Below are 71,358 nucleotides of genomic sequence, written 5' to 3'. Positions count from 1 at the left end.
TTCAATCAACACTGACAAATAATTGTAATAAATTTGAATGCAATTTTAGTTCTAGGCTTTTTTTTTTTTGAAGAAGCTAAATTAGCCCACCCAACAGTTCTAGGCTTTTTTAAATTAATTGGAAATGACACATTCATCTTTTTTATAGATGTGGTTGGTGCTTGTCTCTACCAAATCATGAATTCAATATCCTTGGTGTATAAATAATAGAATCCTAGTGTATTAAAAATGAGACACTGGTTCTCAAACTCAGCCTCAATCTGAATATGGAGAATGAAAATGATGGAGCTGCTAAGACGAAGGTAGACCAAGATCCCCATCTAACTTGCCTTCTTGAGAATATGCAGCACATGAGTATAGCATGTCAGGTTCCCTATGAGGCGGCCTTGATATAAGCATGAACCTGAAAAGGATAAACTCAGATTATTGCATATATATACTTCACACTAAAAATACGGTCAATAAAATTAGCATAAACAATAAAGTTTACCCTCTGGATTTTCCAGTGAATTCATTAATATAACTCATGCCTTCCCAAAGATGCGTAAGTGAGACCCAATAGGGAGGATACTTGAAACGTGCAACATCCAAAACAAGCACCATGTCCTTTCCAGCATGATAGCCTCCAATAGGAGAATAGTGACCAGCTCCTGGCTGTCACGAAAATAAATTCAACTCAACATTTTCACCAATTTTGCCATAATGAAATACATGCACCAATATTTTCTATTAAAAAAAGTACATAGGAAGAAATGGATTCAATGATGGAGAATTATATGATATGAACTGATTAGTACGTATGTGTTTCCTATAGGTATAACATAATGATCAAACCTAGAAAGTTATTGCATTTCCTCCTATGATGTCAAAGTTAGAAAAACCAAAACACATACTTGTTTGAGAGCTTTTCTGTGGTATGATGCGATTACATGACAATCATCAGACGTTGAACATTTCATGACATATTTACGAAAATCATCGATACTACTATGGCTTGCATGGAAGGCTTCAACATTCGCTCCAGTGCAATGAGCCAAAGATACAAGATTCGCAAATGAGATGCCTCCAGTTTTGATCTCGTCCAGAGGTCCACAATAGTCCAACATATACTCATCAAACCATCTCCAAGGTCCTGTGTATAAATCACCCAAATGTAAATAAATTTCATCCACTTGATTTAACCATTTAAATTGTAATTAAAAATTTACAATGCATGAGTCTTTAAAAGCATGCAACATAAAAAGGCAATTTTGCTGCAGAACAGATATTAAGCTGTTCCAATCCAATATACTTGACAAGCAAACAACAAATTTTGAGCATACCTTTCCATTTTCTACCAGGATCAATTGCAAGAGCATTGAGAACCATGGACAAGCTCGCTAGGCCGCAAAAGCCAAGTTCGGATTGTGTTTGGAAACATGAAACCAGCCTGGGAAAGCCTTCCATGTGTCCGTTTTGAATGGCTTCACGAAAAAGTTGCTGAAATCGAAAATATCAAATTAGTCTCAACAAGTACTATGAAAATCATTTAACTTATGATGAATCAATTCTCGAGTTATTAGGAGCTTATCGGTAACAAAATTGTTTCTGATAAAAAATAATAAGCGATCTAAAACATGCTAGAAAATCTCATTCAATATACATTCAGCCATCATCAAATCACTGAATTTAAATTAAACATGTTAAACGGTCAAATTAGTCAACAAATTTTCTGGAACATGCTAGAAATTTTTTTTCTTTTTTTTTGTAGTAACTGGTAAGTGTTTGTTAGCCTTCAGTAATGTTAGTAAATTAGTCCCACCTCAGGATTTGAACCTGGCCCCATCACCCAACTCTAATGTCTTTCAGCTCTGGGATAGTAAAGTTTCATCTGTGTTTCTAACTATACTAATGTTAAAAAATAAAAATAAAAAAATACTAATACATTACATACGATGACTATTATTATTGACTGACCTTGCCTTGAGAAGAACCAAAATCAATGGCAATTGAAGGAAGAAGGCGTCGAAACAACCCCGCCATCGCCATTGTTAGGGAAGATCCGGTAACAATGTAGCTAGTTCACACCTGATATTTTATGAATATGAACTTGCCAATAATACTAACGAGTAACGAATATGTGGAGAGCAGAGAGGATCAGAGGAATAATTTGGTGATAATAAAACTCTGATTGTTATTTCCATTCAACCTCTAGGATTTATATAGATGAATTGGTTAGAATCAAAGCCCCGTTTTTATTTTTGAAGCAATAACTAATAGAAAGATTCTATTCTAATAAATAATAGAGAGATTCTAATGCTAAATAAGTTGCAAGATTTAGTGAAAAATAAATCAGATACTCGACTAAAATATAATTTGTAATAAAAACAGAAAATAAGTGACTTAATTCGCGGGGTATATTCGCGACTGCTCCTGCTGCTTTGGTTTTTGGTTTTCTGGTTGAGATAATATTTTTAACCGTATAATAGTAAAAATTATGAAGATTAATCATCGCTGATTAAGGTAGAAATTCCGTATGAATATTATTATTATTATTAGGAGAATGTTAACATGTGCATATATGGCACATGTTAAGGTAGTAAAAATAGAAATTATGCCTTAGAATTTGTGCATTTTAACTTTTCAAGCATTAAATATCTTGTATCATAAATGTTAAATTTCTATATTAAGATATCTTATCATGTGCCCTATATGCACATGTTAACAAGACTCTTATTATTATTATTTAACCCACTTGGGGTTGGTCTATTGGTGTTGGCGGGTCTTTGGAGTATGTTCCTCTCAATGTCTCAAGTTCGATTCCCTTTGATTCCAATTTCGATGGGCTAAGTCTATACAGAGCAAAAAATCATCTAGCTTTAAATGGGACTCCCGCAAGTGGGCGGTGGGATTGATCCCCTTGGACTAGTCGGTCCTATGGCTGTATACCAAGTTTCAATTTTAAATGAGTGCTAGGTTGCCTTCCCATGTAGGTGTGCTAGTTGCCTTCTGCTGATGTGGCACCACTTAAAATTAACCATGTGTACTTATTAACTATTTTATGCATTAAGTTTTGTTTTACATATTTAAGCTTATAATTTTTGTTATTCGCATAATCTCCCCACTTTCAATTAATAATTAATAGTATCTCATATTTTCAAATAAAACTAAATCTTTTGTCAAAAAAAAAAATTAAATCTATTTATCTTTGAAAGAAAAACGAAAATCTCTTCAATAATATGAAATTAAGATTCTTCTTCTGCAATTAGGGTTCTTGTTCTTCATTGGATCCCAAAAATGCATCTACTGGATCTCATCTCAGTTCAATCAATACACCAATACATCTACACTGTTTCTCAACTCCCCACGCGAATTTCCCAAACCCAAATCCTTCCCGTTCTTCACGAATCCCTTTGACATAATCGAAGAAGATATCATCGTCTTCCCGGTCATCGACGACGACATTTACCATCACCATCGTTTTTCTCTTCACAATCACCCCTTCTTTCTCAGTTCCAATATTCTCCAATACGCAGAAGCCAAAACCCCCAATTTTTTTCATTGACAAAAATCAGAAACGATACACATATCCTATCTGATTATTCAGCTGAAGCTGGGACTAGTGCAAGTGAGAATTTTGATAGTGTTGTTGTTGATTATGTTGATCATAGAGAAGGAGGGTATTCTCCTAAGATAGAGATTGATCCGGTTCTCGGGGTTGCGAGGCCGAACCGGGATGATGAGACTGAACTAGATTTTGCGTCCAAGCATGGAGTTAGAAGGAGTGAGAAAGATAGGTTTTTGAGGTCAAACTATGCCTTGAATGGGATAGTAGGGAACGAAAATCAGAGGAGCAAAAATGGGGTTGAACCTGTTTTGGATTATGGTGATAAAAAAAATTGATTTAAGAGGGAATGGTGATACTAATGGAGTGGTGAATACTTGGACTTGGAGTCGCTGCGGTTGCTCCAATGCCAGAGAAAAAGAAGGAAGAGGAAGGTGTAAATAAAGGAGATGTTAAGGTGAATCTGTATGCAGAAGGGGAGGAGCCTGTTGATAAAGAATGGCAGAGACCATCTGGAATGAAGTATGGACTCACAGAAAATCCTGGTCTTGGTTAGTTTAAATTGATTTTACCTGTTTCTCACATTTAACTTGCAAAGCTAATTTTGGATAGTTATCAAAATAGTATGGTTGGTTTAACTTGTATTTGTATGACAAAATTGATGTCTTAACCTTTGACGCACTTACATAGACACAAACACTGAACTCAACATTGACACTTACTCGTCGACAGAGGTAATAATTTGAGAAAATGGATAATTAAATGGAACTGCATGTATTAGTGTCAGTTCGGTGTCACACAAATAGATGTTAACCTTTATGTTCTGCATGTATCAGTGTCAGTTCGGTGTCACGCAAATAGATGTTAACCGAGACTGTTCTGATATTGACTCATATTTGCAACTTGTCCTGCAAATTGCTACCACCAGAGAAGAAAAAAGTTGTGTTGTGGTAATCTGGTAATGCTGAACGTAACTCACTCACTGATACATTTGAAGTCAAACATTGTAATAGTTGAGAAATTCATTCTACTTCTTGTAATTCTCTAATAATAGTATATCACATGAAATGCTCTTGAGTTCATCAATAAGTGTCTTGATTTTGCAATTTCTTTATCAGTTTGAGAATTCATACAATTAGGCGTTCGTACCCTCTGGCCAATAAAGTTGGTTTCTTATATAGGCATCGTGAAGAATTACATGATAAGTACATCAATGGATGCAACTAACGAATGAAACATCGAGAGTTTAAGTGATGCATGCCATATCATGATGAATTTTAAAAAAATCATGTCTCAGATTGTAAAATCAAACATTATGATCTGTGCATGAGTTTTTGGCCTGCTTTTGATCCTTTTTTGGTGCATGTGTTTTTAATTTGAAGTCTCTCATCTTTTTCAGTATATCTGTATGAGAAACGGCACTAATTTCTAATGAATTTCTCTTTTAAATCATATAGAGTATGGTTAAATCTGTAATTTTATCCAAATTATGCAGGATACAATATCTTGTTATGGCTGTGGTTTGACATTGCCATGCAAAACCATGAAGAAGGTTAAGGATTCAAGCTGTGCTCCTCAGTATTATTGTAAATCTTGTGCAAAGGTTCAACGAATGACTCATTTAAGATGTCTTTAGTTTCTTGACTAAATATATCTATTGCTGATATTTAATTAACACTCATGGTTCTGATCCTACAGTTACTTAAATCGAAACAATATTGTGGCATTTGCAAAAAGATTTGGCACCATTCAGATGCTGGTGATTGGGTTAGATTTTACTTCTCAATTTGGTGTCTGCTTGATTTAATTTATGCTTATTTCACATAGAATCAAAATTTTGAGATCTTATGGGGATGGACACTTTGAGTCAGGTATGCTGTGATGGTTGTAATGTTTGGGTGCATGCTGAGTGTGACAAAATTTCTAGCAAACTTTTGAAGGTATCATATTATGGTTAACATGGTCCTACATCTCTCTTTTCACTATTCTTTTGCTTGTTTGATGTCCCTGGTCTAAAATATTATGTAAGATGACTAACTGGTTACTTGATGCAGGATCTGGAAAATATAGATTACTATTGCCCAGATTGCAAGGGAAAGTCGGATTGTAAATTATCAGCATCACAAACATACAAATCAATAAAGTATGTAGTAATTATCTATTGCTTCCTTTTCAAGTGCCTCATATCAGAGAAGGGAAGGTTGTGTATGTGGAAGACATAGCTGAGGGACTTGATAAAGGCCCTGCAGCATTGGTCGGCATCTTTAAGGGTCAGAATGTTGGCAAACAAGTGCTTGTTATTGCTCGTGAATGAATGGCTGATGCTTTCATTTGATTTATTTTTTGTGTTGAATAACAAGCCCTCTTTGTATGTAACCAAAAAAAAAAAACAAGCCCTCTTTGTATGGCCTTCTTCATAATCTTTCTCTACTGTAGTGTTGTTTTTAATTCTGTATTTCAGTGACATCTTATGATAATTAAAGCTATTATATGCTTCTTTGTTACTTCTAGTAGTATAATTTAAGTCAGTTTTCTTCGTTACTTCATATAGTCTCACTGTTAATAATAATAACTTCAGAAAAGCTAACACAAAAATAACAGAAAAGTTAAAGCTCCACAATGACTGATAAAGCTCCTCAATGGCTGATTTAATAACATTCATAAAAATAAGTGACCATATTTGGCTAATAGCAATATAATATCAACTAAAAATCCACACAAAAAAATACCAATAACTTAAATTGTGGTGCAAATATTCAATAATGTCATTATAGAATCTCCAACTAAAATCCATCAAAAAACGTTTACGAACTAAGAAATAACATCATTACAGAATCTCCAACTAAAATCCACCAAAAAAAGCGTTTACGAACTAAGGAATAACATCATTATAGAATTGGCATGAATTACAAATAGTTTCAATTCTTCTCCTCCGGATCATTTTCTTTCACAAAAGCTTGCTTGTGTTCCAAAGATTTTGTTAGCATCAAATCTCTATTTTTGTTGAAAGGATGAAGTGTCAGTTGTAGAGCAATTTTCAGTCTTGATCCTTCATCCACCTATCAACATAATTTTACACAAGTCATTAGTGAAAATTTCACACAATGCAATCAAATTTAAAATTTTATTGTTTTATGTAAAATTTCTCTTTGGATTGCAGGTTAGATTGTTTGTCACTATAAAGTAAACACAAAGTTATAAGAACTTCTTCCATTAATTTGCAATAAGTAAAAAAAGTTCTAAAATTAAACAAGTACCTTTCTGAGATCAAATTTACAAAGGGAATTTCCTTAACTTCAGTGTCCAAATCTTCTCTAACTTCTTTTTTAGTAGACAGTGGAGATGTAATGGATATAGAACCATTCTCATCTTCTTTTCGTTTTCGTTTGCCATTGTTCTCCATTCTGAAGGTGTGGTGTGGTGCTTCTGATTCATTTGCCATTGCTTTATAAGGTGAATAGATGAAGGTGTGGTGATTCTTAAGGTGTGGTGTGGTGCTTCATATTCCTTTGGATTGCAACAGAAGTTGGCATCGGTTGGGTATTGTGCAAATGCATTGGAAACTTAAGCTAAGCAGAACTAAGGAATAATGATGCTGTTTAGGGGCTAAAGTCTATTCATTTTATTTTTTTTTGTTGAAGGAAACATAAAAGTCTATTCATATTCCATATTAACGTTAAAAACAAATTTTAAAAATAAAATTAAATCAATTTTAAATACATCGGCTAACTAATGTATCTGAACTATATTATAGACTAGATACATTTTGTTACTCGATGCATCTAAAAAATTAATTTTTCTATAAAATTAAGGATCTAGTCATGTTAAATTATAGTAAAACCAGATTTTTACTAAATTCAATACGAGAGTTTGGTCGAATCGGATACCTAATCATGTCAGATTATAAGTCAGAGTTATAGACGGATATGATCGAAACAAGAGCATTCAAATTAGAAGTTAGCATGTGAGACATACTATTGAACTATATTTTTAATAAAGTCAATATGAGAGAGTTTGGTCGAATCAGATACCTAATCATGTCAAATTATAAGTCAGAGTTATAGACAGATATGATCGAAACAGGAGCATTCAAATTATAAGCCAGAATGTGAAACATACTATTGAACTAGATTTTTAATAAAGTCAATATGAGAGAGTTTGGTCGAATCGGATACCTAATCATGTCAGATTATAAGTCAGAGTTATAGACAGATATGATCGAAACAGGAGCATTCAAATTAGAAGCCAGAATGTGAAACATACTATTGAACTAGATTTTTAATAAAGTCAATATGAGAGAGTTTAGTCGAATCAGATACCTAATCATGTCAGATTATAAGTCAGAGTTATAGACAGATATGATCGAAACAGGAGCATTCAAATTAGAAGCCAGAATGTGAGACATACTATTGAACGAAACAGGAGCATTCAAATTAGAAGTCAGCATGTGAGACATACTATTGAAGTATATTTTTAATAAAGTCAATATGAGAGAGTTTGGTCGAATCGGATACCTAATCATGTCAGATTATAAGTCAGAGTTATAGACAGATATGATCGAAACAGGAGCATTCAAATTAGAAGTCAGCATGTGAGACATACTATTGAACTATATTTTTAATAAAGTCAATATGAGAGAGTTTGGTCGAATCAGATACCTAATCATGTCAGATTATAAGTCAGAGTTATAGACAGATATGATCGAAACAGGAGCATTCAAATTAGAAGCCAGAATGTGAAACATACTATTGAACTAGATTTTTAATAAAGTCAATATGAGAGAGTTTGGTCGAATCGGATACCTAATCATGTCAGATTATAAGTCAGAGTTATAGACAGATATGATCGAAACAGTAGCATTCAAATTAGAAGCCAGAATGTGAGACATACTATTGAACTAGATTTTTAATAAAGTCAATATGAGAGAGTTTGGTCGAATCGGATACCTAATCATGTCAGATTATAAGTCAGAGTTATAGACAGATATGATCGAAACAGGAGCATTCAAATTAGAAGCCAGAATGTGAAACATACTATTGAACTAGATTTTTAATAAAGTCAATATGAGAGAGTTTGGTCGAATCGGATACCTAATCATGTCAGATTATAAGTCAGAGTTATAGACAGATATGATCGAAACAGGAGCATTCAAATTAGAAGCCAGAATGTGAAACATACTATTGAACTAGATTTTTAATAAAGTCAATATGAGAGAGTTTGGTCGAATCGGATACCTAATCATGTCAGATTATAAGTCAGATGTATAGACAGATATGATCGAAACAGGAGCATTCAAATTAGAAGCCAGAATGTGAGACATACTATTGAACTAGATTTTTAATAAAGTCAATATGAGAGAGTTTGGTCGAATCGGATACCTAATCATGTCAGATTATAAGTCAGAGTTATAGACAAATATGATCGAAACAGGAGCATTCAAATTAGAAGTCAGCATGTGAGACATACTATTGAACTATATTTTTAATAAAGTCAATATGAGAGAGTTTGGTCGAATCGGATACCTAATCATGTCAGATTATAAGTCAGAGTTATAGACAGATATGATCGAAACAGGAGCATTCAAATTAGAAGTCAGCATGTGAGACATACTATTGAACTATATTTTTAATAAAGTAAATATGAGAGTAAATCTTTATTTTGGGAGCAAAATAAGAAAACAAAAATTTGGAAAATTTTCAAATTCGCTTACGAATTTTTAAAAAAAAAAATTTTGGGGAAAAAAAATAAGAACATTCGTTTTTTGATTTATAATTGGTCTGACATACAAATATTGCAAATTGAATATATAGCTCAGTTGGTACATCTTTGAAGCTGTTCCTTATTCTTAGGGAAAGGGCTGTTGTTCGAATCATGCAACTAGCAAAAGTGTTTGCTTTTTTGTTATTTTTGTCTTTTTTTTTTAAAATTGTTTTGGCATGACTTTTACAGGTCTAACTAAAACATGTTTTGGGAGCAAACGATACAATTCATGTCTAACTAGTGAACGCAGCTTAGAAATTTATTATATTGTGCACTATTATTATTATTATTGTGCTCTAATTTAATATAAAAAATCACATTTTTTGTTTTTTTAACTGCAAATGATTTTATTAAGCACTCTATTATGTACAAGAAGTACATACATAACAGACGAGGGGAATTACAAAAAGCACTCTATTATTTTTTCAACCATATTATAATTCCATCTGAAAAGCATTCCAAATTGTCTAAAGAAAAGACTCCATCTTGTGGATCTAGTTCTGATATCTGCTTTTGTCCTAGCTTTATCTTGCAGCACTTTGATAGCAATTGTGTTGAGATGGAGAAGGATGAAGAAAGGGGTTCGCCCAACGTCACAGACATAAATTAAACCCTTTGATCTAAGTTCAGCTGAAACTAAGTTATGTAGTTCATCAAGTCATGAGTTTAAATAAGCTTTCTGAGAGCCCACATGGAAAATCATATATCTATTTACATGTAGTCATCACTCATCAAAGCACTCTTCTTCAAAGAGCATAGTTTGTTCATTCAACAGGGAAATTGTAGGCAATTATGCAGATTTTACTTAATCCTCTTTCCGAGATAATATTTGAAAAGTTACAATAAGAGAGCTTAGAATTCAAACTTAACCACATAAAACATGTATAAGTCATTATTTGCTACAACTTAATTAAGCATTATAATGCCTTTTGGTACAAAAAATCAGCCAACAATAATCATCATTTGGAGGTAGAATTGCTGCAATTTTTTTACAACAATCTGCAGGTATTCAACTGTCAAATAAACTCCAATTCCACTTACCATTACCATCCACCAGATCATGCACTGTCATTCGTTGTAAATGGACAGGAATAATGACATTCTGATCCAAAAACAAACCTTCCTCTATCCATGCTTCACTCCAAGCATCTATACTTCTCCCATCTCCTATACACCAGAAACTACATTTATCTAGCATAGGCTTTAAACCATCTAGCGCTTTACACAAACTGGAGTGTGTAACTCTACTAGTACTAGTGTTGCTGCCCATTGTGGTCTCACTTCCATATTTTCCACGTAAAACCTTACACCAAAGTTCATCACTACCATTTTGAACTTTCCATCCAAGTTTAAGCAAGCAAGCCTTGTTCATAACATCAAGTTTTCTTAGGCCTAAACCTCCCATCCATTTAGGGACTGTAATACGATCCCAACTTATAGCATGAAATCTCCTCTTTTGATCTGTATCACCCCATATAAACCGACGTTGCATCTTATGAATTTCCTCCAAACAAGCTTTTGCATAGTTTTGTAGCTACTAGCCATGTATGTTCTTTCGTCCTGTATTTATTATTTGCAGGGGCCTTATTGATACTAAATTTGTAAGTTTTAATAGCATATTGAAAACCTAACTAAAACACAGTCATTGGTAAAATCTATATACTTATCTACCTTAATGCTTTTCAACAAAACCAGCTATTGCTTATAAGAAGAAAAAAAAAAACCAGCTATTAACATTGATATGGCTGAGAGAACCAATCCAATTTCAATTCTTTGAAGGTATGAACTTTTTTTTTTTTTTTTTTGAAACAACAATAATTTTATTAGATAAACTTCAACAAAACACAAGGAGTGTTTGAAAAAGCAAGGATACAATCCACTATAAAAGTGGTAACCGAACAAGCACAAAACAAGGCACTCACAGTGCAAAATTCGGGAACAAAACAAAGGCAAGAGTTGGGTTTTGTTACAAGCACAAAACTAACCTAAAACTAAAACTCGGTATCAGAAGATAACAATTAAAATCACACAGACAGCTCCCTTAATTAACTATCAAGGTGTTTAACCGTCCCAGAGCAGAACATGAACATGTTAAATGTTGGATAAGCACCAGATAAAAGTTTCAACAAGAAATAAACACAATGTTTCAACAAATAATACCAAAACTTTAGATTTCACGACATGCAATTTTTTATAGAATGAGAGTTCCTCGTGCGATTATAAACGACTGAGTTTGTATGCAATACACAATGACTGAGTTAACAAAGAAATCAAAGCTAACCTCAATTACCCACGGTGCAAAATTCGGTAACAAATCAAAGCACCAAACACAAACAAAACTAACCTAAAACTAAAGGAAGTGAAAAACCCAAAAAATCAAGAGATAGAGTAACTTACTTGTAAATGTTGTGGTAGAGATAGAAAGATTGGTTGATTTGTGTAGGATGCTAATTCGATGAACACAAGTTTGATTCAAGTTTGATTCGTAAGATGATGAAGTGAAATTCAACTTGTACGAAACAAGAAAATGGGTATGGAGAAGAAGAATAGGAAACAAAGAAAAACCAGAGAAAGAAGATGAAGCGTGTTCTCTGTTCTCTAGGTGATAGAAACAATTTTTTTTTTTTGTGAAAAAAAAAGAAAAGTGACACTAACAATTTTCTTGAAAAGATTGAGAGTCATTAATGCAATGTGGTCAATTGTGAAAATAACAAAAGTTTATAAACCAAATCTATAAATTAAAAAGAAAAATAAATAATACAGCTGGCTAATTTTAATTGGATCCACATCAGGTGTGCTCTTTACACACCTCTTTGTGAAGGTAACTAAGAAAAAACCTATCTTATCATGTGCCCTATATGCACATGTTAACAAGACTCTTATTATTATTATTTAACCCACTTGGGGTTGGTCTATTGGTGTTGGCGGGTCTTTGGAGTATGTTCCTCTCAATGTCTCAAGTTCGATTCCCTTTGATTCCAATTTCGATGGGCTAAGTCTATACAGAGCAAAAAATCATCTAGCTTTAAATGGGACTCCCGCAAGTGGGCGGTGGGATTGATCCCCTTGGACTAGTCGGTCCTATGGCTGTATACCAAGTTTCAATTTTTTTTTTTTGGTACAATGTATCAATATTATAATAACATAAAGAAATAAAATGATGAATTATACTCCCTTCGGACTCATTTATAAGCAAATTTAATTTTTTTGGTACATTAAAAATTAAAAAGTGGAGTATACTTTAATTTTGGTCATTAGTCTAGGAGAGCGGCCAGTGACGGAGTCGGAACTTTTGAGTAGTAGAGGCATTATATATAAATTTGTCGAATTAAATACTCCCTCCGTCCCAAAATATAAGCAAAAGTGAGTCAAAGAAACTTGATGTATTTGGTTAAAGATTTGGACCAAATACATTCACTTTTGTTGACCAACTTTTGCTTATATTTTGGGACGGAGGGAGTATGTAAATAACATTTTATTTTATTTTTTAAGCCCGTTTATATATCATATATTGTTTTTTACATGTTTTATATTCTCAAATAGTTGATAATTTTCTTATTATCAATTAAAAAATTTCTCTATAACAATGGAGTTTTCACTATTACTAACACAAATTAAAGGATCTTTAAGTTTTATGTTTGTAAAAGTTATATCCTTTACGTTTTTTAGGTAATAGTTAGGTCTTATGTTTTTTAGGTAATAAATAAGTCTTTTATGTTTCTAATTTGTTGTATTGTTACCTTTCAGGTTAATCTCCTTACTTTGTTACACTGTGACCACTAACATTGACTTTCACCATGGTAGGTATTTTGATAAAAACGTCAATATGTTAGAGGAGATTACTTAAAAGGATAACGATGCGACAATTTTTTACAACAAATGGATAAATGGATACCGTTTAGCAATATATATATATATATATACACTATTGTCTTTTGGGTGGTGTGGTAACTCTGGTTCACATTTATGAAAAAAAATAATAGCCTAGATATATATGTATTCTATTCTATATACTACTTCATTTTTTTTCAAAACTTTGTGAAGGCACATGCCCACGCAACCTATCAAGTGGCTCTATCACCTATACTTAGATTAGCTTGTAAATACTTCAATTAGTTTGATAAATAATTAGTTACCATATTATTAGTAGTTAGTTACTGTCACCGTATAGCTTAATATATGAGGTTCAAGTCCATCTATAATGTAATTGAGAAATTCATTTTTTACACATTCATCAAAATAAGAATGAGTTCAGTTTTCACATTAATCCTCATGTGAATAGGCTCCGTCCCTGAGAGCGGCTATGCTCCATTTTCTAATATGATTTCATAAATATAAAATATAGAGATTAGATAACATAATATTCGGGTCTAAGTGTTTAATTTCATTTTTTGAAAAATATTATAAACGAAACAATATAAGCGAAATAAAACCAAAATTCCTTGCATAATTTTAAAATTATTAGTATTATTTGGCAATTTAGATCTATCTACCTATTATATCTTAACAAAGATTAAAAACATAAATCGGTTCGAAAAATTACATTTTGATTTTTTTAAAAAATTAGTTATGATTCGGTTTAGATTGAACATGGAGAATATCTTTTCAGATCACTCTCATTTTCTTCCGGTATTGCAGTTAATAATTAAAGTATCAACATTGGTCATGATAATTAGCAAAGGTCGGTCATGACAAATAACTAATAAAAGTTTCGTATCTGATCGTGTAGACCAGAAAGATGCGACCTCGCCGGCGTTTGCGGTGGTTGGGAGCGTTTGAGACCTCTGTTGGAGCGGAGGGGGGTTGTGTACCTGCAGGCACTCCGACGCTCAAGTCAGTATGTGTGTAAGGTTTTCTTAGATATAAAAAATGCGTACCTTGCAAATGAAGTGGAGATGCATATATATAGCCCCCAGCGCTGGGCTAAGGCCCTTGATGGCATTAATGGCCATCAAGTGGCTGCCGGAAAACGGCCAAGGAGCCATGATGTGCAGTTAATGCTCATCATTCCGGTTTACGGCCGTTACAATACGCAAGGGTATCTGACCGTTAGGACGTGCTCGGATGGTATAAGTGTTCGACACCCTCTGATGCTCGAGCTCTAAGCTCGGCCCAGAACAGGAGCCCCCCAAGTCGTTATGCTCGTAGGCGAGGGTAATGACTTGAAGCTTTATCGATTCATCTCGATTTACCGAACGTAACAGATCCGAGCTGGGCAGCTGAATTTTCGCAGTGTCCCTGTGGTCAAAGTCAAGCTTTGGAAAGGGAAAATCGTTTATTCCAAGTGGTCAATCCTAGGTTTCTGCAGCCGCCTCTCGCATTTATGGGATGTCAGGTGTGGTGACTGGTCCTTTGGGCGGCAAGCTTTGCTATAAATACTTGCTTATCCTTTGGCTTCCCATATCCTGAGTTTGAAGGCTAGCGATGGATAATTGGGATTCCAAGAAGGTTGTTGCTGATGGTTCTGAGTCTCGAAGAGGAAAAAAGAGAGCGGAGGTTCCTAAGCCTGCGCCGGCTCGTTCTCAAAAGGGGAAAGAAGCTAAGGTGATGTTCCCTTCCTCGGATACTTCTGATACCTCAAGTTCCGACGAATCGGCGGATTTCATTGGGGCAATCGAGGAGTTCCTGAGGGCTCGTCAATCTCCCCACCTCTATCCTCCCGGCCCTGCCTCTGGTGAAGGAGGGTCCCAGGTTGGGAAAGAGGCTAAGATATGGCCAGAGGAGGTGCTGTGGACTGATTCGGATTCCGCAATTAGCTCAGGTTCCGAGCACGAGGATTAGGTGCTCGGTTCCCCTTGTAATCCTCTTCACTTTGTAATGGACTATTATTAATAAAACAATTCTCCTTTAAATTTTCCGAGCATAGTTTATTTGCATTCATGCTTTATGTATGCTCTTAATTTAATAATGTCGCGAATTTTCCGAACCATTCCGAGCGGACTTTCGATCGAAGAATTATACTCCTTGTTCGAGCATGTTTTCGACTTTACGAATTTGTCGAGGAGCGCGGTGTTCTTATTCGATTGCTGCGGCTTTCCCCGTATTTTTAGCAAAGAAATAAGGGGAAGGATTCCGAGGATCTTGCGTTTCCTTATTTGGTCGCAATTTTCTCGGGATGTGGTGTCTTGGATTTCGCGAGATTTGCGCGAGCAGACGGATGTGACTTGAAAGGACGAGTCGCTTCGTTTCCTCTCGCCACGTGTAAAGACTATTTACATAGCACTTGAGTGTCTATAACTGAGATTTGAATCTCGAGGTCGGCTTGAACCGTTGGATTTTCGCGCCTTTTCGTTTCTCCTGAGACTAAATCTGAGTCACTTGATCGTAATTGATCTGGACTGTTGGATCGATCTGACGGTCCAGATGGGAGTGGCGTGATTTTACCTATGCGGGACCGTTCGCCTATATATAGGAGGGAAGTTTTTTCGTTTGAAACTTTACAGTTTCTCACTTACTTTCTCTATCATTTTGCCTTTCCGGTTCAAGCTTTCTCTGGTGGTTTTCTACTACAAACTCCTTACTCCTATCTTCATTTGATCAACAAGTAAGTGTTTTATCCTTTTAATCTTTGAAGATTTTGTTTGGATTTTACTTTGGATTGTTGTAGATAGTTCACGCGGTGTAGGGCTGTAGTATGTTTCCTGTGTAGTCTGGGTAGTCTTTTTGATGGTTGTAGGTGGTGATTAGCACCCTTTTCCCCCCAAAAGAGGGGTTTTTCGCGGTTTTCCGGCGAGAAATCGCTATTTTTACCAACTGACGGTTGGGTTTTGGCTTGGAACAGTGTCGAGCACCACATGCGTTTCGTGCTCGGTTGTCTGTATGAACTTAGCGTCCGGAGAGATTATTTTATCCCTTTCCGTTTCCGCGTAGGCTTTTATTGAGATCCTCGCCCTTTCACTTGATTTGGCGGTGGAAGGGTGGATTTGAATGTCGAATTCACTTTTCCTTCTGCTTTTTCAGGTTTTTCTTAGATGGCTGAGGGATCTCAAAGTCAAGTCTCGTTTATAGATCAACAACCGTCCTCGTCAATCCGTATCCGAGCCGACCTTTCGTGGGTGGCGGATGAACCCAGAGAGACAGAGTCGGTTTATCAGAATTGCGAGAGTGACATCCCAGAGACGATGTGCACGGATATACAGACTCCTCCTACCGAGGATTTTGAAGTGCGGATTCCTACTGCTCGTCATAGGATCTGCAGCAATTGGGCTTGGGGAACGATTCCCAAGTACGAGATTGCGTTCAAGCATCTGGGAATTCGGCTGCCCTTCACAGATCTGGAGGTGTCCATTTTTCGTCATCTTCGGTTGGCTCCTTCTCAACTTCACCCGAACTCACTGGCCTTTATCAAGGCTTTTGAAAAAACTGCCGAGTATTTGGGTTTGGGCCCCACCTTGCCTTTATTTTTCTACCATTTTGGCCTTCAACGGAGCTGTCCTCGGGGGGAACAGGCGAAAGGGAAGCTCGTGAATGGAGCCCCGGTACCGGATACCAAGCATGGATGGGTTTCTTTGAGGCAACGAAAACGCCTCTTTGATATGTTTGACGAGTCGGTTCGGGGGTTTAAGTCCGTTTTTTATGGAGTTAGGCCAATCACGACGAAAGGTTGGAACAATTTCGTTCGTAGGGGGCATCGAATCGATGAGCTGGGACAGGAAGTGCTTGACGAGCAGGGGCTCCCTATCGAGGAGGATTTTGCCAGATTTCCTTTCTATTGGCGCAGGGATCATTATTCCATGCCGACCAAAGAATTCGTGTTTACGCTGGGAGCGTTGTCAGCTGAGGAGAGAGCTGACTATAAAAAATTATTAGAGTTTGTGGAGGGCTTGCCTCCGTTCCTTCTGAGTGACTCGAATGGCGAGCCTTTGCTTGGGGAAGATGGTCGAAGGTTGACCTGCCCGAAGGTGATCGCTACGAAAGAGTTGCTCGCTTGCGACACCTCGGAGGAATTGACCGTTTTTTGGAGTATGCTCGTGGCTTTCTTTTATTTATTTCTTACCAACTGTTTTCGCTTCTTTTATTTGCTCGCCTTTCGTTTTGCTGACTTGCTCTGGTTTGTGTAGGTACAATGACCAGTGGATCTGCCGCTCTCCGCAAAGCTCGTGCTGCTAAGAACAAGAGGGAGGCGAGTAGTGCTGCTACAACTTCTTCTGCCCCTCACTCTCCCACAGCCTCTAACATGGATCGCTCGAAAAGGATCCGATTGGAGGAGGAAACCTCTTCTCGTCAAGAGCTTGAGGTAGTGGATCTTTCTGGCCAGGATGATCCTCCTCGCCGCGGACCTCACAGGTTGTCTGCTGGTGTACCTGCCGAAGATTTCGTCCTTCCTCCAATCTATGCTCATGATAGACTGCTGACCGGAGAGACCAAAGTGAAGATTGATCCAGCGGATGAGGCCATCCTCTCGGATATGGGTCCCGAAGCTCTCCGGACTGAAATTGCCGCCCAATCCATGGCTCTGCTCAAATTAGTCGAGGTGGCAACCTTTTTGAATGGTCGGGAGTGCAAGTATTTGGAGGAAAGGAATGAAGCTCGCAAGGAGTTGCCTTTGTTGCAGCGGAGGTTGGCAGAATCCGAGGCCTCCTGCGAGGTGTTCAGGGAAGAGCGCAAGACCCTCTCGGCCAACCTTAAGGAAGCGGAGGATAGGCTCAAGACGGTTTCGGAGGAGAGGGACAGTGCTGTGCAGAAGGTTGAGGAGCAGAAGGCTATGATTGGCGAGCTGACAGGGAAGTTGGAGAGGCTCCAAGTCACTGGGGTTGTTGAAGATCGGGAGAAGGAGCTCGATCCTCAAGGGGAGTATGCTTCCTCCTCTCGTGCTGATCTGATCGCCAAGATCCAGGAGCTTGAGTCCAACATGGTGGCTGCTGCAGCTTTTAGTTTCAGCAACGCGGTGGCTCAGCTCAGGATTCTCAACCCCGGTTTGATCGAGGAGGGTTTAGATGAAGAGAAGGAGGTGAGGGATGGAGCTATTGTTACTCCTGATGATGATGAAGTGTAAATTTGTTTTTCTTTCTTTATTTTGTCCGGGCGTTTGCCCTTCTGATGTAACTGACAATTATGGCCCTCCGGGGTCTTTAAATATCAGTATTTTTAATTTATTTCCTGCCTTTCCGCCTTTATCTCATATCTAGATTTAGGGTTTGTATGGCGATGCTTTTAATTTCCTCTGAATGTCGAATCGATCGTTCGTATGCTCGACGCTTTTGAGCTTATGCTTTGATTGTCTTTTCATTACAACGACCTGAACGTTTGCTGTCTTCTTATTTGCGCTCGACTAGCTTTGAGGTTTTTAACTTGATAATTTTCCAAACATTCTATACGCCGAACTATTCGTTTCTTCGCGCTAGTGTATGCATGGATGGTGGTCATCGTTGCGGTAGCTGGTACCGCTTGATGCCGGGCTTAGAAGGTGCGGGGAACCATTCTAAGTGTTTGGAGATGTTAATCCAAACTAACAACGAGGAGAGGGGCTGTTGTTAAGCTTTCCTCCTCGGGGTGTGAACATCCCATCGCGAGCTGGGGTTCTACCGGGGCGTGTACTATGACGATGGTGCTCCGTGGTCTAGAGCTTTCCTCGCCAACATCATCGAGCTCAAAAACGTCTCGACTTTGTTTTATGTTTTAAGATTCATGTCCGTACCTAAGCACTCCTCCGTTGTATAGGCGTGCTTCTCATGGGCGAAGACACAGCCTTCGTCGAGGGGTGACTTTGAGTTCCCCTCAACTGTAGTATTGTTTGAGCTTTTCGGCATTCCAAGGTCGAGGAACTTCTTTTCCGTAAAGATCTTCCAAATAATAGGCACCGTTTTCGGTTTTGGCTCGAACACGATAAGGTCCCTCCCAATTTGCCGCGAGTTTACCTTCACGAGAATCTTTTTGGTTGCGTCGGAGTACTAGTGTCCCAACGTCAAATTCTCGCTTGATGACCTTTTTGTCATGCCGTTTTGCTATTTTTTGTTTCAAAGTAGCTTCTCGGAGGGCTGCGCCGTCTCGGAGTTCTTCCAAGAGGTCGAGCTCCTCTCTGAGCATTTCGTGGTTGTCTTCCCCTTCGAGGGGTACTTCTGTTCGGAAGGAGGATGCTCCGGTTTCTACTGGAATTACGGCCTCTGTTCCGTACGTCAGTCGGAAGGGCGTTTCTCCCGTTGTAGAATGTGGAGTGGTTCGGTAAGACCAGAGTACGCTGTGTAGTTCTTCTGTCCATTTTCCCTTTGCTTCATCCAACCTTCTTTTGAGTCCTCGTAGTATAACCCTATTTGCAGCTTCGGCTTGGCCGTTCGTTTGAGGGTGTTCGACAGAGGTGAAATGTTGGGTTGTACCTATTTTTGCCATAAATTCTCGCACTTTCTTGTCCGTAAATTGAGTCCCGTTATCTGTAACGACAACTTGAGGGATCCCAAACCTCGCAAGTATATTGCGTTTGAAGAATCGCAACACGTTGAATGTTGTGATGTGGGCGAGAGGTTCGGCTTCGATCCATTTCGTGAAGTAGTCGACAGCTACTATTAAGTATTTATTTTGTCCTGCTGCCGTTGGAAACGGTCCTAAGAGGTCCATCCCCCACCAAGAAAACGGCCACGGGGACGATAGCGTCTTTAGCTCGTTTGGAGGGGCCAAGTGCATATCTCCGTGGCGTTGGCATTTGTCGCATTTTTTGACATGCTCTTTTGCGTCTGTTTGCATGGTAGGCCAGTAGAATCCTGCTCGCAAGGCCTTTCTGGCCAAGGAGCGTCCACCGATGTGTTGACCATTTATTCCTTCGTGGATCTCGCCGAGGATCGAGGCTACCTCGCTTTCCTCGACACACCTTAGCAGAGGGATGGAAAATCCTCGGCGGTACATTTTTCCATTTAGGATTACATATGCGCAGGCTCTCCTTTTTACCTTAGCCGCCTCCTTCTTATCAAGTGGGAGGTTTCCAGTGTTCAGAAACTCGAACACGGGTGTCATCCAGCTGTTGGCGTCGATCTCGCATATCAGGAATACCTCGGTGGGTTTCACTATGCTTGGTTTGGATAGCGTTTCCTGAATAAGCGATTGATTTCCACCTTTCTTTTTCTTAGTGCTTGCGAGCTTTGATAAGATATCTGCTCTTGCATTGTGTTCGCGAGGAACGTGCTTGATTTCGGTTTGTCTGAATTTGGTTAATTTTTCTTTGATCAAGTTTAAATATTCCGTGAGTCGCTCGTCTTTTGTTTGGTATTCCCCGGTTATTTGTGATGCGACGAGCTGTGAATCCGTGAATATCTTAATTTCCTCGGCTTCCATATCCTGAGCCAACCTTAATCCTGCCAAGAAAGCTTCGTATTCGGCTTGATTGTTTGTGGTTGGAAAGGCGAGTTCGAGTGAAACTTCTATGAGCACTCCCTCACCGCTTTCGAGTATGATACCTGCGCCACTCCCTTGTGGATTTGAGGATCCATCTACGAAGATGGTCCATTTGTTTTTATCCGGGGTAGATGACGTGGTCATTTCGGCTATGAAGTCTGCTAGCACTTGAGCTTTTAAGGCCTTTCTGCTTTCGAAAAAGATTTCGAATTCGGACAACTCGAGTGACCATTTTAGCATTCGTCCTGTCATATCTGGCCTCGCGAGGAGTTGCTTAATTGGTTGATCAGTCCGGACAACGATGGAGTGAGCTAAGAAATAGTGTCTTAGTTTCCTCGCGGCCATGACTACTGCTAAGGCTGTTTTTTCAATCTGTAAATACCGGAGTTCTGGTCCTTGCAGAGCCTTACTCACGAAATAGACGGGTTTTTGCCCTTGCTCGGTTTCTCTTATGAGAACGGCGCTGATGGCCTCCGATGCTACGGCGAGATAAAGATATAATGTTTCCCCTTCGTTGGGTCGTGTTAGGACTGGAGGTTCGGACAGTGCTCGTTTTAAATGTTGTAGCGCATCCTCGCATTCCTTTGTCCATTCAAATGCGGATTCTTTTCGAAGTAATTTGAATAAAGGTAGCGCGTGTTGAGCGGATTTTGCGACAAAACGAGATAAGGCTGTGAGCATCCCGTTTAATGATTGGATTGATTTCTTTGAGTCCGGCGTAGGGAATTCAAAGAATGCTCTGCATTTATCGGGGTTAGCTTCGATTCCTCTTTCGGTTAAGTAAAACCCGAGGAATTTCCCAGCTTTTACGCCGAACGTGCATTTTTCAGGATTGAATCTCATGTTATACTTTCTCGCTTGGTCGAACACTCTTTTTAGATGGGCCGTATGATCGACTTCCTCTTCGGATTTGACGATCATATCATCCATGTAGACTTCGAGCATGTCACCGATTTCATTATTGAAGACTTTGTTCATCATCCTTTGGTATGTGGCGCCTGCGTTTTTAAGCCCGAAAGGCATTACGTTGTAATAATAATTACCGGATTCGGTCATAAACGCTGTTTTCTTTTTATCGATTTCAGCCATTTTTATTTGATTATAACCCGAGTACGCATCCATAAACGATAGTAATTTAAATCCTGATGAATTATCTACTAATTTGTCTATGTTAGGTAAAGGGTAAGCGTCTTTAGGGCAAGCCCTATTAAGATCGGTATAATCAACACACATGCGCCATTTTCCATTCGATTTCTTAACAAGTACAACATTGGATAGCCAGGTGGTATACCTAGCTTCCGAAATGAAATTTGCCTCGAGGAGGTCTTTTACAGCTTTTTCGGCAGCCTCCGCTTTTTCGGGAGACTGCTTCCTACGCCGCTGAACAACGGCACTAGCCCTAGGATCTAAAGTCAACTGGTGACAAGCGACCTCAGGGTCGATACCAGGCATCTCTGCAGCGCTCCAGGCGAACAGTTCAGCATTGTCCTTAAGGCAGGCGATCAGCTGCTTTTTGACCAAGTCGGGGAGTCCAGTTCCAATCTTGATCCCTTTGAGGGGGTCTTCGCCCAAGGGCACCAGTTCGAAATCTCCGTCCGGGATGGGGCGGTAGATTTTCTTTTCAGCATCGGCGAGGTCCTTCTGTTTTTCTTCTTGATGCTCCTTTTTTGTGAGTCGAGCATCGATGTCGATGGAACCTCCAATAGTGTTTACCCCCGGATTTTTCTTTTCAGTTTTCTTGGGGGTTGCCACGGTGCTCAGATTCTTCGCCGCGGCCTCGAAGCATCTCCTCGCAGCAGCTATGTCGCCGTTGATGGTGGCGACCTGGCCGTCCAGTGTGTAGTATTTCAGCTTCAAGTGAACGGTGGACGATACAGCAAATAGCTCCGCTAAAGTAGTTCTGCCGATAATGCAGTTGTACAGCGAGGGACAGTCGACGACCATGAATTGCGTCCTCACGGATTTCATAGCCTTTTCTTCGCCGAAGGTGACGATGAGGTCCACGTATCCCCAAGGTTTGGTAGTCGACCCATTGAACCCCTGAAGGTCGGGTCCTACATATGGAACCAAGTTCTTCTCCGACAGCTGTAGGGTTTTGAATAGCCCCGAGTACATTACGTCGCACGAGCTCCCCTGATCTACGAGGATGCGGTGGACGTCGAAGTTTGCCATGCGAGCCCTCACCAACAGTGGTATCTGATAGTTTGGTGAGCCCCCAGGAACTTCTGATTTGTAGAAGGCCAGCGGGTCGGAGTCTCCCTCAGGTTTGGTGACGGTGATGGGAGTCACCGAGCAAACGTTTTCCAGCTCCTCGAACTTCCTTTTTACCGAGCCGAGGGTGATTTTGTTTAGCCCTCCACCTGTTATCACCAGTGCTTTTGGGAAATTTTCCCATGAGCCATTCAGGTGGGCGTTGAAATGCCTCAGGAGCGCTCCCTCGTCTGACCCCGGGGATGGGAGTGGAATTTCAGGCGCTGAGATGGCAAGCGCCTGAGGGACGATGCCTCTGTTTTCCTGCTCGGGAACATCAATGGCCATTGCGACCTCTTGAGGCTCCCGCCTTGGTTGTTGTTGTTGTTGTTGTGCTTGTTCGTCATTCTGAACATATCTTCGGGCATAACCCTTTTGTATCAGAATCTCGATGGCATCTTTTAAGTGGACACAGTCCTCAGTGACGTGTCCATGGCTTTTATGATAGCGACAAAATTTCGTCCTATCAGTATTTGCCTTCATGGGCTGCTGTCTTGGGAAGTGGATCCCAGCCTTTTTGAAGTCCGCAGCGGAGACTTCGGCGAAAATGCGATCTCTTGACGCATTCAGTGGAGTGTATGTTGTGAATTTTCCCCGAGGAGGTTTGGAATCTTTAATCCTTTCCTCCCTTTGCTTTTCGTTACCTCTTCGCGAGGTTCCAGCTTCGTCCTTTTCATGGTTCCTGGTTTTTTCTTGACTTTTAGGCCTTCTGACATCTTTGGCCCTTTGTTTCTCCTCGTAAGTTATGTACTTCTTCGCCTTTTCGAAGAATGCATCCAGCGTTTTCGGCTCTTCGATACCGACAGCTTTAGCAAAGTCGCTGTCCGGATGTAATCCCCTATCGAGAAGATACAGCTTCATGCCCTCCTCGACCTTCACTTCTACGGCTGCTTTGTTGAACCGTTCGAGGTAGGCCCTTAGAGGCTCGTTCTCGCCTTGGATAATGGCCTCGAGGGTTGCTTCAGTTTTTGGGTGACGCCTCGAGGAAGTGAAGTGAGCCCGGAAGCGGGCGCACAGGTCCGACCAAGAGTCCACGGATCCTGGCGCCAAGCTTTTGTACCAAGCCATAGCGCCTTTCCTCAGAGTTGTGGGAAAGAGCTTACACTTGATAGAGCCTCGTACATTTCTGTACTCGAGGAGAGCTTCAAGATTTTCGATGTGCTCGTCCGGGTCTGTCGAGCCATCGTAGGTATCCATTGCCGGTGGTTTTTCGAGTCCGACCGGTAGGGGAAGTTCTCGGATCCTTCGGGAGAGGGGGCCTTGGTGACTGTCCCTCTCTTCCGGGGATCGGTTCCTTTGGCGGCGAGGAGGGTTGTCCCTTCTAGGGGAATGTCTCCTCGGCGGGGTGGAGTTTCGAGATATGGCCTCGTTTCTCCTTGGGCTCGACCTCCTTTCGCTTCTGTGGCGAGGTGGTGAGCGAGACCTGGAGTAGGTTCTGCTCCTCACAGGTGTGGGTGAACGGCGAGCTGGGCGAGCTTGCGCCGTGACCCTCGACTCAGCAATTGCGTCGATGCGACGGCTTTGTTGCTCGAGCCTTTGATTCTGCTGCTCGTATCGCTGGTTCTGCTGCAGCAGTAAGTCCGACTGGCGGTTGATTGCATTGACCAGCGCAGCCATCATTTCTTGCATGGGAACGCCCGGAGGGATAGCCACTGCCGGAGTCGCCTGTGGCGGGGTAGCCACAGGGATCTGCGGTTCTTCTGGGTTGTAGGGTTCGTAATGTGCGTCTTGCCCTCCCTGGCCATCTTCCGTTACGGAGGCGAATTGTCCGTCCTGCGGATGGTACGCCGCGTAGTCCATCGGTGATCCATGGTTCTCCGCCACGTGCTCCGGGATTTGGTGGTTGTTAACGCCAGCCATTGGTCGTGAAGAAGGTGTTTTGAAGGGAGTTTTTTAGTTTTTGGTTTGAATAAACAGGGAAACTAAGTTCCCACAGACGGCGCCACTGATCGTGTAGACCAGAAAGATGCGACCTCGCCGGCGTTTGCGGTGGTTGGGAGCGTTTGAGACCTCTGTTGGAGCGGAGGGGGGTTGTGTACCTGCAGGCACTCCGACGCTCAAGTCAGTATGTGTGTAAGGTTTTCTTAGCTATAAAAAATGCGTACCTTGCAAATGAAGTGGAGATGCATATATATAGCCCCCAGCGCTGGGCTAAGGCCCTTGATGGCATTAATGGCCATCAAGTGGCTGCCGGAAAACGGCCAAGGAGCCATGATGTGCAGTTAATGCTCATCATTCCGGTTTACGGCCGTTACAATACGCAAGGGTATCTGACCGTTAGGACGTGCTCGGATGGTATAAGTGTTCGACACCCTCTGATGCTCGAGCTCTAAGCTCGGCCCAGAACAGTATCTAATAAGTTGGAGTAGTTCTTATCCTTGGTGAGTGTATAAATAATCCTAGTGTATTAAAAATGAGACCCTGGTTCTCAAACTCAGCCTCAAAAATGAAGGAGCTGCTAAGACAAAGGTAGACCAAGATCCCCATCTACCTTGCCTTCTTGACATCTATGTAGCTGACGTCTTAAATGCAGAACCTGAAATGCAAAATTTCATAATAAGTTCAGTTGACAAATCAAAATGGAGTAAAATAAGCAATAGTTAAGTACCTCTTCTTGAAGCAAAGTAGGAAGATTTTCAATTGAAACCAGTCCATGAATTTCCTTCAAAAGCTTCTCATCTGTGATACCGTCCCATGTTGTAGACGGTAAGGACAATAGAAGCACTGTTAAGGTGTCTCCATCACCTGAAGATGGTGTGTATCCGCTGCAAGAATGTGACAAAAACGAGACCACATGTTTGAAAAGTCCGGTACTCCGCACCTGTGTCAATATCTCTTCCTGCATAACAAATCAGTTAATACGCAAGACTATTAAAAGTAAAATGAACTAACTAACAGCAGTTGATTTGCATGTTTTGATTCATGTTTAGATCTTCGAGAATCAAAAGCTACTAGGACGGACTAGCTTCTCTTTGAATCAATTGATCTCCGTCGAACCGTGTAACCAAACATGCTTAACAATGCTAGAGAGAATTGTTGAGATGACACGTCTCATTTTCATTTATCTTCCGTTTTGCACGAAAGATGACGATTTGGTCTCTCTATATACAATAACAATATGTTTGTTTCTGGTATAAGAAAAATATAAGAATAGAAGAATCTCAAGAGATAGCTTCTGGCCTTCTGCATTGAATGTCTTACAGCGAGAAAATACAAATCTATGACACAACCAAACATGCATTAAAATCCTTTTTCTTAGAGGAGGAACTTAATGTTGCAATTCAGGTGCTTAAGTACCTCAACTAGTTTTTCCAACATTTTTTCATCCTCCTTTGATTAAAAACCTTTGGTGCTTTATACAGTACAGTTGTAAATTAAAGACTTAAAATATGAAGTGATTTTCAATTTGGTAGTGTTCCTTAAAAAATCAATTTCGTCACAACCTAGTATTTTCAACATGGGGAGAAGATGTGTATCTAGTTAGTATTAGTCACAAACATCTTGGGATCCATCTTACTCAACATTATTTAATTAACCCATGAGACGCAGTAAAGAGTTAAAGTGAGTGAGGCACATGAGACATGGAGAATAATCAATGTAAATATGAAAAAATAACTCACTTAGATGTGGTTCCAAACGCATAACTCTGCAGTGCTGCTAACTCGTATTTCAGCATCAAGTTAATCAATGTATAATAGAGCTTGCAAGATTTTCAATTTGGCTTGAATTATATTTATATTATACTTTTAAAAAACGACTAATGTTAGTATTGTTAATTAATATTATATTGGAAGTAGAGTTTGAGCCTTGTTCTTCTTGTCGCTCTGTTCTTAAATTATGGCGATAAATCAATACCAAACACAGTCTAGCAACTTTCAGTATAACAAGGCTAAAGTACCATAAAGATTGGCCACAGAACACAATATAAAGACCTTAAGTTGAGGAAAATCAAGATCTATTCACCAGCTTGATAGAGCTAAATCAAAGTCGCATAAAAGAGAAAGACGCTATTTTTTTGACGCAAGATGTTACGGTTTTAAAGAATTCAATCCCTGCTACACACTTATTATATTAGCTCATTTCCTGCACAAAACGAGATCGGTATCACTATATGTGTGGTTCTGTATAGTACCAATCCTATGCAGAATAAACAGTTTGCAAAATAAAATAAATACTTATATATGCCAGAAACCAAAGCAAATGAGCCCTTCATTTCTTCTTTTAAGAAATGAAGAAAATTCCTACTCAATACAAACACATTCAAACACTTAGAGTCAATACAAACACATTCACATTAGTTTGGAGATATAAGACAGAGTTAGTTGGAATCAGTAGTGCTAGACTGAGTTTGAACTCATATCAAAAAGACAGTTTAACATAATATGTCTGAGCAAACATTAGGGAAACATTTTCCTAAACAAAAGGATTTAGCATCTCACTCAGGCCAGTAAGATGACGGGATCTAGCAAAAAACAATACTTCAATCTTCAACAAAAGAACTTTCCTTCCTGCTCGTTGTGTCTGACTACCTCTTTCCTGCAAGTAGCAGCTAAATGTTACAATCTGACAACATATATATCGACGACGCTTATTATTCAAATTTATTCACTTCTAAAAGACTGAAAAAGGCTCAAGCTAATGGTACACGATTTCAATCAGTCTAGCTCAAGCTATGAATCAAACATTTAAAATATGCAGAAATTAAGTAAAATAACAAGCTCTGCCAGAAATATGAATTGTGCCTAAATAGCGGTTTTGAGAAAAATCTGCCATCTATTGGCAAAGAGCTGGCAAAATCCGGGATCGTCACAGTTGAAGATCTTTACGCCTTAGGTTTCTAGCAAATAAAATATCCCTAATCCGACATCCACAGTCAAAGCTGTGAACAAATATAGAATTCAGCCAGAAACATAACACCGTGCAGTTTGACAAAACTAAGAGTGAAATTTGATGAATGAATCTCAGTCAGGAAATTCAGTATAGCAAACTGCTTAAAACTGTCATGAATGATGAGATACAACTTTGTGAAATCGATGGACGATAGCACTAAACCTCAAGCACTTAATGCTGAATCTTTACTTTCACCCTTTCTAAGCCATCAATCAAGAAAGCTGTAATTCTGCCTAAATGTTATCATCCCAGATTTAGCTTTGATGAGTCCATAAAATATGATCAAAAGTGCACCAAGTATCAGAAATACCATAATAACATAACTACAATTTCATCCTATTCAAGAGCAAGAACTAGCTACATCATCATAGTTTAAAACCAAGCAACAAGCAAGCAGATACAAGTCAACCCTACTCCTAAAACGAAGATTTCTGCAACTACAACGGATTCCTATTTTTCTACTCGAAAGATAATTCAATTAGCAACACAAAACAAACAAAATTAACTACAACATACCAGTTGAGGAGGAGCATCATCATTTAGGAGGAGCACCATTATCGATCATGAGAAGATCCGAAATAAGTTCAACTCGCAAGAACAAAATCTGTTTAATGAATAGTGTTCTAATTAGTATCACCAACTCATGAATGATATCAACTTAGCCAGTAAATATAATAATTACATTTTTCTCTGCAATTCTTACGTATGAATTCATTCATTCTCTTAAGTACAGAAAAAAGTTGTGAATTAATTAATTACCTCTTCTTGAAGTAATAGAGGTAGATTGTCAATTGAAACGAGGTTTTGCATTTCCTTTAAAAGCTTGTCATCTGTGATACCATCCCAGGTTCTAGATGGTAAGGAGAATAGAAGCAGTGTAAACACATCCGTGATGGCAGGGTGGTGTGTGTGTCCATCAAATGTAGAAATGAACGAGGCCACTTGTTTGAAAAGTTCGGTCCTACGCACCTGGTTCAATATCTCTTCCTGCAAAACAAACAAAAATCAGTTAATACCCACCCAACACTATTAAAAGTAAAATGAATTAACTAACAGCAATTGATTTCCATGTTTTGATTATGTTCAGATCTTCCAGAATCAAAAGCTGCTAGGACTATAGCTTCTCTTTGTATCGATTGATCTCCGTCCGTCGAAACAGTGTAACCAAACATGCTTAACAATGTTGGAAAGAATTGTTGAGATAAAATGCATCAAACCTTAACAACAGCTCGTGTTTTCTCCTCCTCACTTAAGGTTGGACCATTATCCTCTTCCCTCCTGATCTCCGCGACCCATTTGATGAATTCTTCAAAGTTGGATGGTAGTGATGTGACTATAACTGAAAGAACCTTACACATGTCTTTCACATCGTCTGATTTTAATAGAGCAGGAACATCATTCACCAGGACTTTTGCAATACTAGTCCAACTCTCATGTTTACAACTCTGCAAGATCAGCAAAAGTAGGTGACTCACACATCCAATCCAATCCAACCCACACACACCAATATCAATGTCATTTACAGCATATGTCAAATTCGGACTCACCAGGGTATACAGCATGGCAGGTTCCCTATGAGCCCTTGATACAAGCATGAACCTGAAGAGATTGCATACCGTTAAGGCTACAGAATAAAAATAATAAATAAAAGTTGGCTCGCGCTTTTAGAGTGAGAGCCATTCCAGGAATTGCATTAACAGTGTAAGTAACAGACATGAGGAATAATATAGGGAGCAGTTTAATTATACACAAAAATATCATCTATATATTGTATTGTACCACTTTCACCTTGAATTAATAATAAGAAAATAATACATCTTTAATTATACTTCTACTATACATACATAATTAATTAACAAAAAGAGAAAGGTAAACGAAATTAGCATAAACAAGAGAGTTTACTTACCCTCTAGATATCCCGGTTGATTCATCGACACAATTCATCCCTTCCCAGAGAACGGTGAGTGGGACCCAGTGGGGAGCATATTTGAAACGTGCTACATCCAAAATAAGCACCATGTCTTTTCCAGCATGATAGCCCCCAATAGGCGTAAAGTGACCAGTTCCAACCTATAACATATATATATATATATATATATATATATATATACAGTAAAAAATTAACTACACATGCATCCTCAAATTGACAAAACAATATATATATATAGAGCTCTATTTTTAATGTCTGAGATAGTGTAGAAAGAGTTAGAGAAATTAAACATATATACTTGTTTCAGTGCTTTTCTATGATATGCTGATATCACAAAACACTTGTCAGAAGATGAGCATTTGGCCACATGATGGCGAAAATGATCCAAAGTGCTATGGCATGACCAATATGAGTCAACTTTCGCCCCGACTCTATGGGCCAAATAAACCAGCTTCCCAAGAGTGATTCCTCTGACTCTTATTTCCTCCAGGGGATCCACGCAATCGAGCATAGACTCGTCAAACCATCTCCAAGGTGCTATAGATGAATCAATCACCCAAAGTCAAATACATTATTAATTCAAAACAAAAAAAGCTGCTAGAGATGTAACTATTTCTAGAGATGTAAAAATGCAAAGAAGTAGCATATATACCTTTCCACGGCTTGCCAGGATCAATGGCAAGAGCATTGAGGACCATAGATAAGGTCGCGAGGCCACAAAAGGTTACCTCGCACTGCGTCACAAAATATGAAATCAATTTGCAAAACCCTTCCATAGTCCCATCTTGAATAGCTTCACCAAAAAGTTGCTGACATATATTAAAACAATCAAATTAGCTTACAAATATTAGAGAACGTAAAAACTTTATGTTCCTACCTAACTAAGCATTTATATGATGTATTGTGATGCGTGACAATTAATCTTTTATTCCATAACCAATTAATTTATACATCAATTTGTTGTGAATGCCATCGATTTAAATAGTCATGTGACTAATTAAAAAAATCATTTAACTTTTAAAAATGTCGCATGATTTCACATTTAAATTTTAAGCATTAATTATTATTAAATCTAATAATCGTGATTTATATCTTATCATACAAAAATATCATTCTCATAGTAACATCAACACATACAATACAAGTAACAACAGTGTGACATGCATATGCATGCATCAAAACAAAAATATTGTTACAATATATAAGTAAAATCACATTTTTAGGTTTATTGTATATACGTGATAAAATGGCACAAAAAAGGTTCGAAGAAGTATGCTGCTGCACTAACCTTGCCTTGGTCAGAGACCAAATCGACTGCAGGAGGTGATGGGACGGGGAGTTTGTAAACCCCAGTAGGCCTTCCTTCATGAGGCCTAACATCAACATAATTCACTTGAACCTGACGACCATGAAGGTCCTGAAAATATTCACACGCAAATATATAATGATGTCATATTGCTATTAATTAATTAATTAAATATGCAAAATCAAAAGAAAAGGTCAACACATGATCAAAATTTTTAATATTTCAAAAAGAGTGACAAGTTTGTTTGTGCATTACCCGCCCATCCGATGCTTGAAGAGCAATTGACGCCTCCTCAACTGAATTGTATGTGATAAAGCCACGTCGTTTACCAGTTTTAAGATTCATAGTTATCCTTGCTACAAAACATGGTATAAACTAAATTAACAAAGATTTCAAATTATTCTAATTTTGGAAATTAAGTTGTTAGTATAGTAATTAGAAAATAAATAAATAAAAGATATTATTTTCCTTTGAATAGAATTGAGTCGTTAAAAAATATTATAAGCCAAATTTATTTATATAAAAATTAATAAGCACAAGGGGTACGTACGTACTTGCCCAAATACATGTGTTTTATCATGAGTTTTAAGAATAGATCATGATTTTTCATTAGAGGATTGAATACTTATACTGCTATATATGTAATAATGATTGAATCGCTGATGCTTATTTATGGACATGGAAATCAAAAATATTCTAAAGTATAATTTCCTACTTTCACAAGTTAAAATTCTTTAATTTTAGGTTTTGGTTAATAATTACCACTTCGAATAGGAGGACAAGGTGTAACTAAATTGTAGTCGATAGATGTAAATTAAATCCACGGATCAAATTGAGTGTCGTACTTTCGTGTTTTGGTTATTTAGTTTCAAAATACAAAAAGCAATTACGGTGAGCATCCATCCCGATTCGTTATGCTTTCATGTTTCATCAGTTCGCACTATATAACAACTCTCTTTTAAGAAAAAGGTATAATACAAGATGTAAAATAGTCTCCCATCTTCTATTTAGTGTTTTAATTAATTAAATAATTATTTATTTAGTATTTTATTTTTCAACATCTAACTTTTCACAAAATCAGTATCCAATCTAAATAGTTACTTTACCATCAGTGATTTCTCCATATTTTGAAAAAGCTTCCCTCAAACTTTGCTCATTAGTAGAGCGCGAAAAACCTGTAAAAATCAAATGTCAGATACACACACACACACACATATATATATATATATATATATATATATATATATATATATATATATATATATATATATATATATATATATATATATATCATCAAGTTGCAAGAGAACTAAAAATGAACAAAGAAGAACTTTGATAGGGCAGTTCAACCAACAGTACGTACCTCCTATCATCAGCTTTGTGTTGGGAGCTGATGACATGCCTCGTACATACTGATGCTTGAGCAGGTTTGTAAATCGGCCAAAGAAGGCCATTGCTGAAAAAACCACAAACTTTAGTCAATATCAAAAACCAAACACTAAAAAAATCATTACTTATGAAAATAAATGACCCAAAAAAGGAGAAAAAAAATATGAGACTTGGTTTCACTTAGCTTAATATCGTCCAAATATAAAAGTGTAAAAACTGACAACAATAGTTTTTTTTTTTAAAGAGCAAAATGATATTAATAAAGCAAAGGTCCATGAGTTCAAGGAATACAACAGTATTGCACAAAAGAAACCTATGCAGAAAAGAATTTTTACAAACATGTGAGCTGGTGAGAGTCTACAAACTGTTCCACTAATCATTAATGCATGTTGTTCATGGAGAAGAAGAAGAAGTAGAAGTAGTAGAAGAAGTCATACCTTTGGAATTGGATCGATCTCTAGCTGTTGTCACAGAGGAAAATCAAGCATACTATGTTTATAAATTAATGGAAAATGTCATTGACTCACTTTTTCTGAAGGGCTGGTCAATTTGATTTGATTTGTCCACAGAATTTTCATTTTTAAGGTATGAAGTAAAATTGAATATAATTTTAACTTATTACTATATGCATGTAACTGACATGTGGGAATCTAATTTGTTTATATCGTATAATCTGGACCCGTCAATTCATTTGTCCATCTTGGACCAATGGACTTATGGTTCATTGATTTATTATATATATATGTCAACGGCTTGGATTGAAAGTTTGGAACTGGTTAAAGAAAACTTGCAAGTACAGACATCTATGTAAGATTGTTCACATGTGATGATTGGCTTTTTTTTTTGTTACAATATTTGATGGATTGGATCAAATGTTTGGACTAGTGTTACTGTTATGGACCTTAGAAGTCATACCTTTGGATCCCTAGCTGTTGTTGGGGTTAGAGTTAGAATTTGTTGAAGAAAGCAATCAGATCCGATTGTGACCTGTGAAGAAAGGGGTACTTTTTTAAGTAGCAAAACAAAAGTAATATTTTCATGTAATGATGATGAAGCAACTTTTTAGGCTTGTGGTCAGTTTTGTGAAGTGATTTGATTTCTCTAAGTTTACATTTTTAATTAGGAATGGCCAAAATTTAATATTATTATAATTTCTTTTACTATATATATATGTAAATAAATGGCAATGGGAATCAATTCATGAAATATGTCTGTCGTATTTGACTATTTTTTTAAGTAGGAAAACAAAAGTAATATTTGCTTGCCTGACTTGAAAGGCTTGTGGTCAGTTTTGTGAAGTGGTTTGATTTCTCTAAGTTTACATTTTTAAGTAGGCATGGCAACAGAAACTCTTGCTTGAAAACAAACCCAAATATTATTTGTTGACATTCACAAAAAACAAAAGAAAATAAAGAAAAAATAGTTAAAGTAATATGATTTAATGTGACAATTTTATTTTTCTTTTAATTTTTTTAATTGATGAGTGTGTGCCTAAATCTTGTGTTTAAATGTTTGTGCCTAAGAAAGTGTTTCTCAGCATGGCAATGGGGAGGCACCCAAACCAATAAAGTTCGGATTTTCCCAAACTCATCCCAAATTCGAGCGGGGATAAAAATGATAACCCCAAATCCATACCCAACGGTAGGGATGGCAACGGGCGCCCATGGGTGCGGGTTTGACACTTACCAAACTCACACCCGAAATCATCACCCAAACCCAAACTCAAACCCAAAGGCTGTTCGGGTGGCAAAACAACACACACGCCCACACCCATTAGGTTCGGGTTTTTTCCACCCAAACCCGCGACACATTTGAAAATAATTTGCAAATTTAAGAAATTAAATTCCAACATAGACTTTGAATTAAATTACAACTAAAATTAAGGTCTTTCAAGGAAATTCAAACATAGACTTTCAAGAAATTACAACATAGACTTTCAAGAAATTAAATTACAACTAAAATTTAAGGTCTTCCAAGGAAATTGAGGGAGACTATGGGGGTAATTAGGTAATTATAAAATATTTCGGGTGGGTGTATGGGTTTTCGGTGTGGGTTTGACTGATACCAAACTCACACCCATATTATCGGGTGTCACCCGAACTCAAACCTAAACCCAGTCAAATCGGGTTTCGCCCGTTGAGTTGGGTTTGGGTTCGGGTGAGTCTCTCGGGTTTGGGTTTTTTTGCCATCCCTACCCAACGGGGATCGGGTATCTCCATCGGGTTTCGAGTATCCTCATTACGCCTCTTTCCACATGAATTTAGATTATAGTTTAGTATTTTTTTATTAAAAATAAAGTTAAATGTCCAAAATTATTTTCTCTCAACAATATTTTTTTAAATAAAGAAAAAAAAATAGAGAAAATAGTTTGTTTAATACTCAAATTAAAATAAAAAATAAATATATGAACGTAATTTAAGAGATTGTTTAAGCGTTTCTAATTTAAAAGAGGTGAAATCTAATTTTTACTATAAGTGGGCGGGTTCGAGGACGGATTCGGGGAGGGTATCAATGTACCCATTACCCGCCCCAAACCCATCTTTTGAAATCGGGGAAAACCCGAACCCGAACCCAAACTCAGTTAACTCGGGTTTTCCCCGTCAAAGCGGGTATGGTTTGGGTGGGTACCCGCGGGAGTGAGTACTATGTGGATATGAGACGGAGTGAGTACTAAGGTACATGTACCCGCTTACTTGTATTCGTATCCAAAATGCAAATTTTTATACTACCATTGTAGATATTTTTGTGAGTACCCACTGAATACGAGTCAAATTGATATCCCTATGAACACATGATTAGTAAGATATATCAGTTTATTATCATTTTAAAACAAGAAGTTAGTTTCCTTTCATTTTTTGTTTGTGAATATTTTTTAGGCTATGTTTCAATAACTTAAAACCAACGGAGCCGGATAATTTTACACCATTGTTCGGGAAGTGGGGTGGAGCGGACTGAATTATAATTTTTTATTCTAATTTTAACTTTTATTTAAAAAACATTAATATGCTAATACCCAATTCAATCAACACACTCACAAATAATTGTAATAAATTTGAATGCAATTTTAGTTCGGAGTTTAGGCTTTTTGGAAATGACATTCATCTTTCTTATAGATGTGGTTGGTGCTTGTCTGAACCAAAATTTGGCAGACCTCTCTACCAAATCATGAATTCAATATCCTTGGTGTATAAATAATAGAATCCTAGTGTATTAAAAATGAGACACTGGTTCTCAAACTCAGCCTCAATCTGAATATGGAGAATGAAAATGATGGAGCTGCTAAGACGAAGGTAGACCAAGATCCCCATCTAACTTGCCTTCTTGAGAATATGCAGCACCTGAGTATAGCATGTCAGGTTCCCTATGAGGCGGCCTTGATATAAGCATGAACCTGAAAAGGATAAACTCAGATTATTGCATATATATACTTCACACTAAAAATACGGTCAATAAAATTAGCATGAACAATAAACTTTACCCTCTAGATTTTCCAGTGAATTCATTAATATAACTCATGCCTTCCCAAAGATGCGTAAGTGAGACCCAATAGGGAGGATACTTGAAACGTGCAACATCCAAAACAAGCACCATGTCCTTTCCAGCATGATAGCCTCCAATAGGAGAATAGTGACCAGCTCCTGGCTGTCACGAAAATAAATTCAACTCAACATTTTCACCAATTTTGCCATAATGAAATACATGCACCAATATTTTCTATTAAAAAAAGTACATAGGAAGAAATGGATTCAATGATGGAGAATTATATGATATGAACTGATTAGTACGTGCAGGGGAGGCTGTTTTGTGTTAATATATATCATTTTGGCTTCTTCAAAAAAAAAAGAACTGATTAGTACGTATGTGTTTCCTATAGGTATAACATAATGATCAAACCTAGAAAGTTATTGCATTTCCTCCTATGATGTCAAAGTTAGAAAAACCAAAACACATACTTGTTTGAGAGCTTTTCTGTGGTATGATGCGATTACATGACAATCATCAGACGTTGAACATTTCATGACATATTTACGAAAATCATCGATACTACTATGGCTTGCATGGAAGGCTTCAACATTCGCTCCAGTGCAATGAGCCAAAGATACAAGATTTGCAAATGAGATGCCTCCAGTTTTGATCTCGTCCAGAGGTCCACAATAGTCCAACATATACTCATCAAACCATCTCCAAGGTCCTGTGTATAAATCACCCAAATGTAATTAAAAATTTACAATGCATGAGTCTTTAAAAGCATGCAACATAAAAAAGCAATTTTGCTGCAGAACAGATATTAAGCTGTTCCAATCCATTATACTTGACAAGCAAACAACAAATTTTGAGCATACCTTTCCATTTTCTACCAGGATCAATTGCAAGAGCATTGAGAACCATGGACAAGCTCGCTAGGCCGCAAAAGCCAAGTTCGGATTGTGTTTGGAAACATGAAACCAGCCTGGGAAAGCCTTCCATGTGTCCGTTTTGAATGGCTTCACGAAAAAGTTGCTGAAATCGAAAATATCAAATTAGTCTCAACAAGTACTATGAAAATCATTTAACTTATGATGAATCAATTCTCGAGTTATTAGGAGCTTATCGGTAACAAAATTGTTTCTGATAAAAAATAATAAGCGATCTAAAACATGCTAGAAAATCTCATTCAATATACATTCAGCCATCATCAAATCACTGAATTTAAATTAAACATGTTAAACGGTCAAATTAGTCAACAAATTTTCTGGAACATGCTAGAAATTTTTTTTCTTTTTTTTTGTAGTAACTGGTAAGTGTTTGTTAGCCTTCAGTAATGTTAGTAAATTAGTCCCACCTCAGGATTTGAACCTGGCCCCATCACCCAACTCTAATGTCTTTCAGCTCTGGGATAGTAAAGTTTCATCTGTGTTTCTAACTATACTAATGTTAAAAAATAAAAATAAAAAAATACTAATACATTACATACGATGACTATTATTATTGACTGACCTTGCCTTGAGAAGAACCAAAATCAATGGCAATTGAAGGAAGAAGGCGTCGAAACAACCCCGCCATCGCCATTGTTAGGGAAGATCCGGTAACAATGTAGCTAGTTCACACCTGATATTTTATGAATATGAACTTGCCAATAATACTAACGAGTAACGAATATGTGGAGAGCAGAGAAGATCCGTTTTTATTTTTGAAGCAATAACTAATAGAAAGATTCTATTCTAATAAATAATAGAGAGATTCTAATGCTAAATAAGTTGCAAGATTTAGTGAAAAATAAATCAGATACTCAACTAAAATATAATCTGTAATAAAAATCAGATACTCAACTAAAATATAATCTGTAATTCCGTATGAATATTATTATTATTTTTTAATCCACTTGGGGTTGGTCTAGTGCTATTGGCTTGAGTCTTTGGAGTATGTTCTTTTCAAGGTCTCAAGTTCGATTCCCCTTGATGTCAATTTCGATGGGCTAAGTTTATATGTAGCAAAAAATCCTCTAGCTTTAAATGGGGCTCCCGCAAGTGGGCGGTGAGATTAATCTCCTTGGACTAGTCGGTCCTATGGCTGGATACCAAGTTTCAAAAAAAATTTTTTTTTTTTGGTACAATGTATCAATATTATAATAACATAAAGAAATAAAATGATGAATTATACTCCCTCCGAACATATTTATAAGCAAATTTAATTTTTTTGGTACATTAAAAAATGAAGTATACTTTATTTTTGGTCCATTAGTCTAGGAGAGCGGCCAGTGACGGAGCCAGAACTTTTAAGTAGTAGAGGCATTATATATAAATTTATCAAATTAAATATGTAAATAACATTTTATTTTATTTTTTAAGCCCATTTATATATCATATATTGTTTTCTACATTTTTTTTTTTGGGGGGAATGTTTTCTACATGTTTTATATTCTCAAATAGTTGATAATTTTCTTATTATCAATTAAAAAATTTCTCTATAACAATGGAGTTTTCACCGTTACTAACACAAATTCAAGGACGGAAATCAAAAACTTGCGAACTTACAGGGACAAATTGATTATTTAAGCCTTATTGTTGTAAATGGGATTCAAATAAAATTTTTTTTTTTGACAAAATCAAACTTAATGCATTTCATTAATAATAATAGGTTTAATACAAGATGGACAATGATTAAAAACTTGGGAGACTCGCATAAAAGCGAGATGCATGAGCTAAATCATGAACAACTCAAGTTAGTTTGATTCAAGACTAATAAACTACGACACTTATCGATGATAGCTCCAAATTCAGTATTATTCTTTTGCCTTAAGTGAATTGCTTGTACTGCATGCAAACAATTAGACTCAATTATTATTGGCAGGGGCGGAGCCCTTCATGGGCTGGACAGGGCCATGGCCCGCCCCAGAATTTTTAATCTTTTTATCATAGGTATACTATTTAGCGGCGGTTATAAACCCCCGCTACATAGTCTATGTAGTTTGTTAAATTTTGTTTCGCGGGGGTTTCAAACCATACAATCCAGTATTCTTTAACATGTTTTCAGTTTGCGGGGGTTTAAAACCCCCGCTAATTTTAGGTCCCAGAATTCAAATATACTTTTTAATTTATTTTTTTAAGCATCCCTTCTAATGTTTTATTGTTTAATAATTTATAGATGTCTTAAAATGTGTAATTTATTTTGTCGAAGTATTCAAGTATATTTTTTTGGAGAAAAAAGTACTCAAATTTTTATTTAAAATAGAGTTTGTGCATAAAAATTCATGTTTGATCAATCTTTTGTTAAAAAAATTTAAATTTTTGTTAGAGAGATGCATATAATATTATAAACATAAATACAAAAACTAATTAAAAAGTATGAAATTTACACATTTGACATAAAATATATTTCATAATATATTTTTAAAATTTATTTAATAAACATGTTAATGGTCCACCTTTTGACTACTTTTGAGATATGCATACTAGACAAACTTTCGATATGATATATCTTTTTTTTAGTAATTTCTTTTGCATGTTCAATTTATATTTGTAGCGGCCCGCCCCAATTTTTCGGGCTAGCTCCGCCACTGATTATTGGAGTTGTTGACTATTTGAGTCACACAACCAATTCAACACATCTATGATCCCATGTGGTTCAGCTTCTGCGATGAGTGGTCTGCCATCAAACTTCTTCATTTAAGCTTTCACAAAGCTACCATTTTCATTCCTTATACAAGCTCCAACACCATTAAAAACATTACATCCCAAAATTCAAACTCAATGTAACATTACATTAAAAACAATAAACTTAGTTTCAACTGTACATAAAAAAAATGAATGGATAATGAAATACTCAAAGTTGTTGATCAGCATATTTCATCACCTGTTGTAACAGACCATAGCACGAAGTTGAATTTGCCCCAACATTCATTCCATATATTTGGTATACAGGTGGTGCATGTGGTACGTGCATCGGTTGCATAACCGGATGTAACATAGGCATCATAGGTTGAAATCCATACATCGGAGTGTATTACACGCTCGCACTTGTAACATCAATATGTGTTGGTGTTGACACATTAGCGTCACGGTATTTCGGTTGTATTGAACATTTTAACGTAACGTAGTTATGAATTATTATAGAGACATGTACCTTTAATATTCATGAGAAGCAGGGGAGATAAACAAGAGGTTACTCACACTGGGACGTGTGATAAATGCGCTTGTGGAACATTCTGCGCATGTACCTTATAGGTTCATATTAACGTAACGTAATTATGAATTATTATAGAGACATGTACCTTTAATATTCATGCCTCTTGGTTGTTTGTTATTTCAGAGATAGTAAGTTTACAAGGATTTTGCGAGATTCAATTCCTTAGGAGGGAAAACTAAAACATGTATAATTGCTACTATTAGCCCATCTGCTTATTGCTTGGAAGAAACATTAAGTACTCTAGACTATGCTAGTATTAGACTAGCGCTTATTTGTCCGAGTTTCTGGTGCTCTATTGATGGACCATGAGAATAAGAAAGAAATTGATTCTATGATATGACTACACAGTGGTCATAGAATACAAGTTCAACAATATCGAACTCCATTTGCAGACGTGAATTGACCAGTTAAACAAACAGACGAGATGTAGTTGAGAGGGTTAATTGGATGAATATACCCATTTGATCAATTCCCTTTTTTGGACTCCAAGTTGGTGGCACACTTTAACGTTAGCCGTGTTGAATTAATGGAGATTGAAAATTCCATCTCACGAAGGAATGTTCTAACAATTCACAAGTTGCTATCTCCTTTCAACATACTTTTTTTTTTTTTTTTAATAATAGAAACTGTTCAAGGTTATACTTACAAAAAACAATGGAAGTTTCATGGAAACAAGTAGCTTAGTCCTCAACACTTATTTTCACTCGGTTGCTCAACAATGTACGGTTCTGAGTGTTTTTATTATTATTATTATTATTATTATTATTATTATTATTATTATTATTATTATTATTTTATTTGATAATAAAAACTATTCTTTTGCTGTTGTAATCTATCCCCGACTTTTTTATAAGAAACAAAATTAAAGTGAAAATATTTATCATTTTTATAAAAGAAATTGACCAATTTTTAGATTTATTAGATGTTTAATTTATTTTGTGCTCTTATTTATTAGGAGAGGGAATATAAAAAGTTAGTGGAATAAAGAGTAATTAAATTATTGTATAAAAAAAAAGAGTAATTAAATTGGGATATTCATGGAATAATATTGTTAAATTTATAGAAGTGTTTCCTTGATCTTAATGATTTATTTCTTTTGTTTCTTATAAAAAGATCAAAGAGAGTAATAAAGAGCATGACTACAAAATTTACATACATTAAGTTTTATTTATTTATTTATTTATTTATTTTTCTATATTAAAGAGTGCCTAAAGACCCAAATAGAACAAAATTACAAGGAAATCAGTTTGGGAGTAGAGACACCATACAAATCTACGAACTAATTTGAGTCAAACAAGACTCACAAAATATCATCAATACACCCATATCACAACCTAAATTAGCAAACGCATCCACGCATTTATTAGCTTCACAATATGTGTGTTTGATCCTAGTTAAGTTGCAGCAACTTTCGAAAGATCCACACATTTATTAATATTAAGAAGTGAGACATTATTAGTATGTGTTTAAATTTGTGTCATATCATATCAAATACTCTCTCTATCTTACGATAATCATCGCATTTGATTATTTCACACGGTAAAAAGGAATGATAGATGAAAGAAAAAATGATGATTTTATCCAATTGTCATAAATATAAATACAAAGTGAAGAATAATAAATTAAAATTGAATGTCGAATTGAAAAAAGAGGACAAATTTTAAAAAGACTTAGCTTCCAAGTTGAACACCAAAACCTATTGTCCACGTTTTCCTTTTTGACTTTATCATCTATAATATAAATACGAGGTGTTCATTTCAAGTGTTTCTCAAACATTAAACATTCACACGTACAAGCATAATATAATACTCATGATGAAGAGACAGAGACAAAACGAAGAAAAAGAGAGCATAGATTTAGCAACAAATCTAATGCTACTCTCTTCTCATCGTACCCAACAAAACAAAAAAACATTATTTTCTCAATTAGTTGAGTTTGAGTGCAAAACATGTAACCGCAAATTTTCATCTTTTCAAGCACTAGGTGGTCACAGGGCAAGTCACAAGAAGCTGAAAATCGATTCAGAAGAAGCAAAGAAAGTGAATATTAATAACAATAAGCCCGAAATGCATGAGTGTTCAATTTGTGGACAAGAATTCAAATTGGGTCAAGCTTTGGGTGGACACATGAGAAGACATATATAGAATTAATAAAGAAGGATCTTCAATAAATTATCAAGTGATTACAAAATCTTCTCCTGTTTTGAAAAGATCGAATAGTAAGAGGATTATTATGTGCTTGGAATTGGACTTGAATTTGACACCTTTGGAAAATGATTTCAAGTTGTTGTTTGGAAATAAGGCACCTAGAGTAGATCTTTCGTTATTCTGATTTTATTTTCACCAAATTTTTTAACATATATATTATCATCATTTATTCTTTCAATTTTTTTGTATGTATGTAGTAACATTTACGGATTTATGTAGTTAAAAGAATATTTAATAATTTCTTTTTAGAAAAATACACTACCTCCTCTCACACCTCCTTTGACTTCTTTTTTTTATCTATATGTAACAAACACTCCTTTATTTTCTCACCGAACACAAACCTCACTCACTCGTCAGTCGTCACTTTCATTCTTGCCGCCCTATCTATAACGTCTAATTTCGTAAATAGAGCGCGTTGTTTTTTTCTTTTTTTTGGTAAAGCAGTCGTATATTTCGTAAATAGATTTTTCGTAGGATTAAACATTATTCAAAACGAAAAGGTATTAATTTTAAAAATTGAAAAGTTAAATAAAAATGATAATTTTAAATTAAAAATGAAATGTTTAAAGTCACGTCAACAAAGAAGTACAGTCAGCATCTGTCAAATAATTATAAATTGCACTTGTCATAAAAAATTATAGGTCAGAGACTTTTTTAAAAGTTTAGAGATTTTGCAGAGACTAAAATCAAATTTTTTATTTTACAGGAACTAAAATCAAAACAAGACGTAATTACAGATACCGTTTTCATATTTAAGCCAAAAAAAATTAAATGTTTATCATTATTTCTTCCTACTTGATATTTTATATATTTTACTCGCATTTTAAAAATAAACACAAAAAATAATTGACAACATGTTTTTTTTTTTTACAAATATAATTGACAGCATGTTAAAACATAGTATTCTCTTTAGTATATTGTTGTGGTATGTATCACTAATCAGTATAGTGTTAGACTAACTAATATTTTTTTTGGTCCTATGGCTGGATACTAAGTTTCAAAAAAATATTTTTTTTTTGGTACAATGTATCAATATTATAATAACATAAAGAAATAAAAATGATGAATTATACTCCCTCCGAACGGCCATTGACGGAGCCAGAACTTTTAAGTAGTAGATAAATTTGTCAAATTAAATATGTTAATAACATTTTATTTTATTTTTTAAGCCCACTTATATATCATATATTGTTTTCTACATGTTTTATATTCTCAAATAGTTGATAATTTTCTTATTATCAATTAAAAAATTTCACTATGACAATGGAGTTTTCACCGTTACTAACACAAATTCAAGGACGGAAACTAAAAACTTGCGAATTTACAGGGACAAATTGATTATTTAAGCCTTATTGTTGTAAATGGAATTCAAATAACTTTTTTTTTTTGACAAAATCAAACTTAATGCATTTCATTAATAATAATAGGTTTAATACAAGATGGACAATGATTAAAAACTTAGGAGACTAGCATAAAAGCGAGATGCATGAGTTAAATCATGAACAACTCAGTTAGTTTGATTCAAGACTAATAAACTACGACACTTATTCAGTATTATTCTTTTGCCTTAAGTGAATTGCTTGTACTGCATGCAAACAATTAGACTCAATTATTATTGGAGTTGTTTTCTATTTGAGTCACACAACCAATTCAACACATCTATGATCCCATGTGGTTCAGCTTCTGCGATGAGTGGTCTGCCATCAAACTTCTTCATATAAGCTTTCACAAAGCTACTATTTTCATTCCTTATACAAGCTCCAACACCATTAAAAACATTACATCCCAAAATTCAAACTCAATGTAACATTACGTTAAAAACAATAAACCTAGTTTCAACCGTACATAAAATAGATAATGAAATACTCAAAGTTGTTGATCAGCATATTTCATCACTTGTTGTAACATACCATAACACGAAGTTGAATTTGCCCCAACATTCATTCCATATATTTGGTATACAGGTGGTACATGTGGTACGTGCATCGGTTGCATAACCGGATGTAACATAGGCATCATAGGTTGAAATCCATACATCGGAGTGTATTACACGCTCGCACTTGTAACATCAATATGTGTTGGTGTTGACACATTAGCGTCACGGTATTTCGGTTGTATTGAACATTTTAACGTAACGTAGTTATGAATTATTATAGAGACATGTACCTTTAATATTCATGAGAAGCAGGGGAGATAAACAAGAGGTTACTCACACTGGGACGTGTGATAAATGCGCTTGTGGAACATTCTGCGCATGTACCTTATAGGTTCATATTAACGTAACGTAATTATGAATTATTATAGAGACATGTACCTTTAATATTCATGCCTCTTGGTTGTTTGTTATTTCAGAGATAGTAAGCTTACAAGGATTTTGCGAGATTCAATTCCTTAGGAGGGAAAACTAAAACATGTATAATTGCTACTATTAGCCCATCTGCTTATTGCTTGGAACTTGGAAGAAACATTAAGTACTCTAGAAATTAAATATATGGGCGTCGATATATATATATATATATATATATATATATATATATATATATATATATTATAATAATAATAGTAGATGTAATAATAGTAAGTAGATTTGGTTTTTGAAGATATATAAAGAATCAAACAATATTTTTATTTTTTTACATTTTTTTATGAATACAAAATAAATTTAATTTGTTCAGTTCAATTTGGTTGAAATTTTCTAAAATTGATTATTTTTTAGCGAAAAAAAAGGCTTAAATATGAAAACGGTCCCTGCAATTACATCTTGTTTTGATTTTAACCCATGTAAAATAAAAAGTTTGATTTTAGTCCCTGTAAAATCTCAAAATTTTTAAAAAGGTTCTTGACCTAGAATTTTTGTTGACATGTCCACTTTATAATGATATGGCAGATGCTGACTGTACTTCTTTGCTGATGTGACTTTAAACATTTTATTTTTAATTTAAAATTAATATTTTTATTTAACTTTTCAGTTTTAAAATACATTTTCATTTTTAATAAATGTCTGAAATTTTTTTTTTTTTTTAAAAAAAAGAAGTAAAAACCTGATTATTAAAATAGAATGGGGAAAAAGTTGAAACTGATTATTAGGGTTTCTTCCATCATCTTCATCCCACAAGTTCATAAATTCATCCAGAAAAACCCAACATCACCAAAAATCTTTCATTCTCGTATTTGGATCTCCAAAATTCTTTCATTCTTGTTTATGATTTTGATGGTTCTTATGGTGATGTAGTTTGGGTGGAACTAAAACAGAGGATTTGATTATGCTACTTAAAGAGAAGGAGAAGAAAAAATGAGATGATGACAACTGACAAGGTGTTGAGAGTTGATGAATGTGTGGGATTAAGGGAAATATATGAGGAGTTGAAGAAGTGTTCAATATCGAGAGTGGGTTCATGGAGTTGTAGCATTGTAGGTTTTGTTGGTCTCAAAACTCTCACCGATGCGGAAACAGAGCGCGTTGTTTTTTTCTTTTTTTGGTAAAGCAGTCGTATATTTCGTAAATAGATTTTTCGTAGGATTAAACATTATTCAAAATGAAAAGGTATTAATTTTAAAAATTGAAAAGTTAAATAAAAATGATAATTTTAAATTAAAAATGAAATGTTTAAAGTCACGTTAACAAAGAAGTACGGTCAGCATCTGTCAAATAATTATAAATTGCACTTGTCATAAAAAATTCTAGGTCAGAGACTTTTTTAAAAGTTTAGAGATTTTGCAGAGACTAAAATCAAATTTTTTATTTTACAGGAACTAAAATCAAAACAAGACGTAATTACAGAGACCGTTTTCATATTTAAGCAAAAAAAAATTATATGTTTATCGTTATTTCTTTCTACTTGATATTTTATATATTTTACTTGCATTTTAAAAATAAACACAAAAAATAATTGACAACATGTTTTTTTTATTTTTTTGACAAATATAATTGACACCGTGTTAAAACATAGTATTCTCTTTATATATTGTTGTGGTATGTATCACTAATCACTATAGTGTTAGACTAATTAAAATATGATTATGAATGTAATCCAGGGGTGTGAAATGCACTATGTCTATGCCTATAATCCATGTACCTAGCTATAGTGGTCCTCAGAGAAAGAGACAGATCTTCATCTTGCTTTCTTAGTAGTTCTCTAGACTTGTGTGTAATCTCACCATCATCATTGCTCAAATTGCTGATAAATACAGACATACTATAAAAAACAATACTATACTGTATACAACTAGCTATGAATATGATCATGAAAAGATATATTGCATAGTACAAGTATTATTAATTATTGTGAAAAGATATTGCATAGCTATGGAAAATAAGAAATGCTAATTTAGACATAATCCCAAATCAATTATATTTGTACACATACATACATTAAATTAAAGAAGAAATTTAAAGATAATTTAGTCACATCATTTAAAATCAATCAATTTTTTTATCTTTTAATTTTTTTAATTATGCATGTGTGCAAAATAATTAATTTAATTTTGTATTCCTTTAAGAACAGCTCTTAGAGTACATGGAGAGTAATTAACAATTTTTTGCATTAAATATCAATTTAAGTCATGCTAAATTATACTCCCTCCGGTCCTTTTTATAAGAAACACTTTGGAATTTTTATTTGGTCCTTTTTATAAGAAACACTTTGACACAATTCCATTTGTACCCTTATTAAATACAATCAAATAATTCATTATAATGCTAGTGCATTAATTAGAGAGACATATTTCCCATGCTAAGTCAAAGGTTAGTTTTGGAATATAACATAAAATGTTAGAATCATTAATGAGAAAATTTACATTCCTTGGTCAGTGTGATTTTGTCAAAGTGTTTCTTATAATAAGGACCGGAGGGAGTACGAGAAATTCTAAATTATACCAGAAATTCTAAATTCTAAATTAAATATCAATTTAAGGCAGTTTTTAGCTTTTTCCAACAACTTTTTTGGATTTTGAAACGTGGCAAAACCCTATATATTTTTTGTTTGCTTTCATGTGAGAGAATAAAGTTGTAGTACTTGGGCACTGTTTAAGGAACCAAATATAGTAATATTATATTGAAGTTTGTGCAGTTAACGCCTCGAAAGTCTAAAAAGTGTTATTTTCAATTTTAAAATTTCCTTTTTTGGTTTCCTTAACCAGTGCCCCGGGGGCACCGGTTAGCATGACCCTTTCTTTTATTTCAATTTTCTACTTCACAGTACGGGGAAATATCACAAGATTCAAAATTCTCCATTTATTTATTTTAGTGAGTGAATTTTTTAGATCGAATTTTATTTTGTTTGTAGCTTAAAAATTAAGGATACCATTGCTAGAAGGGTGTTGAGAAACAAAGCAAAACTTCACATATATTATAATTAGAAGTCATGCTAATTTAATTTATATCCTAAGAATACATATTAAGATATTTAAATATCAATTTTTTGCATTAAATTACAATAAAATTTAATTTTTAAAATGTTTAATATACAAGTTTTACTAAAATATTCCTTTTATTAAAATTTGTGGTGTTTATCTACTAAAAAAATCCTTTTTTTCTTCATGTGAGACAATAAGTTGTACTTCCTTTTATTAAAAAGTAGGGATGGCAATTTGACCCATACCCAGAGGGTACCCGCAAAAATTACCCACAACGGGTAGGGTAAAAACCCGCATTTTGGGTACGGGCACGAGTATGGGTAATTACCCGCAAAAATGAACGGGTATGGGTGCGGGTACGGGTACATTAGTACCCACCCCGCCCCATACCCGCATAATATATATATTTATTTATTTTATTTATATTATTATATTATAATATATGTAAATCAATTTAAAACAATACGACTCTACTAAACTATTACATATTTTTAATAAAAATGTTTATTTATAACATAATATAAAAATAATGTGAATATTTAACATAAATATGAACTTTAGCATAAGGTTAGTAATAATTTTGTTTATAATTTTCATTGGTCAATATTAAAATCTTTGAAATTTTTTTAATTCTATTAAAATTATATGATATTTTATAATTGATCAATTTATTTTTAGTAAAAATGCGGGTAACGGGTACGGGTATGGGGACCTAGATACCCATAGGGTATGGGGACGGGGGCAAAGGTTGTTACCCACGCGGGTATGGATGGGTACGGGTATTTTTTCAATCCGCGAGTATGGGAATGGGTACTATAGTACCCTACCCATACCCTACCCATTGCCATCCCTATTAAAAAGTAGTAGTACACTACAAAGTGCTTTGGTAGATTATTAGTGTTGTATGCTTTAATTTATTCTTACTTATGGGCCTAACTAATTAAGGCAGTTTTTAGCTTTTTCCAACAACTTTTTTGGATTTTGAAACGTGGCAAAAACCTATACATTTTTTTTTTCTTTCATGTGAGAGAATAAAGTTGTTGTACTCCTACTTTTCTTTTATTTCAATTTTCTACTTCATAGTACGGGGAAATATCACAAGATTCAAAATTCTACATTTATTTATTTTAGTGAGTGAATTTTTTATCACAAGATTATTTAACAAAAACAATATCACTTTACATATTAATTTATTAGTAAATACTGTATAGTATAATCGCTTTGCAATATTTATTAAATATAAAATATAAAGTTTATCTTTTTTTTTTATTTCTTAACTAGATGAGGTATAAAAATATTGCAAATATATAAATAGAGCTAGGTTTTAGTAAGTCAAATTTCAGTCCAATAAAGACACATAAGACTAGAGTGAATTACCATAGACTAGACTGATAGGGGTACACTATAGTAGTATAGAGTGAATTACCATTAATAGAAACCTAGTACATTACTTGTAGTAAAGAGTCAATTGCCATTAATATAACAGAAATGCTATAGGGACACAACCCCCCAACAAAAATACAACACATGAAGGGTACATTTGTCATTTTGCTCATCAACAAACCTCCCACACTTTCTTTTATTTTTTTTCTGTTTCTTTACCATTATCAGGAAGAGAAAGAAGAACAACTTGCTCTTCACCATTCACCACCCTTCTTCTCCCTCTCTCTGTCAAACCCCTCTTCTCCCTCCACCACCATTCATTGATGCCACCGATCTCCCACTACAAGAAAATATAGAGATAGCGACAGTCAATTTGAGGCGCTATCAAGGGAACCGCCACCGCTCTGGTCAATACCGACTATTATTGCGGCGTTCATTCAACTGCCTATGCTGGTTGTAAATTTCGGCGGTTTCGTGTGTATTGCGGCGGCGGTATTAGTGTGTACAGCGGCGGCTAGATTAGGAATGAGTGTTGGTTCAAATTGTTCACTGTTTTCGATCTGAGTTCGTTTTCACTACATCACTCACGTTTCGATTCGCGTTTCCTTCAAGCTTTAGATTCACGATTCACAATTTACCTTCAATCAAGCTTCAAAATCCAGGTTCATTTGGGTCTTTATTGTTCTTCAATTATGTGGAATTTGAGTGTTTTTGTTTTTGTTTTTGTGTATTTTACTTCTGAGATCATAAAGTTAATCTTTTTATAATGTGAATTCAAATGGGTCTTTATTGTTCTTCAATATGTGGAAATGGGTTGTTTTTATTTGTGACTTTTGCATCCAAGATGATAAATTTAGTGATTTTAGTCTCTTTACTTTCAATTATGCAAAAATGAGATGTTTTAATTTTGTTTGTTTTACAACCAAGATCATATATTTAGTCTTCTTATTTTCTGAATTTAAATAAATGGGTGTTAATTAGTTTTCCTTCCAAGAAATGAAACCTTTTTGAGTTATGCATAAAAGTTCTTACTTTGTTATGGTTTTGATTTTCTGTTCTAATTGCTTGTGGTGTTGCTGAATCAGGGCTGTGATGCTTCACTGCTGTTGGAGGATCGAAACAGTTCCTATGAGAAACAGGCTGTTCCAAATCAGACTTTGAAAGGTTTTGACAAAATTGACTTAATTAAGGAGGAAGTGGACCAAGCATGTCCTCGTTTAGTGCTTTTGCAGCATGATAATATGATATTAACTATTAAGTTTTACATTATATGGAGTTTTGATTTGCTCGCACAATATGCCAATCACTAAACTAGTTTTATTAAAATTTTGCTTGGTTATATAAACTACCGTGCTTGGTCTAACCAGGGTTTGTGGGTTTGACACGATAGAAGATAAGCAGGTGCCTAAATTTGGCATTTTATATTCAAATAGAAGATAAGCAGAACTCATGAAGTAACTTCTTAATGTTCATTGATGTTTAAAGGACAATGAACTATGCAAACCTTCCTTTATTTTCATTTACATGGAATATTATCAATGGCACTGAGGTGAATAACCCGGCTAGGCATTGGATAAAGCAGAGAGGGGTTTTACTGCTATATGCCATTGGTGGCCATATGCATCATATTTCCAGTATATTGTAGATAGTTTGAAAAAGTTTCGTTGAAAAATTTTATGAGCTGCATTTTATTCTACATGAAGCCTTGTTCACTTGACAATAAAATGCAGGCCAGAAGACTAAAAGATTCCATATCACAAATAGATACCAAACTTGAAGTATGTATTTAGTAGAAGCCTCTACTATTGTTCATCAGTTGAATAAAGTTTGTTTTATTCTGTCATTATATGGACACTATCATTAGTTTTATTGGTAGTAACTACTAAAGTGTTCCTATTCTTATTTGCTTAATCCTAGGAAATAAAGGTATCTGAACAATCAGACCCACGTCACCAGGTTTCCCTTGTTGTCCATCCAATGCCGCAGGTGAGCTCCACATAATTCATCTGACCATGTTTGTTGCATCTTATGGAGGATTAAATGTAAATGACATATTTTGGTGTGCAGGCTTTGGAAGCTGCCTTGGTACATTACGATGCTGACGATAAGAAAAGAAATGCTAAAGGGCCAAAGCCAGATGGTTATGTTTAGGAGAATGGTATGTCTCTTTGCACTTCCAGCATCACACCATAACAATTTAGGAATGTATATTCCTTCAATTTTGTCGTGACCTCAACAGTATGGCTATTTATCTCTGTATTGTGATGAAATGAATTATTATTATTATTATTTTTTTAAGAAGAAATGAATTATTATTTAGGGTTTTGAATTTTATCAATTGATGATTTAGGGTTTTTGCTAGTTATAGTCATTCAATTAGTTTTGAAATTTCAATTAGTATTATGAAGGGTTTGACGGCACATGCTATATTCCTTATGAAATAATTTATTGCTAGTTTGCTTATGAAGGGTTTGATCTGACATTGCTAGTTTGCTATTAGTTTTCTTAACATTTAAATATATTCTCATGCTTATATTGTTTTTGATACAGTAATATATTTTGTTGGACTGAAAGCAGTAGCAAGTGAAAGTGTGCAGCAACCACTACTCTGCTATGACAACTTGATCAGGACAATTTTTCTATTCGAAGAAGGTAACTTCATTTAGTTTTATGTCTTGATTAGGCTAATGCTTTAACAACCTTACTTGTACATTTGACACATGTATATCTTTGTTTTCAACTAATGAGTTTGTTGGTCTGCATGCTTGGGTTTAACCCCCAACATGTGTGTTTGTGGATTATCTTGTACATTTTTAGAATAAGTTGTTTATCCTTTGGTATTTGATTTAGAACATGATTTGAAGGTTAACTATGTTTATGTTTATTTAGGATGTTGTGTTTTCAAGGCTTACTGACTTTGATTGGCGTTGATTACGGCGTTGGGAAGAGTACTCTATTGTTGCAGGTATGACTTTAGTTAGATGATTTACTTGCTTCAATTTAATATCACTATTTTGTGGACTTTTTCTATATTACCCAAAAGTTAGGAAGTAATATCAACAACATATGCTCCTCAGATCTTAGGTGGACCAAAATTTATTTAAAATATTACTATAGGAATTTAAAGTATCAATATAACCAAGAAAAGTTATGAGATAGTATTAATTTTATGGTGCATTGTATGTTATAGTGTTGATGCTTCATGGATTTATTTTGTTTGGATTGTCAATTAAACTTGACTCTATCTCCTATTGTTGATTTTCATATGCAGATTCTACTCTTTTTGTGGATGCAATTCTGCAGATAGTTGTATATATAGATAATATTTTTTTTGGCTTGCACAACTCTTAGACTCCAATTAATTGCCACCGTGATTGCTAGTTATTTTATGAATAATTTGTGTTTGATTTTGGTACGATCACTCAATTTTTATGTTTTAATGTGTTTTACATGAGAAAGCTTAGTTCTAGATTTTATTTTGAGTAAAGACACTGTTATAGGTGGAGACATACATGACAAAGTTTTATTGTTAGTTGTATGTTTGAATACATACTCTTTCTTGAGTGAATTTATAGGCTTTTTACGTGTGTTGCTTTAGTTATTGAATTATTTACAGATTCTTTACTTGTATGTGTATGTATACATGTCTATTTATTTGAGGAAACATATATGCTTTGGATGAAACATAGATGCTTGGACCAATAAATTTAGTATGTTTGATGATCTCAACAAGAATGTTATCTTGCTAACATGTTTTTATTATGTGTTTGTTAAATATATCTTTTGGATAAACTCTGAGATTGATTGACCTTTTGACTGCATAATATATGTTTTCGATGCAATCTTTATTATGTTGATTTGGTTCTTGCGAATGTTATCTTTGGTTCCTATACTGCTTGTCGTCAAGTGCTGGTGAAGTTTAGTGCAAGAATTATGTATTGATTTTGGTCATGATGTTTGTAGACAAAGGGCAGTAGGAAGCAAGTGGTATAGACATGATCGTGAGAGAAGGGGATTGAGAGAATCTTAAGCTATTCATGCATCTGATGGCCATGCTGAACTGGTCTTGTCAATGTAGGTAAAATCATTGTTAACTCTAATAGTAACCCAACTCTCGTGAAGGAAAAAGAACTCAAGCATCTTGGTCATGGAGATGCCAATTCTCATGTTTGTAAAGTGTATTAAATTATATTGTGTTTCATCACTAACAAAGTTTGATATTAGTTTTTAATGGAATTGTGGCATATAATTGATTTGAAAACAGGAACAGCAGTACAACACCAAAGGGGAGCAGCTAATGGAATTTCCATGACAGCTATGTTTCTATTCAAAGCTATTGGCCCTGCTGCTGGTGGTACAATGTGAGTCTGAATTTTTCTTTTTATCTCAAAATCTACACTACAACAGAGTAGTGAACCTTTAATAGCTCAAACTATTACATTGACTATATGGTTATATGGTATAAGAGCCAGGGCAGTGTGGTCTCTTCCACTTTTTATTGGTGTTCTTATTTATGCTTCATTTTAGTATTAATTTTCTGCATACTTTTAGTTTACCCTTATGTGACTAGTGGCAGTGTGGCCTCTAGGCTCTTCAGTAACATTTTTTAGTAACATTTGTACACTTCTGTGAAGTTAAGCTTTGTAACTCACTTTTCTTCAACTATAATTGTGCAGGCACAAATAAACTTCAATATTGAGGATGGTCCATTATTATGACAAAGTGCATGTGCTTGGGAGGCCATTAATACCCTGTGGAAATCGAGCATGGTCCATTATATATTTTCTTTCTTCTTGGTAATAATTCTGAATTATTGAGCAATGATTTATGTTTCATCTCATCACACTGATATTGATATTAAATTGTGGCTAAATTATTGTGTTCAGAACTTCTCCTTTGAAAGTTTGATTTATGCTCAGAACTTCTCCTGTGGAAGTTTGAGGAAAGGAATTTTCATTGCTGAAGCAATTTTCATCTTTGCAACCATGATTCTTAAAGTATACTACTACATGTACTTCACAAAGGCAACCACAACTCCACTTTCTCGGACGACTAACAGGGTTAGTTCGTCAGTTGGAATGATTGGATATGCATGATGAATCATGAAAGGGTAACAAATTTTGAGTATTCATTTCAATGGATGTCATTTCTCTATGAAATAACTACATGGTAAAATAGTGGTTTTTACTTTGTTTTTTGCTTAGTTAACTAGTGCTTATAATGCTCTGATGGATGTTAAACTCAAAAGCAAGTTATTATACTATTATATTTAAGTTTAGGTGAAGGGGATGTACTAAACTAAATTTTGGAAGCATGTGTCACATGCAATGAGGTTTCAGATAAACTTTACATTGTATTTTTTACTATTAATTAATTATTTGTCTGAGTATTTTTTTTATTGCGACTTGAATAATTTTTTTGGCTACTTTGTCAGAGTAATTTAAGTACACTATTTATTTTATATATATACATATATATTTTTTTTATTTTTGTTGTTTTGCTGGAAGCAAAAAAAAAAGTGTTTAAAAATTGCGAGGAAAAAAACGTTTACAAAGAGCGATGGTTTGAAACCGCCGCACAATCAATACAACCGACGCTAAATTCCATGCGGTGGTTATTCCAACAATTTACGTGAATTGCCGCTGTATACCATATTTGAGGGGAGTTATGTGTAGATAAGTGGGGAGTTGGTGTACAAAGTTGGTTAAGAAGCTTAAAATCTTCCAAATTTGAAAAAATCATTCACATTTAACTTTGTTTTAACTTTATCATTTACTAACAATCAGAAATGTGTCTCGTGTACAATTCCACTCTTGAACAAATAATGATATTTCTTGAAATTATTCACAATCTAGGTGTGGGGAGTTATGTGTAGATAAGTGGGGAGTTGGTGTACAAAGTTGGTTAAGAAGCTTAAAATCTTCCAAATTTGAAAAAATCATTCACATTTAATTTTGTTTTAACTTTATCATCTACTAACAATCAGAAATGTGTCTCGTGTACAATTCCACTCTTGAACAAATAATGTTATTCCTTGAAATTATTCACAATCTAGGTGAGGGGAGTTATGTGTAGATAAGTGGGGAGTCGGTGTACAAAATTGGCTAAGAAGCTTAAAGTCTTCCAAATTTGAAAAAATCGTTCGCATTTAACTTTGTTTTAACTTTATCATCTACTAACAATCAGAAATGTGTCTCGTGTACAATTCCACTCTTGAACAAATAATGTTATTCTTTGAAATTATTCACAATCTAGGTGAGGGGAGTTATGTGTAGATAAGTGGGAAGTTGGAGTACAAAGTTGGTTAAAAAGCTTAAAAAATTTGAAAAAATCATTCACATTTAACTTTGTTTTAACTTTATCATCTACAAACAATCAGAAATGTGTCTCGTGTATAATTTCACTCTTGAACAAATAATGATATTTCTTGAAATTATTCACAATCTAGGTGAGGGGAGTTCTGTGTAGATAACTGGGGAGTTGGTGTACAAAGTTGGTTAAGAAGCTTAAAATCTTCCAAATTTGAAAAAATCATTCACATTTAACTTTGTTTTAACTTTATCATCTACTAACAATCAGAAATGTGTCTCGTGTACAATTCCACTCTTGAACAAATAATGATATTTCTTGAAATTATTCACAATCTAGGTGAGGGGAGTTATGTGTAGATAAGTGGGGAGTTGGTCTACAAAGTTGGTTAAGAAGCTTAAAATCTTCCAAATTTGAAAAAATCATTCACATTTAACTTTGTTTTAACTTTATCATCTACTAACAATCAGAAATGTGTCTCGTGTACAATTCCACTCTTGAACAAATAATGATATTTCTTGAAATTATTCACAATCTAGGTGAGGGGAGTTATGTGTAGATAAGTGGGGAGTCGGTGTACAAAATTGGTTAAAAAGCTTAAAATCTTCCAAATTTGAAAAAATCGTTCACATTTAACTTTGTTTTAACTTTATCATCTACTAACAATCAGATCTCTCGCCTTCTTGTATGTGTCTTGTTATGTCTCTCGCTCTACTCACTGCGTGCGATCTCTCGCTCTCCTCGCTGCAATGTGATCTCTTTCTCACTCTCCTTGTTGCAATTTGTTATCTGAAGCTCTGTTTATCCTTAAGACAGTTAGCCAAATTTGTTTCCCAACTCCCGAGTTATCTATACATGACTCCCCAAATCTGTATTGGTTATTATTTTAAGGAATCTCACAATTTGTTCACCAGTGACATTGTATATGTGACACACTTCTGATTGTTTACAAATGATGATAAGTTAAAGGTTACTGATTATTTCAAGTTTGGAAAATTTTAAGACAGTTAACCAGATATGTTTTCCAACTCCCCGGTTGTCCTCACATGACTCCCCACATCTGTATTGGTAGTAATATCAAGTAATCACACTATTTATTTATGAGTGACATTGTATATGAGTCACACTTCTGATTTTTTTGTAGATGATAAAGTTAAAACTAAGTTAAAGGTGAATCATTTTTTTAAGTTTGGAAGAGTTTAAGAAAGTTAACCAAATATGTTCACTGACTCCCCAGTTGTCCACACATGACTCCCCACATCTGTATTGATAATAATGTCAAGTAATAACACTATAAGTGGCAACCCCTGGTTGGGCTTGTTTTGTGATTACATTGAATAAATACTAAAAAAAATAAGGTAATCCTAAACACCATGCTTTAAAGTGCCTATAATGCATTTAATACCTAATTAAAATTTTATCTACTGATCTTACTATCATACACACACTCACATTTAACACAAAGTCAATATTTTTAGTAAAAAATAATCACAAACAATTTACATGATTTTCCCTAGAGTTTTGCATTTGCAATAAAAATGCAACTTGCTCCTTCAATATATCAACTTGTGAAGTGTTGTCCTTGAGCGAATTGATTTCAGCTTGCATTTTCTTCATCTTCTCATTAGCCTTGGAGGAAGATGTCAAACTTGCATAGTGAGAAATAGTAATGAGTTGAGATGGTATTTTCAGCTTGCAATTTATCCTGCATATGTAAACAGTCCTGCATATGTAAATAAATTTTATTTCTAAGTTTGTTCCTAAGTGGACCAAAATCATAATAGTTCAGTGAACCGGTTCATTATTTCGGACTCGAACTAAACCAAAACTGGAAAACTGGACATCAACATTAACATATAATTGCATACCAGCATCCAAACACTACCAACACTAATTACACCATACTAGAAAGTCCCTATAACACAACTCAATATTTATCTACTAGTCTTATTATCGTACACATGTCACATTTAACACAACTCAATATTTTTCAGTCAACAACAGTAGAGAAGTTCCTATAAAGTCATCTGATATCCCTTATGGAACACCATTGATATTATTATGCCACAAAAGTAGTAATTATAGTTAATAATAATAATAAAGTGACCCCTTAAATCTAGGAGTAATAATGGGAAGCACAAAAGAGAAATGAAAGTTCAACATTGGACACATTGCTACATTAAAGAGTGCAATATTCAAATAAAGAAACAAAATGATATAGTCTATGACATAAAGAGTGTCAAGGTTCCACCTATAAACCAGCTGCAGTGTACATTATGAGCTGCAACATACTTTCAAACTTAATAAACACTGATGCATGTTAAGAATAGTGAAAATTGGGAGAACAAGAGTTACATGATGTGATACCTGAACCTTAGCTCCACAATATGTGCTCAAACTTGGGATTCATCATTCATGCTAAGTAAGTAACCTCAAGAAGCAACCTACAAATGAAAAAAGTGGCTAGAGTTAAATTCTTACAAAATGTGTCGGTCATTACAAATTAAGTTCATTGTACAAAAGTGAGACTACTCTTAAGAATATTGTCTCTAGTGCAAAACCAACCATACAACACAACCACTAAATTCTCTCAAACAACCTATAGAGACCAGGCTACCTCTAAAACACTGGTAAAAGATATAATACCAAATATCAGGTTGGCTCTATCTTGTGTCCATTTTCATTAAAAGAAGAATTTTGAGCAGATCAAATTGCATCAAAGAAGAGCATTCCTTTGTTCAACTTCTAATTTGCGAAATTGGAATAAATTAATCAGATCAAAACATCTGTACACATTGAGCATAGAAACATATCAAGTAAACACCAAAAAACAGTAGCCACACTTCAACACACCAGATAGAACCCCTTAGTCAACAACAACTATATTACACATGGAAATGGGAATATATTCTAATGTGCACATATAGAGATCAATATCACATAACTATATTACATAAGTACTCTTAACTTAGACAAAAATCAAGCGAGAAAACTATCCAAGAAAGTATGGTTGAAGCCTAAGTCAATTCAAAACAAGATATTATCGATTTATAACCAATTCAAAACAAGATATTATCGATTTATCATGACAGGTATGTGGTGCAATCTAAAAGTTGCAGAAAATGATATGTCAGACACTATGGGATCTCCTTTCATTACTCTACATATTGAACTTATGAACAAGCTAACCATTGATCACATCACAAGTAATAAGTACTTCTACTATAGCTTAACCACAAATAATAAGGAACTCTACTATAGCTGAACATGCTCAAATATATTCTCAACTCTTACGACAGGTGGTGCACGCCTAAGCTGACCATTTTACTCAAATACATAGAAAGGTTCTTCGACAAATAAAAACGGCGTTCAACTCGCCAAGTGATTACAAGTCTTCTTAATAATATTAATAATAATTATCGGTTATTTTCAATATTACTACAAGCTATCCTAAACTAGAAACTAATTCATACTACACCATATCTTCAAGTTTAGTTCAATCCTTATTCTTTCTACACTTTTTTTTTTTTTTTTTATATTTTCGCCTTATTTATTTTTCCCGAGGTCCCTAACATTTTGAAAACAACTCAATTTTCATTCCCTCTTTTTGTACACACTTTGCCTTCCACTATCTTTTGAGCAACATGGAAATAGTCGGTTCAATTATCAAATACATCTTTGATCTATCCAAACCATTTTAATGTAGTATAACAAACACTAATCAGTCAAAATCCCAAAATCAAGTTAAAAAATTGTTATTTCCATATACAATTTGCAAGATCTAATTTCATGAAAATATATTAAGCTAGTAAGAACAAAACTATCATCTATGAAGCAATTCAGGAACAAATTTTGTGGAAAAAACAAGAATCACAGAAGCTCCTTAAACTATGATTTATACTTTATATCCTAGATCGTTTATCCCCCAATTTATACCCTAAATTGTTTGACCCTAATTCATTTTAAAGAATGCTTACCTTAACAATATGTGTGAGCGTGAGAAAAAGATTGCAACGAGGAGAGCGAGAGAGAGAGAGAGAGCAGAACGCGGCGGAAGCGATGAAGGTGGCAGGCAGCGGCGGTGACGAGATGGAGCAACAAGGTGAGAGCGTGTGGTTACGTTTTTCAGAAACAAGGAAACAGGGAAGAGAGAGAGAGAGATTCACATGTGTGCAGTGTTTTAAAGAAATAAAAAATAAATAGAAATGAATGTATAAAATGGATGTATAAATGAACAGTTAAAAAATGTGGTATATTTGTTGGAGGTGTGTGTCCCAATAGCATTTCTGTTAATATAAACCTAGACACTATTAATACTCTTTACAATGTAGTGAATTCAAATCTCAAATAAAAAGAAAAAGAGTATATATAACACAATAATCTCATAATATTTGTTCAGAAAAACAATAATATCATCACAACCACCACAATCTTTCAATCCATAAACAAAAAGAAAAAGAGATGAAAACTGAGCAACCCAAAAATCAAAGAAGCAAACAAAGTATGAAAGGCTGAACAAAACACATCTCCACACCATCATTAATTACATTAATTTACAACCCAATCTCACCTCCATTATCTTCAACATCAAACCATCACCTCCCTCTACCAACCTAAAATCATCAACAAACAGAAACAAAAATGAAGAAGAAGTGAGAAAGAAGATTTCGCCGCGGAAACCAAACACCACCGGAACTGCCACATACACTCGCTGTCATTGTTGCTCCCACAAGCTCTCTTGCGATTTCTCTCTCACGTGTACCTTCTCACTCTCTCTAACGTTCCTGAGTTTGTTAGGAAGAAAGATGGTTATCATCACCAAATTTATGTTATTTATTTCTATGTTCCTAATAATTCTCGTCACATTGCAATTCCAAGAGAGTAAGAGTGAGCTACCGGTGTTTCACAAAGTACACGTGAGCATTACTAACAACATGACCGGTTACCAGCTTGGTCTTAAATGTAAAGACAAAAATTATGATTTTGGGTTTCGAGTGATAAATTTTGGTGAGAGTTACACTTTTAAATTTTCACCTACGTTGATTATAGGAAAATCCTTATATTTTTGTTATTTTCATTGGACTAATGGAGAACACTACTTCGACATTTATATTCAAAACCGAGATCAAGATTGCGGAAATACATGTAATTGGGTAGCAAATGAATCAGGACCATGTAAGATTAAAAGTGAATCTATAGACTGCTTTGCTTGGAATCCTGATGTTGTTGCAGCAGAGATTGAGCGTGGTCATACTCATAATCTGTAACATGCTACTTAAATTTATGTAAATTGAATAATAATCATAATAAAATAATATATTATGAATTTTTCTATAGTTAATCATTATGAATTGTTAGTTTGATCTTGCTTTTTTTCTCGAAATTTTTATATATATGGTTTTTTATATTTACACGTTCTTTTTATGCACTTTAATTAAATATTTCTTATGTCTCGTTTATTCTATAATAACACCTTTGAGTTCTCATTTTTCTATTACTTCAGTTTTTCTTCAGTTCTTATAAATCCTATTGTATCTATACTATTATAAAGCTGCTCTTGTGCTTGTTATTGTTCTGCAGGGTTCTGTATGCTTTCTCTTACCCTTTTTTGAATCTCTGTTTGTGTAATTGACAGGTTTTACATTTTTAGTCTGTGCAGATCTTGTGCTGACTAAAAAAGTGTTTAATATATTTGTCTTTTAAGTTGTTCGTGGGCTGGGGTCGTCTCCGGTGAAATTTTCATTGGATTCCCTCATGTGTGCATCTATGCCCTCAATTGTATTTTTTTGGTTGACCAATTTGTAGAAAAAAAAAAATTGGATGGTCAGGATTTCATGGGAGAGAAAATTAATGAGAGAGGATCCATCCCCGTTGTTCGTAAAAGCAATTTGTTCTATTTTTTTTTTTTTTTGGAAAGGCAAAAGCTAATATAGTAATAAACCCAAGCATAAGGAATGCTAAGGTAAAGAAATAATAGTACAGGAATTCATTGTCTAATACATGGTATACACCTCTCATAACACTACAGGAAAATATGAACATCACCACTACATAGAATTAAGCTGAATCACCGATACTGAGATTAGAAAACAGAGATTTACTCATCCAGGCATAGAATCAAATTAAGGATAGAACATAAAATCTAAAAAAGGATCGAGAAATTTGAATCTCTTGGGATCTCGCTCCAAGTCACTAGTGAGCATCCAGACGGTTGAAGAACATGCGATGATGCAAGAACTTCAAATCTAGAGCCAAATCCGGACAAGGATTTTGAGATTCAACCAAAAAGATACCGAAAACTCAATCACCTTTCCTTTACAAGATTCTACGCCACAGATTAAAAGTATGAGCAGAATCCACTTCCGGTACCAATTTGATTCTCTTAAATATCGCAGCCGCAGTAGGTTTAATAGTCCACACAGCCAAGACATGCTCTAGGATTCAAATATCAAAGAATGAAGTTATAGTCTATGCTGCTTGATTTAACTTTTAGCCAATTCCAAGACCACCTTTTCACATATTCAACCATATTGATCAAATTAATTTCCTTATTTTTGAACAACTTCTCATTTCTGGACCTCCATATGCACCAGATGCAAGCGAACCATATCACCCTAACTCTCTCGGTGAAAGCTCTTCCACTTCCGATAAGACCTTCGAATTGCTCTAAATGATTCATCCCTTCTTTATGCAATGTTGTTGATATACCCATCCATTTCGAAACATCGTACCAGATACCTGCAAAAATCGAACATTCAAAAAATAGATGGAAGACCGATTCCTCGGTCCGACACCCACTACAACACATCAAAGAACCTTGACCGATGACACCTCTCCTAAACAAATTATCTTTTGTAGCTATTTTATTCTGAAGAAGCCTCCAAACAAGACATGAGACTTTTGACGGGATTGATTTATTCCAAATCTTCATCCACGAGAGATTGGTCAAAATTGTATTAGTCTCCATGATCTTCTTATAGGTTCCTTTAACAGAATACTCATTAGATGTCTCTCGATGTGTATTGAAACAAATACAATCACATGTGTATTGAAACAAGATACACAAATGTGAACTTTGTCAAAAATAAATAGAACAAACTTGTTACAATACACATGTGATTGTGTATCTTGTTTCAATACACATGTGATTGTATTTGGATCCTCGGTTGCAAACTTGTTGGCCATTAGATTGATCTATAGGTTAATATACAACGGGATTAAACTTATTAAAATAATACAGTAATAAAACATTCCAAATCTATAATCCACATCCCTTAATCTCCTATTACCAAACAGTTGCCTTTTCTCCTTCACAGACCATTGCAGCTTCACTTAACATTCAAGTTAAATATATTTAGAGACCAAAAGATAAAGATAAAAGTGGTGAAAATCTCGACTTAAAAATTAAATTTTGTGTTACTTTTTTTCTTCAAGAAACTTTTTATAATATTTTAAATATGTCTGCGATATAATAATTCAAAAATACGCATTGGTTTAACAATAAAAGACTAAAACTGCGCGCATAACTTTGTAGGAACCAATAACATACTCCATCCGTCCTAAAATATAAGAGCTAGTTTGACTAATGCACGTATGCCAACGCGCACAATTGTGATCGCTAATATCTTTAATTCCGCATTAGTAAAAATTATAAAAACTTGATATTTTGAAAATACTCGTCAAAACGAATCAAACAAGATCTTATATGCTAATATTTATATCTATATATTATTAAAAAAATACGGTTAAAACAAGATAAATGAATAGTATCATTTAGTCAAATTAGCTCTTATAAAATGGGACGGAGGGAGTATTTGATCCTAATTTTTATTTTCTATTTCCAATTTTTATTTTATTTTATTTTATTTTCAAAGTATACAGTGATAAGTTGATAGCAGTAGGGATGGTTCCTATTCTGGAAAATTTTGTTTTTTATTAAAAAAAGCAGTGTTTTAAAAACCGAACCGGACCGATCAGTCGAACCGGTTGAACCGGGAACCGGACGATCGGCGGTCTGGTTCAGTAGTTGGATCGGACATGCTATTGAACCGGCCAGAACCGGATAAAACCAGGAAAACCGGGAAAACCGGCGAACCGGCGGTTTTAAAAAACCGCCGGGTTAAATGTTTGTGCTTTTTTTTTTTTTTCACTGATTCAAAAAGAGAGATCACGAGAAAAAAGATGGAGATCTAGAGAAATAAAAAAATTGAGAAGGAAAGAATTAAACTAGATCTCAGGACAATTTGAGAAAGAAAGAACGTAAACTAGATCTCAAAGAGAGTGTGACACGAGAACGAGATGAGCAAGACCGCAAACACAACATCAATGATGCAGATTTTCTGCAGAATTGTAGAAATTGAGATAAAAGAAAACTAATGACAAGGAGGAGTAGAAGGTTTGAGAGGAGAAGGTGAATCTGCAGAACTGTAGAAATTGAGATAGAAGAAAACTAATGACAGGGAGGAGTAGAAGGTTTGAGAGGAGAAGGTGAAAAAAACTGATGTTGGGAGGGAGGCGCTGCTGAAACTGAAAGTGAAACATTTAGCAAAATAGGGTTTTCTTTCTTCATTTATTGCCTCTCTTTCTTTCTTTTTTTTATTATTTAAAAAAATTGAAAAATTTGCCTTTATTTTGAGATTCCTATCGTTTTGTTTTGGCTATTTATTTGCCTTTTTAATAGATTTTTTTTGAACTACTCTTTTTTAATTAATAATTCTAGTTTTTTTTTTTTTTACAAATAATAATTCTATCCGGTGATATTTTTTAAAGACCAAGTTATTCGGTTTAATAACTATATAGTTTTATTATAGAGGCCGGTTCATTCCACCGATTTAATCCGATTTAATCCGATTTATCATGCAATTCGACCAGTGACCCGGTGGTTCGACCAATGAACCAATGAACCAGTACCATCACCGGTTCGATGTCCGGTCCGGTTTTTAAAACATTGAAAAAAAGTAATAATTCATGTAATTGTGTGTCTTTGTAAATAAAAGAATACTGACAAACAAAAAAGGCAACAATTAATAGTGCGCATTTAATTACTACGTTCGTGAAAATGTCGTGATGAAAATTTTCGCTGTATATAGCACTACTGCTTATTTTTTGGTATTTTGACCAAAAAAAACTTTTTTGGTATTAAAATAAACTTTATGATAACTTTTTTGGTATGAGATTGACCATATAAATTAATTAACACTATTTACGTTTAATATAACCATATATGGTAAAATCAATTAATTAGTTAATTGATATTTTTAATTATGGAAACAAAAATAAAGTATCATCCATCGTCGGACTCCATAGTAGTATTGATCGTGTTGACCATAAGAGTGCGACTTCGCCGGCGTTTGCGGTGGTTGAGAGCGTTTGAGACCCCTGTTGAAGCGGAGGGGGGTTGTGTACCTGCAGGCACTCCGACGCTTAAGTCAGTTTGTGTTTGTGAAGGTTTTCTTTAGCTAAATAATGCGTACCTTGCAAATGAAGTGGAGTCACATATATATAGCCCCCAGCGCTGGGCCAAGGCCCTTGATGGCATTAATGGCCATCAAGTGGCTGCCGGAAAACGGCTAAGGAGCCATGATGTGCAGTTAATGCTCATCATTCCGGTGTCTAGACGTTACAGAAGCCATGGAGAATTAGCCGTTGATATCTCGAGCATCTATGGTGTGCTCGGTGATTAGGGGTTATCTCGACTACACAAGTTCGTTGACTTATGTACAGCTCGGCCCAGAACAGGTATATATAACAAGAAATTGACCTGAAGTTTCAATATCTTGTATTTGTTGAGTGAAAAAAAAAACTATCATTGTATAGGAAAATCCTTATATTTTACCTAGATTAATTATAGGAAAATCCTTATATTTTTGTCATTTTAATTGGTATAATGGACAACACTATTTTGACATTTATGTTTAAAAACGAGATGAAGATTGCGGAAACACATGTAATTGGGCAGTGAATGAATCAGGACCGTGCAAGATTTACTAAGTAAAATATAAAATGAATTAATATTATAATATGACTTAACTGAAGTTAATGAATTAAACTTTAAAAATATATTTTGGACTATTAAATAAAATTACTTCTTTTTTTTTGAACAACATAAAATTACATAAATGGTAGTGGTGGTGGTGGTGACCTTTTTATTGGTGATTAGAAACATATACGTAAAAAAAAAGTAAGAGTTTTTTATTTATTTTTTTAAATATTTGCATTCCCAAAAAAATATAATTTCTATTATTAAAATTTATTGATTCTTTTAAAATTTTCCAAATATAAAAAAGCTTCCTAATATATAAACTATCATGAAATCTTGATCGTAAAAAATCTTTTGAAAAAAATCTCTCAAAATCCATTCAAATCATGTGTTAAAAATCTTGATTGTAAAAAAATCTTTAGAATCTCACAAAATCAATATAGTCCAACAAAATCTCATAAAATCATCAAGACTTTGTTTGTCAATATTGTCTCATAAAATCTCAATCAAATACACCCTCCTTAGTGTCATTTTCGATTTTAATTCTCCAGATTTCATTTTTTAAATAAATAAATAAATAAATTCAAATTAATTAGTTAATGAATGCTCATATTCCAAATATTAATGTCCACTAATTATGTGGGTTCCCAACTTACTGTATGTGATAGAGAGAAAGTAGAATAGGTTGTTGTGCATTAATAGTTCCAATGCCTGCAATAATTATTTGCATGTGCATGTCATCAAGAAAATAATACTTTTTTTTACTAATCAAGAAAATAATACTAGTAATACACTAATACGTACAGTTATTACTTTTGTTTTATTTATTTATTTTGGTTAAGGTTTTATTTTTTATACTAGTATTTAATTTTTTTTATATGAAGTTAATATATATAGTTTTTTTTTTTTTTACAATATGTATACATATAAAGTTAGTATAATACTATTACTGTAAAAAAAAAAGTTTTTATGTACTATTTGTGTATATAATGCAATATATATATATATAGACAGGTCGTAATAATATTCTCATAGAAACCTAATTTTAACGAAAGAGTCATGAAGTTTGTCTAAACCTGTCGATTTTTATGGGAGATTTCGAATATTATCAATCTGACCGTTCAATATCACCTAATTTGACTAACAAACAAATGAGAAAAAGAATTTGGATCATCGAACTCCAAATGTATAGACAGATCGTAATAACAATCTCAAACCTAATTTTAACGAAAGGGCGTGAAGTTTGTCTAAACCTACCGATTTTTATGAAAGATTTCGAATATTATCAATCCGACCGTTCAATATCACCTAATTGGACTAACAAACAAATGAGGAAAAAAAATTGATCATCGGATTCCAAATGTATAGATTGATCGTAATAATAGTCACCAGATACCTAGTTATAATGAAAGGACCATGAAGTTTGACTAAAACTACCGATTCCGACTGAAGATTTTGAATTTTATCAATCCGACCGTTCAATATCACCTAATTGGACTAACAAACAAATGAGAAAAATAATTTTTATCATCAGACTCCAAATGTATAGAAGATCGTAATTATAGTCTTATCGGAAACCAAGTTTTAATGAAAGGGTCATGAAGTTTGTCTAAAACTTGGGTCAATAGTGTTCAAGTTGATTTGGAGTTAGAACTTAAGTCAAATAATTCTTTATTTTTAAATTTTACGTTATTTATATAATTTTTAAGTCATAAACTTCAACCGAAGTATAACTCGTAGTTAAAAACTAGGGTTAATAATACTTTTGAACCGAAGTATAATCCATTATCAAATACTATGATTAATAGTGATTCAATTGAACCAGAGTATAATCTTAAGTCAAATTATATATTATTTTTAAATTTTACTTTATTTATATAATTTTTAAAACATTAACTTCAATGGATTATAACCATTAGTCAATTACCACACTTAATAGTGTTTTAGAATAATTTTATTTAATTAAAGATGATACGGGTACTCCCTAATCAAATATAAATTATATTAACATTTGATTCAAAATAATTAAGTTGCATAAACATTATATAATTCATTTTAATCCATGTAATTACATGTTTAAAATAACAAATATAGTGTATTAATCCTAAAAGTTAAGAAATAGACATGTATGTATAAGGTGGACTAAAATGCACAAAAATGAACACAGCCAAGTGGTTAGTTAAATTTTAAAAAAAAAATCACAAAATGTTGTGAACAAGTATCGAACTCACACGCGTGCTATATAGAGATAAAGCCTGCAACCACTCAGCCACGTGAATGAATTGTTAATCTATGTTGCAAAATATGATATATATATATATATATATATATATATATATATATATATATATATATATATATATATATATATATATATATATATATATATATATATATATATATATATATATATAAAATCAGCATTGATAAAAATATATAAATTAACATCATCTTCAACCTTCAGTCGGGTCAATTCGACCCGGTTTCAGATCCGCGATCCAAGCTTAATACCCGTCAGTATAATGTTCATTTTAACGGCGAAAATAACAATTAATTATCCAGAAACATCACAAAAACCATTTACAATACATTCATGCTTTTAATTTTGATTCAAATGGTCTAAAATAAGAAACCTAAAATTAAAATATTCAAAAACTTAACTGTTTAGCAAGGCTGTTACGTTAACATCAACAGATTTGTTGATGAAGTGGTATGTTCGTTCTTATTTTCCAACTTTAAATCCAGATCTATTCATTCTACCGATTGATAATTAACTCAGATCTATTATTTTGGTTTTTTTTTTACGTTTTTTTTTCATGAAGATAACTCAAGTCAAGAAAAACTCCAGCCACTACCTTCAACCATCTACACCATGAACTTCTTTTAATAAATCAGATCCAATCAATCAGGATGAGAATGAAGATTTTTTTTTTGTTTGATTTATTTGTGAACATGGAAGAAGAGATTATTTTTATTTTTTAATAGGAATGTAAGAAGCAATTTGTTTGTACAGAAAATGATGATGTTGTTGTGATATTGTTTCAATTGATTTTAACAATAACAATTAAAATTAATAAAATAATATAAAGATTGAGGTAATTATGTAACTTTTATTATGATAGGGACTTATTTGCAATATTAATATACATGAAGATACATAGTAAGTGGTATGTACCATATAATCTTATGTGGCATTTGAATAAGTCAACTTACTTTTCTATTGCCCACGGTGGCAATCTCACCAAAGAGGCTAATTTTGTGGCCTCACGCTAGAATTTTCCATATTATATTCATCAATTAATTAATCAATTCACAAAGCAGAACTAAAAAGACTTCCGTAGCTTCCAAGTTGAACACCAAAACCTATTGTCCACGTTTTCCTTTTTGACTTTATCATCTATAATATAAATACGAGGTGTTCATTTCAAGTGTTTCTCAAACATTAAACATTCACACGTACAAGCATAATATAATACTCATGATGAAGAGACAGAGACAAAACGAAGAAAAAGAGAGCATAGATTTAGCAACAAATCTAATGCTACTCTCTTCTCATCGTACCCAACAAAACAAAAAAACATTATTTTCTCAATTAGTTGAGTTTGAGTGCAAAACATGTAACCGCTAATTTTGATCTTTTCAAGCACTAGGTGGTCACAGGGCAAGTCACAAGAAGCTGAAAATCGATTCAGAAGAAGCAAAGAAAGTGAATATTAATAACAATAAGCCCAAAATGCATGAGTGTTCAATTTGTGGACAAGAATTCAAATTGGGTCAAGCTTTGGGTGGACACATGAGAAGACATATATAGAATTAATAATGAAGGATCTTCAATTAATTATCAAGTGATTACAAAATCTTCTCCTGTTTTGAAAAGATCGAATAGTAAGAGGATTATTATGTGCTTGGAATTGGACTTGAATTTGACACCTTTGGAAAATGATTTCAAGTTGTTGTTTGGAAATAAGGCACCTATGTTAGAGTATGAGCTGCAGGAATGCTCATTGGCAAGCTAAGCCCGCGTGTGAGCCAATTGCAGCTGCTAGGCCTGCGCGCGCGTGGTTGCTTAAGGCCCAAGTTAGTTGGTTAAGTTTGTTAGTTTGTTGTAACCACTTTGCAAGTACTATATAAGGGCTTGCCTATGTCTAATGAGAACTAGTGATTGCATTTGCCTTAACATTTGGTATCAGTTTACCTCCAAAACGATCCAATCCTTTGATTCTTAACCACAGTTACAAAGATTCATCGTTTTTTCGTTTCTTGCTTGAAGATTCCATGGCGGAATCAAGCAGTTACCTGCAACCATCCATCCCTAGATTTGATGGACACTATGATCACTGGTCGATGCTAATGGAAAACCTGCTGAGATCCAAAGAATATTGGAATCTCATTGAAGATGGTGTGTTTGTTGCTTCTGCTGGAGCATCGCAAGAACAAATTCAACGTGCACATGAGAGCAAATTGAATGATTTGAAGGCGAAGAACTTCTTATTTCAAGCCATTGATAGATCAATCCTTGAAACCATTCTTGCAAGAGGTACAGCTAAAGAAATATGGGACTCAATGAGACAGAAGTATCAAGGATCCACCAAAGTGAAGAGAGCACAACTTCAGGCTTTGAGGAAGGATTTTGAAACCCTCAACATGAAGATTGGTGAATCCATTGAGGAATATTTCTCAAGAACTCTGTGCATTGCTAACAAGATGAGTAGTCATGGTGAGACTGTGACACAGTCTATGATTGTTGAAAAGATTTTGAGATCTTTGACATCTAGATTCAACTATGTTGCTTGTTCAATAGAAGAATCTAATGATACAACAACCATGACAGTTGATGAGCTGCATAGCAGTTTACTTGTTCAAGAACAAAGAATGAAGAGTCAGAAAGATGAGCAAGAACAGATCCTCAAGGTCTCTAATGGTGGAAGAGGCTACAATGGTGGTAGAGGAGAAGGTTCTTACAGCAGAGGTCGAGGTAGGGCCAGAGGAAGAGGGGGAAGAGGTGCTGCAATCAATAAAGATTCAGTGGAATGTTACAACTGTCACAAACTTGGTCATTATCAAGCTGATTGCCCAAGTTGGGAAGAAGATCATGGTAACTATGCACAATTTGATGAGACAAAAGAAATTCTCCTGATGGCTCAAGAAACTGCAGTCAATAATTCAATAGAATCTGATGATAAGCTGGAGTTGTGGTTCTTGGATTCAGGTTGTAGCAACCACATGGTGGGAAACAAGAACTGGTTATTTGATTTTGATGACACATTCAAAGACTCAGTGAAATTGGGTGATGACTCAAAAATGGCTGTTGAAGGTAAAGGAAATTTGAAGTTGTACATCAAAGGTTTTGTTCAAACTCTCACAAGTGTGTATTATTTGCCTGGATTGAAGAACAACCTATTGAGTATTGGTCAATTGCAGCAAAAGAATTTGACAATTATTTTCAAAGATGATACCTGCAAAGTGTTTCATGATGAAAAGGGTTTAATCATGGCCACAGCAATGACTTTCAATAGAATGTTTGTGATCAAAGCACTTGTCATAGTCCCTCAATGTATGAAGATCTCAGGAGCTGATGACTCTACCCTATGGCATCAGAGATATGGCCACTTGAGCTTCAAAGGTATGAATATACTGACTCAAAAGCAAATGGTTATTGGCTTACCTAAGTTGAAAGGAATCAAATGAAAAATGTACAAACTGTATGAAAGGCAAACAACAAAAACAATCTGCACCTAAGAAAAGTTCATGAAGAGCTAGCACAAAGTTAGAACTGGTTCATTCTGATATATGTGGACCAATTAGTCCTGAGTCAAATGGAAAGAAAAGATATTTCATTACCTTTACATATGACATGAGCAAAAAGACATGGATTTACTTCATGTATGAGAAATCTGAGGCCCTGACCATGTTTAAGAAGTTCAAAGCATTAGTTGAGAATGAATGTAAGCAAGCCATTCAATGTTTCAGAACAGATAGGGGAGGTGAGTATACTTCATCAGCTTTCAATGATTTTTGTGACACTCATGGCATAAGAAGACAGCTTACAGCAGCCTACACTCCACATCA

The 71,358-nt window shown here is 34.9% G+C and overlaps 5 protein-coding genes, 3 long non-coding RNA genes and 2 pseudogenes across 14 annotated transcripts; 4 read left to right on the top strand and 6 right to left on the bottom strand.

Annotated features, from left to right (window-relative positions):
• Nucleotides 1-291: 291 nt before the first annotated feature.
• LOC123915030 (glutathione gamma-glutamylcysteinyltransferase 1-like) lies at nt 292-2,028 on the bottom strand. Its single transcript, XM_045966189.1, has 5 exons — nt 1,957-2,028; nt 1,323-1,479; nt 894-1,132; nt 491-654; nt 292-403 (listed from the first exon to the last, which is right to left on the bottom strand). Exons 1-5 carry the CDS (start codon nt 2,026-2,028, stop codon nt 292-294), a joined length of 744 nt encoding a protein of 247 aa, XP_045822145.1.
• Nucleotides 2,029-3,178: 1,150 nt separating this feature from the next.
• LOC123918009 (histone-lysine N-methyltransferase ATX3-like) lies at nt 3,179-5,911 on the top strand. 2 transcript variants are annotated; one of them, XM_045969936.1, is made up of 5 exons: nt 3,179-4,066; nt 5,040-5,147; nt 5,243-5,311; nt 5,416-5,484; nt 5,599-5,911. In XM_045969936.1, exons 1-5 carry the CDS (start codon nt 4,043-4,045, stop codon nt 5,764-5,766), a joined length of 438 nt encoding a protein of 145 aa, XP_045825892.1. In that variant the 5' UTR covers nt 3,179-4,042; the 3' UTR covers nt 5,767-5,911. The 2 variants fall into 2 exon arrangements, with proteins under 2 accessions (XP_045825892.1, XP_045825891.1); XM_045969935.1 differs by having other exon boundaries at nt 3,181-4,095.
• A 4,176-nt stretch (nt 5,912-10,087) lies between these two features.
• LOC123918008 lies at nt 10,088-12,100 on the bottom strand. Its single transcript, XR_006812662.1, has 2 exons — nt 11,702-12,100; nt 10,088-10,864 (listed from the first exon to the last, which is right to left on the bottom strand). It is a non-coding gene; the product is annotated as an uncharacterized LOC123918008 (long non-coding RNA).
• A 14,938-nt stretch (nt 12,101-27,038) lies between these two features.
• On the bottom strand, nt 27,039-30,487 carry LOC123918007 (glutathione gamma-glutamylcysteinyltransferase 1-like). Its single transcript, XM_045969934.1, has 8 exons — nt 30,349-30,487; nt 29,995-30,233; nt 29,673-29,836; nt 29,314-29,365; nt 28,984-29,211; nt 28,526-28,753; nt 28,283-28,370; nt 27,039-27,412 (listed from the first exon to the last, which is right to left on the bottom strand). The coding sequence occupies exons 1-7, from the start codon at nt 30,470-30,472 to the stop codon at nt 28,302-28,304; spliced, it is 1,104 nt and encodes a 367-aa protein (XP_045825890.1). The 5' UTR covers nt 30,473-30,487; the 3' UTR covers nt 27,039-27,412; nt 28,283-28,301.
• Nucleotides 30,488-30,762: 275 nt separating this feature from the next.
• On the bottom strand, nt 30,763-32,456 carry LOC123915029 (glycine-rich RNA-binding protein 3, mitochondrial-like). The gene is made up of 5 exons (XM_045966188.1): nt 32,366-32,456; nt 32,109-32,177; nt 31,258-31,358; nt 30,985-31,113; nt 30,763-30,768 (listed from the first exon to the last, which is right to left on the bottom strand). The coding sequence occupies exons 1-5, from the start codon at nt 32,454-32,456 to the stop codon at nt 30,763-30,765; spliced, it is 396 nt and encodes a 131-aa protein (XP_045822144.1).
• Nucleotides 32,457-35,517: 3,061 nt separating this feature from the next.
• LOC123918006 (glutathione gamma-glutamylcysteinyltransferase 1-like) lies at nt 35,518-37,440 on the bottom strand. Its single transcript, XM_045969933.1, has 5 exons — nt 37,369-37,440; nt 36,735-36,891; nt 36,345-36,583; nt 35,870-36,033; nt 35,518-35,782 (listed from the first exon to the last, which is right to left on the bottom strand). The coding sequence occupies exons 1-5, from the start codon at nt 37,438-37,440 to the stop codon at nt 35,671-35,673; spliced, it is 744 nt and encodes a 247-aa protein (XP_045825889.1). The 3' UTR covers nt 35,518-35,670.
• Nucleotides 37,441-41,858: 4,418 nt separating this feature from the next.
• On the top strand, nt 41,859-42,387 carry LOC123918005 (annotated as a pseudogene).
• Nucleotides 42,388-49,131: 6,744 nt separating this feature from the next.
• On the top strand, nt 49,132-54,398 carry LOC123918004. Of its 5 annotated transcripts, none has more exons than XR_006812659.1 (11): nt 49,161-49,663; nt 50,087-50,165; nt 50,732-50,779; nt 50,919-50,987; nt 51,069-51,159; nt 51,552-51,653; nt 51,891-51,966; nt 52,965-53,075; nt 53,266-53,362; nt 53,678-53,797; nt 53,888-54,398. It is a non-coding gene; the product is annotated as an uncharacterized LOC123918004 (long non-coding RNA). The 5 variants fall into 5 exon arrangements; XR_006812658.1 differs by having other exon boundaries at nt 49,164-49,663; nt 52,965-53,079; XR_006812660.1 differs by having other exon boundaries at nt 49,132-49,663; nt 50,087-50,779; nt 52,965-53,079; nt 53,905-54,398.
• A 2,149-nt stretch (nt 54,399-56,547) lies between these two features.
• On the bottom strand, nt 56,548-59,533 carry LOC123918003. 2 transcript variants are annotated; one of them, XR_006812653.1, is made up of 3 exons: nt 59,288-59,533; nt 57,678-57,754; nt 56,548-57,033 (listed from the first exon to the last, which is right to left on the bottom strand). It is a non-coding gene; the product is annotated as an uncharacterized LOC123918003 (long non-coding RNA). The 2 variants fall into 2 exon arrangements; XR_006812654.1 differs by having other exon boundaries at nt 56,548-57,015; nt 59,288-59,531.
• A 9,234-nt stretch (nt 59,534-68,767) lies between these two features.
• LOC123915028 lies at nt 68,768-69,305 on the top strand (annotated as a pseudogene).
• Nucleotides 69,306-71,358: the final 2,053 nt, after the last annotated feature.

Source organism: Trifolium pratense, linkage group LG3 (genome assembly GCF_020283565.1).
Source record: "Trifolium pratense cultivar HEN17-A07 linkage group LG3, ARS_RC_1.1, whole genome shotgun sequence".
NCBI lineage: Eukaryota > Viridiplantae > Streptophyta > Magnoliopsida > Fabales > Fabaceae > Trifolium > Trifolium pratense.
Note: the sequence above shows the minus strand (reverse complement) of the source record. Positions and strands in the feature narration are given on the sequence as shown.

Bases quoted from the DNA above. Each gene is read 5' to 3' on its own strand.
- LOC123918006 (XM_045969933.1), bottom strand. From the start codon at position 37,440: ATGGCGATGGCGGGGTTGTTTCGACGCCTTCTTCCTTCAATTGCCATT. The intron at 36,584-36,734 runs GTATGCTCAAAA...ATTTATACACAG, and splicing joins TCCTGGTAGAAAATGGAAAG to GACCTTGGAGATGGTTTGAT. The intron at 35,783-35,869 runs GTAAAGTTTATT...TATCCTTTTCAG, and splicing joins TTCACTGGAAAATCTAGAGG to GTTCATGCTTATATCAAGGC.
- LOC123918009 (XM_045969935.1), top strand. From the start codon at position 4,069: ATGGACTCACAGAAAATCCTGGTCTTG. The intron at 4,096-5,039 runs GTTAGTTTAAAT...CAAATTATGCAG, and splicing joins CACAGAAAATCCTGGTCTTG to GATACAATATCTTGTTATGG. The intron at 5,148-5,242 runs GTTCAACGAATG...CTGATCCTACAG, and splicing joins ATTGTAAATCTTGTGCAAAG to TTACTTAAATCGAAACAATA.
- LOC123915029 (XM_045966188.1), bottom strand. From the start codon at position 32,456: ATGGCCTTCTTTGGCCGATTTACAAACCTGCTCAAGCATCAGTATGTA. The intron at 32,178-32,365 runs GTACGTACTGTT...TGATTTTTACAG, and splicing joins CACAAAGCTGATGATAGGAG to GTTTTTCGCGCTCTACTAAT. The intron at 31,114-31,257 runs GTAATGCACAAA...GAATATTTTCAG, and splicing joins TTCAAGCATCGGATGGGCGG to GACCTTCATGGTCGTCAGGT.
- LOC123918007 (XM_045969934.1), bottom strand. From the start codon at position 30,472: ATGGAAGGGTTTTGCAAATTGATTTCATATTTTGTGACGCAGTGCGAG. The intron at 29,837-29,994 runs GTATATATGTTT...TATATGTTATAG, and splicing joins ATAGAAAAGCACTGAAACAA to GTTGGAACTGGTCACTTTAC. The intron at 29,366-29,672 runs GTAAGTAAACTC...CAATCTCTTCAG, and splicing joins TCAACCGGGATATCTAGAGG to GTTCATGCTTGTATCAAGGG.
- LOC123915030 (XM_045966189.1), bottom strand. From the start codon at position 2,028: ATGGCGATGGCGGGGTTGTTTCGACGCCTTCTTCCTTCAATTGCCATT. The intron at 1,480-1,956 runs GTCAGTCAATAA...TTTCGATTTCAG, and splicing joins TTGGTTCTTCTCAAGGCAAG to CAACTTTTTCGTGAAGCCAT. The intron at 404-490 runs GTAAACTTTATT...TATCCTTTTCAG, and splicing joins TTCACTGGAAAATCCAGAGG to GTTCATGCTTATATCAAGGC.